General features: G+C 41.1%; 3 protein-coding genes across 5 annotated transcripts; 1 reads left to right on the top strand and 2 right to left on the bottom strand.

The window, feature by feature from the left end:
• Positions 1-17,165: 17,165 nt before the first annotated feature.
• Positions 17,166-28,299, bottom strand: LOC139351679 (chromatin complexes subunit BAP18). Of its 2 annotated transcripts, none has more exons than XM_070993669.1 (5): positions 27,957-28,299; positions 26,989-27,083; positions 26,003-26,247; positions 18,418-18,525; positions 17,166-17,308 (listed from the first exon to the last, which is right to left on the bottom strand). In XM_070993669.1, the coding sequence occupies exons 1-5, from the start codon at positions 27,975-27,977 to the stop codon at positions 17,244-17,246; spliced, it is 534 nt and encodes a 177-aa protein (XP_070849770.1). In that variant the 5' UTR covers positions 27,978-28,299; the 3' UTR covers positions 17,166-17,243. The 2 variants fall into 2 exon arrangements, with proteins under 2 accessions (XP_070849770.1, XP_070849771.1); XM_070993670.1 differs by having other exon boundaries at positions 26,003-26,229; positions 27,957-28,284.
• Positions 28,300-29,451: 1,152 nt separating this feature from the next.
• Positions 29,452-37,822, top strand: rnaseka (ribonuclease, RNase K a). Its single transcript, XM_070993550.1, has 4 exons — positions 29,452-29,642; positions 32,918-33,000; positions 35,448-35,571; positions 36,328-37,822. The coding sequence occupies exons 1-4, from the start codon at positions 29,568-29,570 to the stop codon at positions 36,343-36,345; spliced, it is 300 nt and encodes a 99-aa protein (XP_070849651.1). The 5' UTR covers positions 29,452-29,567; the 3' UTR covers positions 36,346-37,822.
• On the bottom strand, positions 37,401-68,154 carry alox12 (arachidonate 12-lipoxygenase). Of its 2 annotated transcripts, XM_070993548.1 has the most exons (15): positions 68,022-68,154; positions 60,755-60,901; positions 59,670-59,871; positions 57,032-57,113; positions 56,817-56,939; positions 53,546-53,652; positions 52,002-52,174; positions 51,733-51,876; positions 51,272-51,475; positions 49,458-49,544; positions 49,169-49,338; positions 48,337-48,458; positions 44,634-44,734; positions 43,586-43,756; positions 37,401-38,293 (listed from the first exon to the last, which is right to left on the bottom strand). In XM_070993548.1, exons 2-15 carry the CDS (start codon positions 60,899-60,901, stop codon positions 38,114-38,116), a joined length of 2,013 nt encoding a protein of 670 aa, XP_070849649.1. In that variant the 5' UTR covers positions 68,022-68,154; the 3' UTR covers positions 37,401-38,113. The 2 variants fall into 2 exon arrangements, with proteins under 2 accessions (XP_070849649.1, XP_070849650.1); XM_070993549.1 differs by lacking the exon at positions 49,458-49,544 and having other exon boundaries at positions 68,022-68,090.
• Between the last annotated feature and the right edge of the window lie 3,935 nt (positions 68,155-72,089).

The raw sequence follows: 72,089 nt of genomic DNA, 5'->3' as shown, positions 1-72,089 counted from the left end.
CTAGTATGCATTGTATAATTTAGATAGTGTAGCAATGTACAAACAAATCCAAACACACACAACCCCAAAACAACTGCAAGAGGGAAACGCTGCAAATTCACTCCACAAAACGGAAGTGCGCCAGGCCACTAGGAGGACTCGACCTGAGGCATGGACTGGCCCTGTAGGACCAGACCATAGAGCTATAAAGAGTAGACGCTGCATCGCTACTGCCTATTGGCGCTGACGAGTCGTGGGGCCGTTATCTTTGACCAGTCACCCGCTCCACTCAGTGCTGTTTGGCAGGTGCAACAAGTGCTGGGTTTTTGATCTGGGTGATTCTGAATCTTGCTGTTGTCTTTTAAATCTTTTTCTGAATTTGTCGATTTTTCTTTTCTCTTGTTTGAGTTTTGCCTTCAGATCCTGAATTTCCCTATACAGTTTGGAATCCCTCCTCTTGATTTTCTTCCTTCCAGGACTACGATGTCTGAAATGATACACAAACAAAGAAAATTATAGAGGTCTTTCACTTGATATCACACAACCATGTCTTCACCCCTAACCATCCCATTCCCCACCTTCCACCTTCCATTGCCTTATGTCTGTACAGGTAATGCACATGCTAATGTTAACTTTATACACTACACTACTTTACTCTTCACCACGATTGTATGATCAAATCTATTTTCTAAACTTTTTTTGTTAAATAAACTTCTACCTTGACATCTGAGGCTTAACTTCTTCAGGACTCTGGGATGGAGTAACCTGGTTCTCTATCACTTTCTTTCTTTCTTTCTCTGGCCTGGCGCGTTGGGCTCCTCTCCAATAGCGTCTCTTGTGTCTCTTCTCCCTCTCACTCAAGTCTTGAACTGTCTACATCTTCCCTAGTCAACTGTCCTTACGCCACTTTTCTCTGTGTTTCTTGAAATATACATCCCTTTTCTCAGGATTGGCATCACGCCAAGCCCTGTACTGGCGCTGCTTCTCAGCAGCAGATAACCTCATCTCCCTAGCACAGGAATGACCATTTAGTAATAGTGTGTAACATTGTTGTAACATTGTCATTGATTTAAAAGAGCACGTCATAGTTTTTCAACCTAAATTGATAGGGCTAAAATTGTGTCAACAGGGAACTGTCATTTCAAACTACTGAAACATATCAAAATGATCCATGAAATTAATGTTTCAGGCTATGGAATGGAATATGTCTAAGGAATGCTCTTTTTTTTCATGGAGCAAAGTCTAGTCAGAGTGTAATGATGTTACACCGGTAGGATGTAGGATCCGGTTGTAAACCGGAAACAAAACAACAGGCACGCCCCACGCACGTGTTTGGTGTTGTCTGCTCACTACCTGTAATAGAGTGGCTAACGGTTTGTATGGATGTCAAGCACGGAACGCCGAATTGGATGTGAACAAGATTCTGAATGGAAAGTTCAGTTTCAAAAAGTTACCAGATGGGTCAACTGACAAGACCAAAGTTATCTGTGCGTATTGTTGTTGTACTGAGTTATCATCGTAGCACATCGAGTCTGAAATACCACTTAATGGCCAAACACACAGCGAATGCGAATTTTCCACCGCCTCCTTGTCAAAACCAGGCGACAATGGATGGCTTTCGACAGAGGCATATGGATGCTGTTATGTTCAAGGGAAACTTAAGAAAGGAAAGTTTAAGCCATGGTTTAACTGCACTATAGAGTGAGTCCTAGTTTACAATGATGTACACTTTGTAACTTTATTTTGGATCACCCTGTTTTGATCCCTTAGAAAGGGTTGTTGAAAGGGCTTTTTTGTAACCAAGTATTTATTTTTTGTCATCTGTTTATTGACAGTGTTAAATTGGGTTATATATAACACTACATGTTGTTGTTTTCAATTAAAAAACATTTGCACGAAGCAAGCCTATCCACTTTTCCATGTTGATAAGAGTATTAAAATGATAATTCAAGGGACATTTAGAATAGATAAAAATGTGTGATTAATCACAAGTTAACTATGACATTCATGAGACTAATCGCGATTAAATATTTTAATCGTTTGACAGCACTAGTAATTACTACCTTATTACACTTGTATATATTTCCTCATGCAATTTATGTGTAATAACAATTTAATTAATTTAATTAAGTTAATGTGTTCAAACCAACTTTCCCTGTCAACTGTGTTACACTTGATGGGTGACACAGTTGACATGTAACACAGTTGACATTTCCTCCATTTTTGGCCTTTGTGCTAGCTACAGAGGTTGAAGATGTCACCACATGACTATGATCAACTCATATTTCTGTGTGCTTTCTTTACATTTTTGTCATTAAAACATCTAAAGTAAGTACACAAGAAAATGTTAATTAACAATTAATCCACTCCATGTGTAGACAATTATTTTGATGAAATATTGATAAGGTTCTGCCAAAAAGGATGTGTCCTCCAGCAATGTGAGTCATGTGACTTTGGACCAAACCATTGCTAATTTTTAGGGGTTTTATCAGTGGGTAACACAGTTGACAATGATTTCTTGGACACACATAACATTAATAATTTCATGTATATTAATGTTTTAAATAGAAACAGCTTTATCATGTTTTAATGATTATTTTCGAACAATTAATGCTGAAATGATATATAAAAACATGAATTCTATTGTTAAGGTTTAAGAGCAAACTTGACATTTAAGAAATTGGACAGCACAAAAACTGCAAATTCCAATATATAATTTGAATTTTTTTTCAAAATAAATTATGTGACCTGTTAACTTTTTGTATTAAATAAAAGAGAAATATCATCCGATACAAAATTGGTCATTGTTTGAAATAATGGCCAATAATATTTGGTTAAATTGACAAATACACCCCATGGACTTGAAATGTACTCCTAATTATAGAATCACCCATGTATCATCAATGTAATGTCGTATCTTTTTTTGTTGCAACATATTTAGTCACTTTATAAGGTTGAAACGATAAAAGAAGCGTTCTGGTTAATCAAAAAGTCTTACCCAGGACTCGTGACATCCAGTATGTCTAAAATCTTGGCTTCCACCCAGCAGTTTACAGTTGCCACATAGTTACCAATGACATTTTGTTCATTTTTTATATGTACCTAAAATTTCATTAGTGTTTTGTTGACCTTTCTTGTCAGTTTTAAGTGTGCACATGCGCACACTTGCTTTAACGCTCAGCTTGAGAAGTAAGTCGCCTGAGATGTAACTTGAGAAGTATCGATAGTCACAAAGGCACACGGACGCGCGCACGCGCGCGCACGCGTGCCTTTTCTCTCTCAGACCGGTTAGAAATTCAAAACACAACCGCCTTACACAATCTCCCGTCCTGCACCGCGGCCTCTGGAAAGCCTCTGACGGTTATTTTAATTTAACATAAAAATTAAATAAAAATCACAGGGGCGATATTATTAAAAAGTAACGACAGGAGTCGATTGTGCTGTTCGTCAGGCACATTTTGGTACAGATGAAATATTGCTACAGGCGCGTTTGATTTTCTATTTATTTTTTTTTTGTGTGAGGGCTGTGTGGAGAGCTGAGGAGCAGAGCGGTTGGCGCCACTTTCAAATCCTCCACTGACACAGAATGAGAGTCCGGCTTTCAAATACATTTACACACCACTTCATTCCTCCTTTTCATAATTACTGTAAAACGAGGAGTATCTTAACACAAGTTTCCTTTGGGACATTTTTTTCTTCGGAAGGTAAGCAGTTCAATCATTACATTTTACCTTTTTTATTGTAGTGTGTTACTTATTTATGCGTTTATTCATATGTATGGTTACGTAAGACACTTTTGGGCTCGTTCTAGTTTTAGGGAAAGAACGCAAACTTCGTATGCCTCTCAATGTGGGTTTACTGTAAAGTGAAGCCTTTGCCTAACCTCCTGCTTAGTTCGGCTGTGATGAGCTGCTGTTTGAAACCAGCCTGCCTCGCTTTGCAAACCAAACTCTTTCTCGGACAGCTGCTTTCCTCTTTTCCACACACAGAAAGCTCGATGACATAAACAGAAGCCATTTCTCTGTGTAACTTAGGCAAATGTTAGCAAACGAATTGTTTTATATTTCTGTATCCTAAAAATAAGATATAAGAGATAAGTGAGTGAGCCGAGGAAGCGGACACTCCCCCAGTGACAGCCCCCTCCCCAAAGACCCCAGCCCACACCGGCTGTCCACTGCGACTAAACACGGTTCAAAATTACACTTAAACTGTTTTAAGATGAAAAGCTACTTCTTGAGACGGCACTTTGAGGCAAACCAAGCTTCACGCAGTTTGAATTATGCAGAAAAAACGCTCAGACGAACTCGTCGGTTCGCTTGGAAAAAGCCCTGAGTCAACAGTTTGCCGCAGGCTGTCATCTTGCCATCACACCGCTCAGTGCGTACAGCTCGACTGTCTCCACAGCTCTTAAACACGATGTTTGAGCAGCAGTCGTTTCAGTATAACTGAATGGCTTTTAACCATTTAGCTAATACACAGCTCAGCGTCTGGATGAGATAGTTGTACGTTCCTGATCTCTGCATTATAAATGCAACAAAAGTAAAAAATAATAAATTAGTTTTAACAGTAAGTCCACACTTAGTCATTATGCTAGAATATATAAAGATCTGGGGTGGATTTATGGTAGGTAAGCCTAAGTTTAATTTTCCAGCAAAATGTAGAATAGTAATAGCATAGTTTAACTTTACTCTCATTTAATAGAAACCATCCCAATAGCATTATGTGCAATAATGTCTGGCCTAACATACAGCCAGGCAGTTCAAATACAGACAAAATCTTCCCTTATGGATTAAATAAGAAAAACAGGGGTCAGTAGACTAATAGGTGCCTGTTTAAGTGGAGTCTGATATGTGAATGCATTAAAAAGTCAACATATTCCTCCATCTCCCTCCTACTGCTCGGCAGTAACTTAGTTAAGCTGTTAATGTCTAATATGCAGTCTCACTATTGGACAATCAGACTTAGAAACTCTTATACAAAAACTGTCTCAGCCCTTTGTTTGAGTTGGCTCACTGTAGATAATTATATAATGTCCAATGTCTATCTTGAAAAAATGTTTCATTTATGAGTTTAAGAGTTTGGGTTTATTGTTTGAACCCGATTTTTGTGAGTGATCTAAATAGATGTAAAGTGTAAGTCAAGTAGTCATCTGGACCTCACCTGACTTAATATAAGGAAACGTATCTCAGAGAAAATGCACTTATTCTAAGAATACAGTTAAATATTCCTATGCATGTGCTCACATAAAAGTAAAGTGAAATGTCTTTTCAAGAGCTGCACCTATTGTTTAACTTCATTATCAGATGTCATGTTGATTATTGTTATTTGATAGGTAAATAGTAATAAAGAAGTATTCCAAATGCCCATACATGTTACAGTGGCCAGAAGTGATGTCTTCAGATAGCTTTCTTTGTCTGAGCAACAACTCAAAATCCACCAACTGATCAGATCAATTGAAAAAAATGCTGAAAGTCATCACACTAGAAAAGCTCCGACTAGCAAATTTGTGGGATATTTGCTGGATATTATCAAAATTGTCATCCGTCTATTTCCTGTCAGCTGACTGATTATTTATATCAGTGCTACATACATCATACTCAAAGAGGTGATGAAGAGTAGCAAATAAGATTAATTAACAAGAACTGAGAGGATTCTACCAATTCTTTAACTACATTCAGAATAACTGGACTGAATGAGACAATAGAGTGAGAGTGAAATTTAAGGTTCAAATAGTCCAGAAATATGAAATTGCCTTTTACATTACATCAAAATAGATTTATCAGCTTAAATGCACATCAGTTTCCCCACATAAACTGATTCTAACTTTCAGAGCCACTGTAGTACAAACATACACTCCCTTAATTTAAGGAAGACATCCTTTAAGTAACTAAGCAAATCTGAGCTGAAACTACCAACAATTTTCATTATCAACTAATCTGACGTTTTGGATGAATTGTTGAGTCTATAAAATGTCAGAAAATAGGGAAAATACTCCCCATCTTAGTTTCCCACAGCCCAAAGTGATGTGTTCAGAGGGCCTGATTTTGTCTAGCCCACAGTCAAAAAGCTAAAGATAATCAATTTACAATGATAAAAAAAGGGAAAGCAGCAAATCTTCACATTTCAAGCCGATAATGTGTGATTGTTTTGTTTTGTTTTGCTTGAAAAATCACTCACACAATTTAAAATGTGTTAATGGATTTCAATGTATAAGGACTAGAGCCGTTGAAACCAAATGCTGTACAGAGCTGAGTATTCTCTGAAATTCTTTGACAGTCGTGCCAGTGCCTGATTTTTGATAGAGATATGCAAAACTATACCTTATCAACAACATCTGAAAACAGCTGTTTTTCTACCAAAATCTAATTTCTTTTTCATTTGAGAAGATAAGCCCAACTTCTCAACTTTTTCAATCTTTTATATTGTCTGAACACACACAGACATACAAGAACTGTCCCTCAATAAAACTACAGAGTAACATGAACAAATTTTGACTCAAATCAGGAAGTACTTTAATAAACGATTACGTAAACAAGTCTGAGAATCTTACCAAGGTATTAAGTTCACGCTTTTAGGGGGATTTTTGATTAGAACAAATATATGGTGAAAATTCATCAGGTGCTCAAAATATTTTAGGTTCCACACAGACATTTTAAGAAACAACGTTTAGTACGAGCCAGTTTTAATGGCTGCGTCACATTATTATCACACTGGAATGATGGCTTAGTGTTAGTCTGGAGCCTGGTGGACCTTATTACACATTGTAGGTGAGGTAATTTCTAGTGAAAGGAGTTAGAGTGATAATAGAAAGCTCTGTATTTTGGGCCTCGCTCGAAGCTTCAGTGTTAAACTGAGTAATGCTCTCCGTAGTGTGTCTGGTTGAGGATTTTTTATTTTATTGAAGTAAGAATTCAACCAACACACTGAATGCAGAGCCTTGGTCTTTTTTTATGTGCACTATGTTTTCTCATTGTGTTTGTGCATGTATACACATGCATGCGCAACAGAGAGGGGGTGGGCAGGGCCTCACCGTCCTCTTGGTAAAGCAGTGTAGTTTGAGAGCAGCACTTTCAGCAGACTGAGGGCCAGCCTCCTTTCTGCCGACTCCCATCTCATGACCAAATTACATGAGAAAATGCAGGAAAGTTAGGCAAACGGTGAACCCAGCCATCAGTACAATTAACAGCATATTTCTGCATTAATGCCAGTCTGCTTGTGTCTCTCTTTAGCCCTTTCTTTCTGTGCCTCGATGTATAAAAGTTGGCCTGATGCACTCCCTTACCTCATGTTTTTCCTGTGGTTTCTGGTTTAAAATTTGCAACTTTTCCCTTGAAAGTAGACTTCTTAAACCTTGTGTATGAAAGTGTTGAGAGCTTTCTCTCAGAGCCACACTTTCTTCATTTTATCTCCCTCCCTCTCCTCCCTCCCAGTCTCCACAGTCTTTTTCTTTCAGTCTGACAACCCAGCAGCTTGGCAGGCTTACAGCTCAGCGCTCGGCACAGCGCAGCAGCCCCCTCGCCTCCCACAATTTAATTTTTTACTCCCAAACGGTAGCTCTGTTAGACCCCTTCTTTCACATTTGTCTCACACACACCCACGGGGACAACCTTAATTTTTTTCAGATTTTTCGGTGCCCCCAAAAATGTCGATTTGTATTGTAGAAAGTGATGGCCAGGGAAAAAGGCTGCAGCCCTGTAGGTTTTTATGCCTACTGAGCCTCCTCACTGTCTCAGTGTGCGTAGCTGTGGCTCCAGCGAGGCAAGAGGCAGCACTAAGGACGACTGGGACACACACACTCACATAGCTAGGAGGTGAAGATGTGAAGGCCCAGGAAGGAAGGATGGGGGGGGGAGACACTCAGTTTTTGGGGGGCCAATTTTTGGGACTGGGACCAGAACCCCCCAACCCCCCCCGACACTCCCCCTCTTACTAGGAACAGAAGCAGGAGCAACCAGAAACCCCTAACAGGCCTTTTTTTCTGCTCTCTCCCTGTCACTATAGTAGATTGAGTATATTCCCATTGATATGTGTTTGTATGGAGCATGTGTTTGTGCTGTAGTGACATTTTTAGGCCTGCCGTTTTTCCTGTTTTCATTTTTATTTGAATATCTTTGTTGTCCTGTAATGCAGTGTGTGTGTGTGTGTGTGTGTGTGTGTGTGTGTGTGTGTGTGTGTGTGTGTGTGTGTGTGTGTGTGTGTGTTCTTTTTATTTTTTACTATTCATTTTTTAAATTATGTTTTGAGGTCTAGTTGTAACTGTGGACTTTGTGTCTGGTTCGTGACACTGGCCTTATGGTAAGAGCATCCACAGAGAAAGTGAGGGAGACCTGTGTTCAGATAACTACCAGTATTCTCAGTAGTTAGGTCTAGTTAGTCCTGCCATCATTTGGGTTATGATCTCGGCTGCAGACGGTAAGTGAATCTTTTTTTTTTTCTCTGAAGTGTTTAAAATGGCCTCTGTTGTTGTGAATGGAGAGAGCAGTAGGCCACAGAGAGCTTTTCTCAGCTGTGTTGCTTCTCTCTCTTTCTTCCTTTCCCTTCACCACAATTTTAGTTGCGCTCTTTTTTCCTTCTCTCCCTCACCCCCTCCTCTCCCTCTCTCTCTGTTTCATGTTTTTTTCTTTGAATGAGGCTTAGACTTTGGATCTGAATCTAATGCTTGTCTGTTGCTGCTCTCCCAGCTGACATGACCTCTTGTTTCAAATCCAATCACCTTCCATCAGCAAAGCTCTTTCTAATTGACTGTGTCGTCATACTGTTCTGTAAGGCTTCATGTGAGCAGTGCTGGAGGCTTTTTCCACTTCATCATGTTCATATTTGTCTGAAATATTGACCAGACTTTTCAAATTCCTAATTTGATTTTTAACCAATTTTCTAATATTTAATTTGTGGCAGAGCATTTCATGTATATGGGTATTTTTATCACTGAAACCCAACTTCAGGTGTGGTACTTACAGGCCAGAATTCCCTCCTCTCTCCTGCCCTCAAACTTACTTAATTTCAGCTTTACAGATAAAAAGTGACATCACAATTGTTTGCAGCGTTATATACTGTATATAATGTAGTAAGTGTATAAGTGTGTAGAGTAAGTATTAGTACGGAAACAACTGTTGATTGATTGATTGTCAATTGACAAAATATTCATGAGAAAAACAATTATGGTAATTGATTAGTCACTTTTTAGGCCACATGAATTGGGTGTGCGTGTGTGTGTGTATGTGTGTGTGTGTGTGTTTTATATCTATCTATCTATCTATCTATCTATCTATCTATCTATCTATCTATCTATCTATCTATCTATCTATCTATCTATCTATCTATCTATCTATCTATCTAGATAGTTAGATAGATAGATATGCACACATACATACATATATCTATGTGTGTGTGTGTGTGCGTGTGTGTTTATGTGTGTGCGTGTGTGTTTATGTGTGTAAACAGTTTGTTGCAGCCCAATACAGCACAACTGTAGTTACATACTTATTACAGTTTTAAGTTACATCCTAATTATAGTGTAGATCAATAGAAAATAACAGTGTTATTTGCTAAAGTCATTTATGAAGCAAATATATCAAACAAATCTTTGACTGTGCGTTAGAATGTGCGTTTGAAGACGCTTTGACTCTGAAAACTGTGATGAGCATTTTTCACTTTTTTCCACCACTTCATAGAATGAATCAAAAGCAAATAGATGTTTTATCAATAATTGTTAGCTCCACTGTCGTTATCACTTTATAGTAGTCTTGTCCGTAGTTTATAGTCTGAGACATACATTTTTCAACCACATAAATATATAAATAAAACAAATATGTACAAACCGAGGTGCCTATCCCTTTTTTGATTTTTGAGATGAAATTTATCATAATACTGGATTTTTAGAAGGGTTTTTTGGAATGGAGAATTTGTCAAGTATTTAATTCATGAAATTAGCCAAAAGACCTCTGTCTATTTTATCCATGAACAATGTTTCACCTGATATTCAAGAAAATGTACCATTACGTTACATTACATACAATTACAAGTGCCCTGGTTTTTTTTACCCATTGTGCCCACCCCTAAATGGTTATTATATAGTATATCCTACATTTTAAAGACATCAGTTTTATTCCTCTTGCTTACACACTTTCTGTATGTACCAGGGCTGAAATGAGTCCACTTTGATGTAAATGTAAAGCAGCTCACCCTACTACTTATTTAACTACTATCACTTCATGTAATCATTGGCTCTTGTTCTGACATTGTCTCTGTTTGAAACTTCATGTTGTTTTGTTGTAATCCTCCTGGAACAGCTTCATTCTGCTCACATGGCCCAGGTATGGCTGCTTTGGCTGCACTCCCCTGGTTATGTGGCATTAATATGGCTGCATCAGATGTGGAATCAGTTAACTTCACAGCTAACAACAACGCTTGTAACATCTGATTCACATCCAATAATTCTGATAAATTTCTATTGATCCAAACTGGTGCTAGTTTGTTCAGTGTGGTTTTGCTGCTTTTTTCTCTTTTCTATCCCTGTTAATTGAAAACCTTTCATCAAAATAAATAATATAGACTAAACCATTAATCGGTAAGTCAGCAGTAATCATTGGCTGTATACCATAACAATAGTTAGTTACAGTTTCCTGTCATGACATTTTGGTCAGTATGGATAGTTATGCATCTTTTTGCATGTTCTTCAATAAAATATATCAAAAGTAGGTTAAGATAATTCCTTCAGTCTGACTTTATTTAGATTTTCTTATCCTCTCCCCTGACTCACGATAGACTGAGCTCCATCTCACTTCAGCCTGCTGAGTAAATTCAGGAATGAAATGAAGTATAAAACGTTGGGATGAAGAGCCTAGCTGGACCAATAAACAATCATTTAAATACTGCTGCATGTGGCATTAGTCTTGATTACTTCCAATGGGCCACATCACAGCATGACCCCACCCCACGCCCTCTGATTAACTCATCTTCTCCTTTTCCAGTGTTTAATGTGTGACCCTCTGCAGACCTGCAGGTAAGATGGTTTTCAGCCGATTGTACCCTCTCTCTTCTTGTCTCTTCTTCTCTCTTCATCTTTTTGTCCTCCAACTGCAAACTCCATCTGCTTCACTTTTTATTTTAGCCTGTTTCACATGGCTCCTTTTGGGTCATTTAGATTGCAGTTTGTGTTGTAGGCTGATACTTGTTTCATTTTAACAGCAGAAACTGAAATCCTGCTCATGTGGTCTATGTATGGGCAGTAGACACCAGAAAGTTTTAGAAATCGAAACAGCCACATCGGACGTATCAGATTGAAAAATAAGATTGTTTTCCACACATGGTGTTTTTGTCTGTAAAGACATCAAAATCTGCCAATGAAGTATAATTCTTTCACTAATGGTACTGTTTCTAATTTACATGACATTCTGAGAAATCATCCTCAGTGCGTTGAAATGGCAGAATGAGGCAAGAGATATGACACCTGACTGACAAGTTGCTCTGTGCTGTTAACTAGCCAAATAACCTCATCATTAGCAGGTTGAAATCTTGGGTTTAAAAAGATTTAGATGAGATGTTAACATTTTTGCAGGACAGAGAGAGAGATAACACAGACACATGCACTTGTTTTTTGACTGTTTCTGCTATTTGTTTCTGGTGTTTTTATGTTTCCATCATCATGGTGATTTTCAGTCAGATTTTTTCCTGCTGTGTTTTTCTGTGGCACTACATTTGATTTGTTTTCAGTGTAAATAAGTCTTCAGAAATGTAATGCAGGAATTTTGTAATATATGAAATGAGCCTGAAAAAATACATGAGAAGGTTGATTTACACTGTTTTTTGCCAACTAAGCACTGAAACACAGTGAGGAAGAAAACAGACAAAATAGGAAAAAGTGATAATGTGGTCTTCCACATATACTGTATATAGTTGTGAACATAAATGCAGATTTTATTGAAAGTTTTCATTGTAATGTTTAAAGAAAATTGGCAGTGCTTCTGTTAACTCTTCATTTTGAGTCCTTCTACTTTTTGTCTTCCTCTTCCTCCATTTTGTCCTCCTCAACCATTTTGTTTATGTTACCATAGATGTTCTTTACAAATGACACAAAATATCTTCTTCATAATAATTCCATCCTGTCATCCTGTCATTTATAAGACAGTTATACTTTTGGCTGAAGTGAGCTGCTAAAAGAAAACCCATTTTTTTAAGCAATGTGCACCTATTATGTCTGCAGTGTACATTTACATTAAGATATTAAGGTATGTTTTATGTAAATTAAATAGATTAGTAATTAACACAAACCTAAACTAACATTGAGAAAATAGTTCAATAAAAAGACAAAAGCATAACCAGCAGAATAACCTTGTTATGTCTTTGGATGTTAAACTGATATATTTTCCCTCAGAGAAGTGTGCAGTCTGAGGCAATAAATGGGATGGCCTCGTGGTCTCAGTGTGTCCAGGGTGCGCTCTAGCAGCACATCATGTTTTGCAGACATGTGCTGAATCACTCCAAATCATTATGTGCTGCCACTGTGAGCCCTGGGGTTCCCATCAGCACAGTGGGAGCAGCTCCCAGTCAAACTTCACATATGTTATGCTGCAGTAACTCCCATCACTGTTTCTTAAAGGTCAGGTGATGCACGTCCTCTGTCCACGTGGGTATGTGTATTCATTGTGTGAGTGTTCTGCTCACTGCATCACGGTGTCCTCTGGCACAGTTCTCTGTCTAGGTACATGGAACATGACAACTCTTTGACTATGTTCCAAATGCTATTTGAGTTTGGTTTATTTTGTTCTGAAGCTTTTTTTTCCCCCCAAATAAAACATGTTACACTCAGTAACATCAATGCAACACTTTTGTACTGTATGGCACCACTATTGACTATTTTTTTTGTGTGTCTCAATGTTAGTATACAACCCCGATTCCAAAAAAGTTGGGACTCTGTAAAACATGAATAAAAACAGAATGCAATCATTTGCAAATGAACTGTTCCTGAGCTCATGTAATATCCTTCAACCAGTTATGTGTTCACAAAGTGGTGAACCTCACTCCATTCTTGTGAATGACTGAGCCTTTCGAGGATGCCCCGTCATACCCAGTCATGATGCTCTCACCTGTTACCATACAACCTGTTTACCTGTGGAATGTTCCGGACAGGTGTTTTTGGAGCGTTCCATAACTTTCCCAGTCTTTAGTTGCTCCTGTCCCAACTTGTTCGAAATAGCTTCATTAGTTTTTGTAAATATATGAAGCTGATGAGTTGAAATAATAAATATATTGGCAAATGATCACATTCTGTTTTATTTATTTTCTGCACTGCGTCCCAACTTTTTTGGAATCAGACTTGTATGTTATCAGGCCTGTTAGCCAGTGAGCGTGAAGACTGGACAAACTAGTCAACCTGTGATCCTTGTGAAGTGCACAGTTCCTGCCACGCTGACAATCACTGTCCGAACAAGGCATGTAAAAATTTTTCTGACAACACACAACACATTGTACTAATTCTGCCGGCATCACTCACCACTTCACAGTTAGAGGATTTTCTGAATAACTTAGTGTGAGTACCATAAGACAAGATAGAACAAGGTAAATTACTGCGTAGCATCAAGAAAATGAAACTTTGTATTGGAAACTTATCTGACTGACCAGTTTTGTCAGTCGTCACAAAATGAGGCTGACTGAAAGAGATAAATAATCATTTATTGCAACAAAGTAGAATTGAAAACAAAAGAACACCACTAATAAGCCATTCAGCATAAACAAAGGAATCTGTTACTTTACAATTATGACAGGGTTTAGAGTATCCTGATTAGTGAGAGAGCAAAATGCTGTTCAGCTGACTAACCGCATGTTTATTCCTCATTAAAGGTCATTAACAATATGTATGCTAGGAAATAAAATCAGAGTGAATGGATTAAGCACAGACTGATAGACTTAGAGCATAGTTCATGTGGCTTTCACAATAAAAGCCATGGATTGTATTCTGTTGGAAAAAAAAAAAAAAAACTTCACGGTGTATTTTATACTCTGTTCTGATTGGCTCATAGTCTCTTTACAACATACAGCAAACAGAAGAGGACATTTTTGTATCAAGCATGTTTTTCAAATGGCAATTAATGAAGTTGTTAATTGGAGAGCATATGTAGGTAGGTTGTCTGCACAATTTTTTTTATTTCAAATTATCTGATCTCATTCTAAGAGAGAATATTTGAAATCCTAAAAAGATAAGAATAGCTCACATTACAAATGATTGCAGATATCAAATAACCAAAAATGTCAATGGTGGTGTTGACTGATATTAATAGATATTTCTGTTCACATTATTGCGTTTATGTGTTGTTGGCATCGGTGCAGTTTATAACTGTGGTATTATACTGTAACTAGTCTTTGGGGTAGATAAAGATGTCACGGTGCTTTAGAAGTAGCTGTCCCAAATAACACGAAGCAGCACTTTGACCCCAAGCATCAGCTGTCATTGAAGGACTGATGGCAGGGCCTGTTTAACCACCTGTAATACAATTTTTTTTTTTCCCCCAGCAGCTGATGTGTCAAAGTCATTCTGTAAGATGTTGACTACCACAATGTCACCATAAGTTACTTTACATAAATGCCAGGAGAGGAAATCTGCAACCAAATTTCCATCCATTCATACATGGCTGGTAACATTTATATAGAAACAGCCCATTTTGGCTAAAATAAACAATAACATGAAGATTAATTACCCAGATTAAATATTGAAAAACTTTGCAGCTCTACTGAACAATAAAAATGAAAGTAGATTTTATTAACCTATGGACTGATTGATATTGTATTTCTGATCATATGGTTGTGGATGAGAGGAGCCTATGGCCATCACTTCAACTGGTTCGCACACATGCAGCAGTTTGTTGGATAGCTGTGTCTCCTTAGAATGCATTCATGTTTCAAATCCATGGTCACACACACACTCTCAGATAATTATAAAGAGCAGGATGTTCTTGAAAATAATAATAGTAATAATAATAATAAAGGGGATTTTGGTGTTAATTTTTTTTCTTAAGTGTAAATGTTTGTGGAGCTGGTGACTTGTCTTTTTAAAAAACAATACTAAAAGTGAGTGTAACTATGACCAAAAACCTAACCTACTCTTCTGTCAAAATTCTGTCTGTAACTGAAAAAAAAGAAAGATCCATAACTGAACCAAACCAACTGGCTCTGTGGTTATTTTTTCTTTTGCCAAAGTCAGTTCATATTATTGTTTCAAAGAATAGTCTCAACACTTTTCAAAGGATTTGATTTGTGGACAAGCACAAAGAGAATTCAGTGATCAGCTCGTGTTCACACATACAGCAGAGGTTAAATACATATTGAAAAGAAAAGAAATGCAGCTGTAGTTAACAAACAGTTTGACACTCTGAAGTGCTGCAGTCAGCATTTATTAACCACACAGTGGAAGTCCATGTTTCTGGATATTTGATTTTTCTGTGTGTGCGTGTGTGTGTGTGTGTGTGCGTGCGTGTGTGTGTGTGTGTGTGTTGGGGCAGTATGTCAGGCTGTAGCAGCACATCATTACTGGTAGTTCTCTTTCCATTGCCGGTATGATATGTGCTGCTCCTGTCAGACACACACTCACTCTTCAACACCATTTTCCTTCAGCTGATGAAAATACATGTACAGTGTCAATTATTCCATGACCTATTAATTTAACATATTGGTATTTGAAGGCTGACAGGAATATGTTTGGTTTATTAATAAAATATTTGAAAAACAAAATGTCTGCCTCTTTTCGTGTTTTTTTTTTATACTAATTAAGGATTATTTTCCTACATATTAAATTGTGTGCACCTCAAACTGGACCAAGGGACTTGGAACTGTACTTGATTTCAAAGATAAGGACTGGATGCGATTGTGTTGTTGTTATTTTGGTCTCCAGTAGTACAGAATGAAGTTTCAGGACAGCATATATATCAGTTTCATTTAACAGCATGTTGAGCTATTACATTCATTCATTAAAGGACAACACCACTGTTTTATGCCTATCTTATATGGTTTACAGCTAGCTCATATATTCCCTCTAACCCTTTTCAATGGCATACCATAGTATGTCAGATTGTTACATGTGATTTTCCCACATTCAGCATTGCCACTGGTTTCACTTCATTTCAGTCTGCTATGATATACAAGTTTGTCACAGTGAGCGTTATGTGTGGTCATATGAATATTGTCAAATTTTACAGTTATTTAATTCTCATTCAAACATACTGAGGTTCACAAGTGTATCCAAATAAACGAATAATGACAAATAAAATGTAATCAAGGTTTGCTTGTTAGCTTTAGCAGAACTTTCAACTGCATTTTAACGTTTCATCAGTTGTCATTGAGCTGTTTAGTCTTCATCAGGGGGATGAAGTTTGCTGATTCCATCTCTATGACAACTGGGCAGACTTTGGGATGTACTTCAGAAAAAGACACTAGTAAATTGACCTTGAGATAAGGGTACTGTTTCTTAAATTAGTATTACAACTTAAATACATACCTAAAAATCAGTATTATTGTCAACTCAAATGTGTTTGGTGTTTTGGTTTCTGCAGCCTCAAACACACTTTTACTTGCAATTTGCAGACATATTGAAATATTCATATTGAAAATGCAGTAGAATCAATCACTCGAGTCCAAAATGTCTTTGTTGTTCGAAATACTCGAATAACTACTGAAACATGTTAACATCTGCTAATACAATATGCAAATGTAGCAAGAACATGAAATGCAATAAAATATTACAGTTGATAATATTCAGACAAGTATCTGCTTTCTAATTAATCCCTGTCCTTTTGCAAATAGGTGCACCATGTGCAAACAAAAAAGACAAAACAGGAGTGATTCGTCTTATCGATGAAGCTGAAATTCTCTGCTGCACTGTATTTGTTTCCTGACTTTTCTTTTAAAAAACAGGAAATATGATCCTTGGGAGCTTTATCATTGCATAAAGTCTGTCTTGCAAATTTTAGGATTTTCTGGATGTTACAAACAAAAAAAATCAATGAGGCGCAAGGGACATGGTCTAAAGAAATAAAAATGTCTTGAAGTAAAAAATAAAATAAGACTTGAAATGATTCTTTAAAGTTTCTGATAGTGCCAACAAGTCTCAAAAAAGTGGGATGCAGTTAATTGGATAAGAGTCCTGCATGAAGCAGTCCTGCAACACAACATTCAATAATGCACTCTGATGCATGTGGTCACCATCATTTGTTTTATTACAAGTTATTTTCATAGTTTTGTCCATCATTTCTATGAAGTTCACAGAAGGAGAAAGGTCAGCGGGAGAGTAAAGGAAGGTCACTGGGATTCATGATGAGGCTTGAGTCCAGGTTAAGGTTATCTACGGAGACAAGAGAAAACAGCAGTGTATGTCTTAGCCCCAAGCCTGTCCAACTAAACATGCAAGTCTTTGAAAACACCTCACAAATAGAATTTATAAGAACAATAATCACACACACACACACACACACACACACGTGTGTGTGTGTGTGTGTGTGTGTAATTTCTGAAAACACCGTAGTTTTGCAAAAGTTTTTAACAGTGCATTTGTTGTGATTACTTCAGATTTGGTGTTCTAAGGGCAGGCAGCATGATTGTGTATGTGGGATTGAGTTAAATAAAAGTGTGTGTGTTCATGATAATGAAAGAACATGTCACCCAGTGCAGTAGCGTGGCTCATTGATGTGTATTGAATAGTTTTTGGAGACACTTTGGAGCTCTGTGGCACAGAGGAACAAGATGTATTACACCACACACACACACACACACACACACACACACACACACACACACACACACACACACACACACACACACACACACACACACACACACACACACACACACACACACACACACACACACACACACACACACACACACACACACACCATGCTTGCTAGCAGGATACATTCTTTGTTGATTTTGCACAGAAGATTAATTGACAGAGAAAAATATAGTGAGTACTGTTCCTGTTATCCTTGAACACATGAAGTCAGCAGTGTTTGTCTAATAAATGAATTGTACTGTGTTAACACACATAGCCCATTAGAACTATAGCCACGATGTGTCATTTTTATGTGTCTTCAGTATCTTTCAGATCGGTAAGACCACGAGAAAGATTCCATAATTAGCTTACCCTACATAAGAAGTCCATAAATAGAAGCTTTATGCAAAAGATGCTATTTTTGGTCCAACATCACAGTAAATATGGAAAGCATAATTGACTCGGTAGCAGCTGAAAGGGCAGGACTGGGTGTTATTGAAACATTTGACTATTGCTGCTACTTGTGTTTCAGTACTGATTCTGATAACAGGTTTTTCAACCAAATTTCATTCAATTTCAGTCAAGATTATGACAGGTGTCACCAACTTTCGCTTTTAAGTGCATTTCGGTTGCACCCCCCCCCCTCGACCTCGTACGTTTCAACAGATGTTCATGAACCTCACCTTGATCAAAGTTGTTGATTTTTTTGGAGTTGGATCCTTCACCCAGTCCCTCGATGTCCACAAGATCGCTGTTGACATCTGAGTCATTCAGAGCACTGAGGGTCACATCTACACACACACACACACACACACACACACACAGAAGACACACACACACACACACACACACACAAATTTCAATTTCATTTATATATAGCGCCAAAATCACTACAAAAGTCTCAGGACACTTTGCATATCGACCAGATGTTACTTTACACAAACACACACAGCAAAAGGCTGAAAATGTGGAGTACTGTTTGTGGACACAGGAAAAAATAAGTTAAAAAAAAAAAATTAAAAAGGAATTCAAATGATAAATACTTGACAGGTGACATCTTAAAAAGCAAAAACAAAAAAACAGTTATGATGTATGGTTGTCGGTTCATATTGTATGTAAATGTTAATTCGTATTCGTACACCTGTGACCAAACAGTGGTGCATAATGGGACATATAGCACATGCTATGAAAAAATGCTCTGTATTTTACTTCAATTACATTAATTCACGATTTTGTTTTTCATTACAATTTCGGTAAAATCCTTGTTTTGACATTGTTGATGTCCATACCTTGTAAATGCACATTTACACAAGAGATGAACAATACAACTTTAGCTCCAATATAAATTAAAAAACAGAAATATTTCAGAATCTTAAGGCTATATTAGTTTAATAAACATGACAATCTTTTTGTTCTTTACGTGACATTAGTTAGCTTTGGTATTCGAACAGTCACTTAACTTCATGTTAGTTCAACATAATATATCAAATACATTTTGTTTGTAACATTAAAATAGTGTAACTTCGCAACTGTGAAATATTATTTTCTGTTGTTCTATGTTATGTTATTCTATGACTTTAGCATTTCTTTTGTTAGAAATCCAAAAGCAGCACAAAGGTCTGGCATCTACTATTTCAACGGGTCTGCACCTGCTGCAACATGGTGGCGGCAGAGATGCATCCACACAAGGCAGGTGCGTCATCTACTACATACACTGTATGCATATGGAAGTTTTAGCATATGGCAAGAGTGGGCAATTCGACCAATAGGCCTTGTGTATTTGTGTTTCCCTTTTTTTATTTAATTAATGAAACAGACCAAACCAATGATAATCTGTAATGGAATAAAAATGAATGTGCCTTCATGTAAATGCAAGCTTATCCAATCAAACATCTAGATTTGTCTATTGTCATCCACATTTCATATTGATGGACTATTCCAGCTTGTGCCAAATCAAATGACATAGGAATTCAAGTTAGCATCAGAGACAGATAACCGTAACCGATATGAAGTGTTTTCAAAGTGGACTGAGAAGATAAAGATGAAGATGCTCAGTGTCAGTGAACAAGTTTAACAAAGAGCAGACTGTTGAGAACTTCATGGTGCACAAGACTCACAGAACGATGTTCAGACAGGTGAGTACAACAATGACAGGGACATCAACAACCACTGCGTTGCCTAGCAATGTAGCACTGTGTGCACACACTACTCAGTGCATAAAAACACTATGCGGCTCTCTTTGCTTTCACATGTGTGTTTGCACCTGCAGCTGATGTGGAGTTTATACTTTTTGCTGGTGATCTGTGCCATGATCATCAGATATTTCACTATCCACAAACCAGTATTTTTTTGTGTTGTGCAAAGTCATGTCTATAAAATGACAGTTATTTGCAAATATGCATAACTTACTCTGTAAACATGCACTGTACTCATTTTGTATTTTGCATACAAATGATAAATGTTTTACAAATAGTTTCACTACAAAAATACATGTCAAGTGAAATGAACGCATTTGAGGATCCATTTGGGTGTGTGAAAAAGGTTTTGCATATTTCCAGATCACTTCCTGTCAGTTTGTGGGCCATGTGTCAGTTGTCACTTCCCTCCTATGTGTTGTGTAATTTTGTCCAGTTCATACTGCAGCAGACCTGCAGAAAAACATCCAGAAATGTGAGGTGCAATTAGCAGCCAGCAGGAGGTGACATTCCCTCCCATAAACTGATGGAAAAATGGTCTCTACTGGAAAGCCAGAGTCTGCCTTGCATCTGCATCCTCACCACAGGAAACAACGAGGAGAAGGACAGCAGCCTGGCTTCAACCAGGAGGTGAAAGACAAAGTTCAGCATCTTTGTTTAACCAAGCAGACAGGATTCAGAATTGGGTTCATCATTGTTATCTCAAAGTGAGTGCACTGTGCTTGCTTACTTATCTGGCGTTACCTACAGTTATTGTTGCTGATCGCTGTGGTACTTGTGTAATGTTACAAGCTAGCTCATGTTAGATCACTTAGTTCTGGTACAGACAGATGTTTTTCTCTGAGGCATGACTAGCACCTAATGCTATACTACTTATGCTCAACAATAGCTTGTCGAGTCATTTTAAGACATTAGAAGGCATCAGAAATTCCACAGGTGAAAGAATGGGTATGTGCAATGACTGAAACTACATCCTATGAATGTATGCTTAGCATATTAAATGAGGATGGGGGGGGGGGACCCCTTGGGACAGGTTTTGGAACTACATAAAGATAGATAATGACCCTCACTGGGACTCTGGTTTTCTTGTTTTGTTTTGCTCATTCGTCTCCCCCACAAGTGGGAACCTGTAATACTGTATACACCAGCAACATGTCTATATGATGTATGATGTATGTATGTTTCCATGTACCAAGCCTTTGAAAAGTTCAATAAAAACTTGATTTCAAAACAAAAAAGCAACAACAAAAAAAATTCTACATATGCTCGCAACTGCAAACTTGCATGGCCAATGTTACAGAAACACAGCCACGATCACTGTTTTAGTGTGTCTAAGGCTGGAATATGAAGTGTAACGCTTGGATATGATCAGTGGAGGAAGAAGTATTCAGATCCTTTACTTTACTAACTAAAAGTACTACTACCACCACACTGTAAAAAATACTCCACTGGAATTAAAAGTATCAAGTATTATCAGCACAACATACCAAAAGTAAACACTTTTGTTTACTTTGTTTACTGTTGGACTTTAATGTAATAATTAAAAAGTGCATTTTGCATAATAAGTCTAGGCACCCTGTAATTATTTTACATAAAAGTGTAGTAAAAGTACACTGGAATGCACATTCTTCAGTGGACTACATGTAATACATGTATTTAATACACTTTGACAAAGCTTTCTTTAAAAACGTCTGACAGACAATATCACAGTATATCATCATCAGACTGTACTCTACAATAACTAGACTGCATTAGTGCACACACAGCATAAGTCCAATAAAACAGGGAACATCTGCACATCAGCTGTGGGTGAATCAGGGAACGGTCCAAGCATCAGTCACTGGTACTGAGCCAGATGCCGATCTGCTCCTCAAGTTGACATACTGTTCATGACTGAAGATCATTTGAAATTCTTCAGTTCAAATTCTCATTTGGGTCTGTCCTTTAGTTTGGTGGCTTTGTTAAGCGAAAAGAACTGCAGAGAGGCCTCATACTGGTCTTTGCCTGGGACCTCCAAATCACTAAAACCGCACAACTGTATCTATAAGTGAGTTGTCATGACAAAATGAGGCCGAACCTTCAATTCATCAACCAAAACCAAAACCTCAAACACATCCACAAGGAGGAAACAATTGAAACAATGAATGAACAAAGGAACAGCAGCTCGTGTTGCTCTCTGCAGGTACAAGGAGCTATTTGGTTGGTGAACAGTTTGAGTTACAATAATCCATCGGTCAGGCCTTAAGACCTGACCTATGCTCATGCACAGTACCAATCACGCAGGATGTAACGATCAGGTACTGTTAAGGCTCCAGAAAAGATTAGAGAAGACAACCCTTATACTGTATGAGTCCCTTTATAAAGTGATGGCTGCCTGCAGATCCTAGTTGTGGCTAATGACTTGAATCTATTGCATTGTGTTAAAGGTACAAGGTGCAATTTATCAAGCAAATTCCAGCTCCCACCTTCTCATCTGTTTCGTTATTTTCAAATCAGACATTGTGTTAAATCTTTGTTTCCGACTTTTCCCTCCTCACCTCCAAGTCAATGGTGGGATGAATTTCTCAGTTTTGACCCCCTTCAAAAATCATTCATCTCAATGGTCTACAACAAACTCCCATCTTATGACAGTTCAACAGCCACAAAAGTCAAGGCTGACTGGGAGGGTGAATTAGGGTTGAACCTGGAGGACTACTGGTGGGATGCTGCTCTTAATAAAATCCATACGAGTTCAACTTGTGCTCGCCTCACACTCATACAATTTAAGGTATTTTTTAGGGTTCATTTTTCTAAGGCCAGTTTGTCGCAAATTTATCCCAGTATCACTGACAGTTATGACAAATGTCACGCTTCATCCTGCAACCTCACTCATATGTTCTATTCCTGTCCAGTATTATCTAGCTTTTGGCAGAGTTACTCTGATACTATGTCAAAAATACTTTCAATGTCTATTCATGTCTTTCCCTATATTGCCATATTTGGGTATCTGAAAGATTATAATCGATACACCTGCAAGTAATTAGATGTTCTAGCTTTTACTTCGTTACTAGCAAGACACCATCTTCATCTCCATTGGAAGTCTACTAAAGCTCCTTCAAGTACTCAGTGGCTCAGGGATGTTATGTCCTTTCTAAAGGTAGAGAAGATTAAATATTCAGTGAGGGGTAATTCTGAAAAGTTTTACGCTAAGCAGCAATCCTTTTTAACATTCATCAACTCTCTCCAATCTTTGTCTCCTAATTGACTGATGCCCCCCTTTTTCTCTTTCTCCCTTTTTTCTTTTCTACCCTTTTTTCTTTTCTTTTTACTCATTATTATTATTGTGATTATTATGATTATTATTTTTGTTTGTTTACTCTGTTCTTGTGTCTTTGACCCTCAAATAATATGGAAAACATGGCTTGTTTCTCATTTACTCCATTGAGAAGCACAAATTATTGATAATATTACTGTTGCTTCTTGTTTAACTATGGTTCTCAATGTTTATGTGACACTGCTTTTTCTCATGTGCCATTTTTCTTAATAAAAATATTAAACCAAAAGGTACAAGGTGCAAGAATTAGCCATCAAAGGTTGATCAAAAGAAATAGAGGGTAGTATTTCACCAGGGAAGCCACTCAATTAGCCGTGCAGCTAGCGGCCCTATTTGCTGACAAGTCTGGCTTGACCAAGAGCTCGAAGCACCTGATTTAGAGGTGATGTAGTCTGAATCTTTGGCTAAAGAATGCACGGCAGGCTGGTAAAAGAGAGTCATGAACTCAGAGAGCAGCGAGAGGAAAGTTGGTCATCACCCGTGTGGAAAATCTGCGTATAGAGCTGAAATATGTTCACATCTAACGTGGAGTTTGTGATTGCTGTAACTTATAAATGAAGTGTGTTCTATGATGAGTTAACTCGCAATTAAGCTCATCGTAGTTCGGTAAAAGACAGAAACGTGAATTCAGAATGTGTACCGTTGTATTTTTATGTTTAATAAGGAAATACAGTAGGTTCCTTTTTTGACATTTTGTGAATTTATTTTTAATTTCTTTACTTAAAGGTGCAGTATGTAACTCGTATTTTTTGTCATATTTGCTAAAACTGTCCCTATGCCCAGACAGCTGTACATGAAACATGTAATCTGTGAAATTTGGTCCCACCTACTGCTCCAACTGCGATTTGCAAGAATCCACCACGCCCAACAAAAAAAACAAAACAATTAGAGCCAGAGGAGCGTCTGAGGGGGTGTCTGACATCTGTCAATCACTACTGCCAACCGCCCCTTCCCTCCGCTTATGCTGCCGACTGCCGCTCAGTCAAACAGCTCTGTGAGCAGTGTCAGGAGGCTAGTGAAAGCTATGGCGGGGAAACAGCCACCCGCAAAGGAGAAACTGCCCATACCACCGCTGCCAACAACAGCATATATGGCTAAGACAACAAATAACCATAAAGCTAATATGGTGATTGTTACAGTAACACTCCACAGCGCGTACGGTATGTTAGTGACTGTGATGTAGCGGCTGGGCAGAGTTAGCTAGTTTCCGATGCTACGGCTAACATTGCTGGTTGTCACGGCAGCAGGGCAGGTGGAGGCAGGGCATGTGTGCAGCGGAGAGGGAGGGGAAGTGACGTGAACTTGTTAAATTTTTCAGGCTAAGTCTGCTCTCTTCTCCATCTTACATACTGCAGCTTTAAAAAGCTAAGAGCACCTGTGAAACGTAGCATACATCTCTCAGCTGAAACTATGGGGGCTACACTATCGGACTATCAATGTGTCATGTGACAGGACGGGCTGCAGCTAACTGGTTAGCACGCTTCAGTAGGTACTTCTGCAACACAATACATAGATGGCTTTGATATAACATCAAAACTGTTACTTCTTTACATTTTGTTGATAATGTTAGTTCATTTTTTGAACCTTTTAAACTAAAATTATGGCCTTAGGTTCGACTTAAAGAACAAAGAAATCCTGAGGATTGTAGTTTTTAGTTGTTACAAGCTCCCCATGTTTGTTTGTGTAAAACACTAATAAGAGAGCAAAAACACTTTGATTATGATCTTTATAAATTTAATATAAATTATATTGTATGATGATATAAATATAATGATATTTGTATTGCTTATTTAAAGTGTAATATATGGATGTTTTGCATAGTAACAGGTGACATTATTTCCCTGCAATTTTCTCTTAAAACAAATCTTGTTCGGGTTTGCATGGTGCCCTTTACGCAGCATTAGCGTCACATGCCTTTCAATGATGAACTGCACTACTTGCTGTAGAGATGATATCAGATGTTTTATACTCGTGCAACAATTTTGTGGCCTGTAAATCAAAACTCAACCTCTGTTGCTATGCAATAAAAGTGAATGTACAACCCTACCAAACGTAAGGTGCTTAAGCAAGAAAACACAAGGTAGTGGTATATCACATGATGATTGCATTAATATTGTGTCAGTTGTTGATTTAAAAATATAATCTATAAATACATATTTTTCTGCTATTTCACATCATCATATCATTGATACAGCTACTGACACAAACTGGGCCACTAATTGATCAATTTGATTACTGTGAAAGCTAAAAAAGCCTCAGAAAATCAGCCAATTCCACAGATATGTCACACCTAGAATTTGTCTGATAAAGGTGTCTCTCATCATTATCGTACATTTTGCAAACCTCTGCTAGACCACAAGGTAGCAGTTAAACAAATTGAACCATGTTGTTATGTTAAATATGTAAATATGATGCTTGTGGAAATCCTTTGTACCTGAAGGAGATCATTTATTAATGAGAATGTTGCACGGCAACAGTCAAAAAAAAAAAAAATACTGTGGAGGCTAAGAGTGTGCGGAATCTACTGTTTTTGGCTCTGATATTTCCTGTTTGGTCAAACACCTGTCAAAAACAACTATTCTCAATAATTAGAATTTACACAACAGTCAAAATAGGGTGGGACATTAAATTCATGTTAAAAATGATAATCTGTCTGCAATACTGAAGAGCTCTCCATCAGGTTTGAAGGAAGACATGATTGGAATATTCAAAACACTGTCATGTTGTAGAGATGTCTTTGACATCATTTTCCTGACTCACCTGCAGTCTTCTGTTTCTTTAGGGAGGGCTGGCGAGAGGGGGAACCTTGTAGTCCTGAGGCCATGACAACCTGACCTGAGGGCACAGAGATGACAGTTGGAGTGCCTGGCGCTGCCATAGAAATGGTAGCCGTGGCTATCTTGATGACCTTCTTAGATCCTTCAGAGGAGGCAGGCGAAGTGCCATCCTCATACAGCTTCCTCTTCACTGTGCTCTTCGTCTGACCGCTGGAGGGAAGGTGGAAACTAAACTGACTTTAGTATTTAGACTAGGTTAACAGCAGCATCCACAAGGGTTAGGATTCTTTACAAATGTATCAAGATGTACAGTGTGAGTCAATTGCAGTCATTGTTCCAAAATAGCCTATGCACATTCACAGATTCACTGAAGATCACTATTTTGTGCTGAATACAGACCTGAAACTGATACCAATCTTTTTTATCTGACTCAAGATGGCCAACAACTGCATCCCCAGCGTGAGTATCACTCCTTCAGCTCCTGAAAGTGCCTTTTTCATTGTCATCTGATTGTAAATGTAATACTGTAATATTGTATGCTTGATCCCTGTTCATTATGTGCAAATAAAATAAAACCAACAAAGCACTTGAGCGCCACTGAGTCATTAGCCTGATGGCCAAGAGGGTCTCATTAACCAAGCATGTCCCACTCAGCTCCAAAAAACACATTTCTACTCTTAACGGGCAGAAATACACTTCATGAATGAGACACCACTAGTGTTGGTTTTGGGACAGGCTCATTGGCTAACAAGTTTGACCAGCACCATTTGCTGCCACAGATGCCAGATGTATCTCAGACGAGCGCAATTTCTGCTTTGTAAATGGTCGCCCCTGCAAACTCCTCTGTTCAATTGGTGATTCACCATTTATGTGTATGAGTATTTGTGTGTGTGTGTGTGTGTGTGTGTGTGTGTGTGTGTGTGTGTGTGTGTGTGTGTGTGTGTGTGTGTGTGTGTGTGTTGGAGTTACCCTGTAGGACTGGAGTCTGCCACCGGGTGAAGCTGCATGGTGAGCTCTCCAAGTTTGGTGAAGGCAGCTCCAGCTGCAGAGAAGATCTCACCCACCTGTGGAACACACACTAGCATCAAAACTGGACTCAGCAACAGTGCCCAGTGCCACTTTTACATTCACTCCGACTATTTGCAGGGAAATGTAAGACTCAAGTAATTAGTGAAACTGAAAATGTATTTCAATGGAGAAGTAGAATGTATCATTTAACAGGGAGTGGACACAGTCACATCAACAGTGATCAGAACAATCCAACCATATGTGATAGTTGAACATGTGAATCTGAAACTATGGGCTGCTCTAAAAGCCACCACTCTTCTGGTTTCAGACTTTTCACCAGATGTTGGAATATGGCTATGAGGATTTGCTCCCATTCAGACACAAGAGCATTGTAGAGGTCCAACACTGATGCTGGGTGATAAGGACTGGTTCACAGTCAGCATTCCAGTTCATCCATAAGGTGTTGAATGGGTAAGAAACAGGAGAGGACCAAACACTCTGTTACAGGAAGCGCTGTGTTTCAAACAGCATTGCATGCTGGAGCATTCAGATTTCCCTCCATGGAAGGTTGCATTTATTGTATGAAGAAGCTTAATGGAAAATGGGACTCTAAGAAACTCAGAACTGATCAGATTTTGAGATTAAAAAAAAAAAAAAGGGTTTAGACATGATCGTAGATGTTCCGAAAAATGTGTAATGTAGAATGATCTGGAAGATCTGATCAGGCTCCTGCAGGCATCTCTCAATATTCGGTGCTATTAAACTCACGCTACGCTACTCTAGCCAGCAGCAGCGGGAAACGTACTGAGAAGTTCGTGCGTTTATATACAAGTAAATACGTACTCTTCACACCAGCTAATTCGGCGTTAAGATACTTCTGTGGCGACAAACTACATCTCACATACGGTTCATGTGTAAAAATGACTTACTTTAGTGGAAGCTGAGGTCATTTTACTGATCTCTGTAATACCACAGACTATTTATAGTCTATGAGTAGAACTCAATGATGCCTTCAAGCGGACGGAACGGCGGCTCAGATGCTAACAGCGTAGCTAGGTTGCATTTGGTGCTCCTTCTGGTGTAGCTATCTGAGCATCTAGAAATCTACTCTTCCGCCGCTTTCAGTGTCGGTGCCTGGAAAAGTCCAGCATTTGATCAGACAGCTGCATGGTGTTATTAATCTTGCATCTATGATTACCGCTGGGACCAGATATTGTAGGTCTCGCCATGCACCGAATACAACCAGAAGGCTTGTGCTGCCTTTAGGGTCTCCTCGTAATTTCTACGTTTGGCAATAGAATTGTGTGCCCTGTGCTCGAGAGCTCAACATCACAATAGAATGTAATAGAGGGACAGACATGGCATTATGAAGCTTGGCAGGTATTTCTTTTTCTTTTGTCAGGTCAGTTTATTTATATAGCAGTTTAAAAATACAAAGACAATGACAAAAACACATAATGACATACCTAAGTCACATTAACAGTCAGAGAAGACAGAGCCTGAGAAAGCAATGGAAATTAATTTTGAAATTCAGCTTCTTCATGTACAGTAAAAGAGCTATACCAACAAACTTCCATGCTTGTACACCATCTTAAAAAATGTTACCAGTTCCTTGTAAAGCTTCCCATCTTTGCATTCTCTTAAATGTCCCATTGCCCCCTTAAATCCAATATTAACACACTGTTATATTAAATATTAAACACCTCTACTGTATTCCTGTTCTTAATGTTATGCTGCAGTTTTTTGTGAACGCAGCATCAGATCAGCCATTGAGAGGAAAGTCACATGACTGAAGATATTGAGGTCATGTGACTTGTGTCATTTTTTTGAGAAGCATTTCTGTGAAGACTTGCGGAAACCTGTCCTTGAGGACACGGTGTTACTTCTTAAATTAGGAGTCGTCAGTTATAATAGTCCAATGGAAGCATTTTTATCCTCATGTGGCCTACTTATATGCACTTGATTTAGGTTAAATTATCGAATCAAACATGTATAATATGGCGTATTTAAATATTTGATTTGGTGTTTAAGTCAGGCATGTTATTTTTCAGATATAACTAACTGGTGTTCAAACTAATCGCACTGGAATAAACACGCAACATTTTGTGATCGCTGCTTTTCACAACGACGTGGAGGAGACTTCACGTTTCTCTCGCTTCGTGTCATATATTGATCATATGATATTGATTAAGGTCATCAGCATCCAGGAAACGTTTATTTTGGGTTTGAAACAACTGCTTTCCGTGGGCTTATATTAGACAATACCCCAACAAAATTAGAAAGGTTTTATTCCTGAGGCTACGGCTACCTTAGCCACTACAACATTACAGCCGACTGCGACACTACAAATTATGAAAACTACGTATTTTTAAAACAAGTTCTCGTGAACGTGTGTTGGGACACGCTGGTTTGTGACATAACACCGGGAACTTCCGGTGTTCAATCACGGTCACCAGACTGAACAAGTGACAAGTTTCACGAGCAGACCAAGTCACGCAGCGCAAGGCTTTGTTTTCTTTCAAGACAGAGCAGAGTTTAAAATGCGTGGGTTGATTTGTGGACCTAAACTCGCCGCGTGTTGGGTGATGTTGAGCACGTGGGGGGTGATAATGCTGGTGAGTCTGACTCTGCTAATTTCTGCTTCTTTTATTCTCGGTCACCATGTCTGTGTATTTGATAGAGCACAGTGCAGCACGACTCAGACCTACTTCAATCGAGTCTATAGAGGACAAAATGACCAGAACATCTGTCCGAAACCATTTAAGATAAAACTGAACTATTGCATGGCTGTTGAATTATAACAAGTGAAATTGCCATATAGGTGTGCAAACACTGTATGCATGCATGCATTTATAGTTTTTTTTATAGTCTTATATACATAAATGCCAGTGTTTGTTTAAATTCATTTAATGTAATTAAATATTTAAGTTGTATAATCATACTTTGGATGAGTATTTAGGAAATCTTTTATTTTTTCATAGAATTTTAATACACCTGTTTTTAATTCATATTTGGTTCCCGTATTTTTAAAATGAAGAAGAAAAAAAAACCTAAAGTAAAAGAGTATACTGGCTTAACTGTTTTCTGAAATAAATAGATAAATAAATAAATAAATAAATAAATAAATAAATAAATAAATAAATAAATAAATAAATAAAATGTTTTAAAAAAAATTGATTTGTAAGACAATTTTTTTTAAAAAGAAAATGGTTCAAAATTACAGTGACAAAGAAGTGGTTTTGATAGTAGTTGGTTTACAAGGCTCGCATCGTATCATGAGAACCAATATTTGACATATTAGTTTAAGTATATTCTTTTTGATTTAAAATGTATTTAATAAAGTCTTGTGTTCTTATAGATATATAGCCTTAAATGTGTTTACTGATTATGGTAATAATAATACAATTTAATTGTAAAGTATATTTCATACAAGAAATGCAGGTCAAAGTGCTGGAGCTTTGGGTTGTAACTGAAAAGGCTGCATCCCCAGAGTTCTTTCAGCTGTTGCTGGTAACAAGCAGCAGATGATCGCAGTGTTCTTGAAGGCAAAGAGTGAACAAGGGATTTTATAATGTAGTTTGATCCAAGCCCATTAAGGACTTTGTATACAAGAGGAAAGCCCTTTAAATCAACTCTGGATGTTACAGGAGACCAGTGCAGAGCAGCTAAAACTGGACCGATGTGCTCTCTCCTCTTTGTTTTGGTCAGAAGCTGCGATGCAGAGTTTTCAATGAGCTGATGTCTTTCTCTCCCTCTCTTTCTCTCTCTCCCTCTGTGTGTGTGTGTGTGTGTGTGTGTGTGTGTGTGTGTGTGTGTGTGTGTGTGTGTGTGTGTGTGTGTGTGTCCCAGTAAAGAGACCAGTAAATAGTGTGTTGCAGTAATTGAGTCAGCTTGAAATACAGGTGGTGGTTGTACTTTAGGTATGTTTCTAAGGTGGAAAAATTAAGTTTTCATCACCTTGTTGATGTGGGCTTTGATCTGAATCCAGAATAAGACCAGGACTTGTAACGTTAGATTTAATCCAGGGAGTTCATTTCCCCAGATTCTGTTTTAGGGAACACAAGTAAGATTTCAGATTTGTCCTCATTTAACTTCAAGACATTATTGTTCAGCCATTTATTTCTTGCCAATAGTCAGTAATGGAGTCTAAAGCTGCAGCATCACTTGGTTCAGCAGAGATGTACAGTTGTGTGTCATCTGCGTTACTATGGACGCATACATTGTGCTCTCTAATGACGTCTCCCAGTGGCAGCAGGCATAATGGGAACAGTAATGGACCATGGCAACTCCATCAGAATTTAGTCTGAGGTTGGTGATTATTTCAGTAAGAGCAGTTTCAGTGTTGTGGTATGTTCTAAAGATGGGGAACCTCCTGCCTATCTTTCAGGCAATTCATAAACACAGTTTGCTTTCCAGTAGAAATGGACAAAAAATACTTTTTAGTTGAAATAAAAGACTTGCACGACTGCAAGAACAGCTGAAACCATTGAGCTGCAAAACAAAGACCTACTGTACTACTCTGAGCAGTTCTTTTCAAAACTGACTGTCTCAAAGGATCAGTTCTGCTCAAAACTGAGTAACCCAAACATGGAAAACCAGCTGCGATCATCATCATCATCATCATCATCATCATCATCATCATCATCATCATCATCATCATCATCACTGTGTTAGCTATTTGTCAAAAAAAAAAGTTTTCAAAATAAAACTTACAACAAAAGGCCACTGCTGCACCAGTCTAGTTGGGTTCTACTCAGGCAATAAAAGAGGTTGATTGTCCAGGCAAGATCCACTTCGTTTAGTTGATTTATTTTCCAGTTCAAAGCAAACATACAGAAAATCATGCAGTCTCTGCCTTGCTCTGGTTAAAAAAAAAAAAAAAAGAAAAGAAAGCATGTCCCCTCCTGGTGCATCACCTGACTTACACCCTCCTACCTTTATCACTCCTAATCCAACAATTGCTTGGTATGGTGCTTAGTGCCGCCTAATATCCACAAAAGGAAAACACAACCAAGTGTAAAAATAACAAACAATAAAGAAATAATCAAACTAATGAAATAGCTCCATCTGATATCAGATGCTTAGCTAACGTGAAGTAGTTCCAGTCATGGCTAGGTTAGTGTGATATGTGTTCAATAATTTAGTACAGCTAGAGGTGCCACCAAGGGGGGGTCCAGCAATTGTTTCAGGGTGGCCTTGGCCCCCAAGCGAGCCCCCTCCTCCCCCCATTGCATGTATGATAAGCTTCTCAATCACCAGTGACCCATTCCTTCCCATCCCCGTCTGTGTACCACCCCAAGGACAAAATGCCTGGGGGTGGCATTGAGCATGGCCCTCAAAGGATGTTATAAAAATTTAATTGGCTCCCCACCCTTGTTCTGAAGCCTGAGTTAAATTCCTCCAAGATGTTATTTTCTTTAAGGATGGAGTTAATTTGCACTTAAACCAACTTTTTTTTACAGTGACGCACTGATGAATGGATGGTTGGATATAGGCCTATAGTTGGTGAGTGTATTACCATCTAGGTTGGGTTTATTTAGGAATGGTTTTACAACAGAAGGCATCTGGGAAGATGTCTGTTTACAGGAATGTATTTATACTCTTCAGAACATGAGTTGAGACACTGTCAAACACCTGCTTTAAAAATACTGTAAGTACAGGGTCAACACATGACATGACAGTCTTGCAGAGCTCAGTTAATGCAAGATATGAATCTAATACAGAACAATTTTCCCATACAAAACATACATTTTTTGAATTTTTGTTTGTTAGGTTTTAATTTCACATACAGGTAGACTTATAGCAAAACCCATCATTGCTGCCATGTTGACTGTATGACCCATGACTTACCTGGGTCTTTCAGTAACAAGTCTCCATTTTCTTTCCTCAGAGCATGCTGGGGATTTTCTTCACCACACATTCAGCAGTGCTGATTGAAGACGTGCCTGTGACAGATGAAGATATCCACCAAGAGTATGACTTTTACTGTCTCACTTCACTCCAGATCTCTGCCCATAGAGCTATGCTGACCCTTGATTGACTTCTGTTCGAGCTAGTTTATGTACTATGGTTGATATTAGCTTATTGAAAATAAGGAGTTTCCATAATGAAATTTGTCCTCCAGAGACCACTGACAGCAAGATTTTTACAGTGTAAAATATAACGCTCATTTACAGTATGTATCTTGATCACAGCTCTTTAAAGAAACAAATGTAAGGGATTCAAATCATGATTCTTTTGGTTCTGTGTGTTTTTGTGAGTCTATTATAGCTCTCAAAAACATCACAATAGTTGTCTGTGATAATTCTCTGTCATCCAGAGATCCAAACGTGTAGAGTTTTCACCTCTCATCCAAAAGGCTTCTCTAGTTCTACCTGGCTGGTGGGGAGTCCCAGTTATTTAACCTCTGTCAGTGTAAAGTGTAAAGTATAAAGAACATTTGTTGAAGTTGTCACATTAGCCCAAATGTGAACAGTTGTTAAATCTGCTGGGAAGGAAAGTCATAGACTGTCATAGACCTCCTCCAGGGATGGTTTCTCTGTTTTCACATTAATAGCTTTCTTCACTTTCAAACCATCTGTCCTCCCTATTCAAAATATGTACGTTTTTGTCCTCGAAAGAGTGTCCCTTATTTTTCAGATGGAGGCAAGCTGCTGAGTCTGGACCTGAGGAGTTTGCTATCCTATGCTGAGCCATGTATTTGTTTATTGGTTGTTTTTTTTCCTAATACAAGTCTATGCATTCCTCACTGCACTGGGCTGCATACACTACATTGCTTTTCTTGTGTTTGGGTGTGCAGCCTTTTTTATTGCATTTAACCTTCGTTTCACTAGTGTTATAGTTCTTCCTTTATCAACAATGTGTGTGTGCGTGCGTGAGTGTGCGCAACATATTAGGTATTTGCAAACATCTCATGATAGTATGATACAGTGATTTATTCTGTAATTCACACCCCTGTTCAATACGAGTGTTCTACTGTTGCCACAAGGGCTTCACAGGAGTTCTACTCTACCCTAACCCCCCCTTCAAAATGTCATTATAAGAGATGTGATATCAAGTGTTCTACCATAATGCTGTAGTTTGTAATGACATCACTAGAGTTCTACTGTTGCTTACATTGAGACCAGTGGAGTTGTACTATAGCTGTCAATGACTTCACTAATAGTCACTGACAATGACAATATTATAGTTGGTGTAGATGATTTTGCAATGTTCATTTGTTGGAACAGTATCAGCTCGGTGTTGCAAGGTTCTCATAACTCCAAAGTTAGGCTCCTATGTGATGAGAGTCAGTAATGGTGTTACTTGGTCACATGATTTTACTGTCCACTGAGTTAACGTGTTTTGTAAAAGTTTGCACTGAAAATACAACAGATAAATGTGTTGCCTTCACGTGCAAGCTTATCCCCATATGAATATCAAGTTCGCAGCATCTCGGAGGCTCCTGTAGAAGTCAAGTGCCTCCACATTGGAATATGCGGGAAATACACACACAGAGAGAACAGTAATTGCCCTTTGACTCTCACCAACCACTTGAGTTCTACTGTCGCTCACAATGACTACAGATCACCGGTGATCTATTGTAGCCCTCAGTGACATCACTTTTTTTGACACTGGTACTAAATATGGATATTTTTCTTCAAACATGCAGGCACTCTAAATGCTGTGTGTGTGCGCACCCATGCGTGCATGTGTCCGTTAAACTAAGATTGGCTTTCAATGTATCAGGTATCTCATTATCATGATGTGAATATTATCATGGACAGTATGGTACAGTGATTTATTCTCTAATTCCCACCCCTGGTTATTACTAGTGTTCTACTGTTGCTACAATGACTTCACAAGAGTTCTACTGTAGTTCATGATGTCATCACAAGAGATATGACATCACAAGTGTTCTACCATAGCTGTCATTAACATCTCAAGTGTGCCACCGTATGTCTGAATGACATCACTAGTGTTTTACTATAGCTCATAGTGGAATTTTCACACTAGAGGTATGCTGTAGCTCTCATAAACGTTACCAAAGTTCTAGTGTGCCTCACAATGACACACCTGTCTGTGCACGGTTGATGTCATACAATGTGCTAATTTGTGACCTCTAGAAGTGTTGGTAAGTTTATTAAGTGTATTATTTAAGTTAGAAGAGAGCCAGGCTAGCTTTTTCCCCTGCTTTCAATTCTTATGCTTAGCTAGACTACCCACATCCATATCTGTCATTCACACAGAGTTCAATATTGATTTCCCCATCTGACTCTTGTAAAGAAAGCAAAGAAGTGAATACAAAATTTGAAACTTATCATTTAAAAAAATTGGCAGCTGTAAGAGCTTTAAGTGAATTTAGTGAATTTTTTGAACATATTCAGCTTTGTGTATATGTAGTTTTTTACAGGCTGCCATGTTGTTGTTTTTCCCCTCAGTACAAACCCTCAGAGGATCTATGACCTGTACAACAAGGTGGGCTACAACTGCTTCATAGCAGCTGCTGTCTACGTTGTGTTTGGAGCCCTTTCGTGCTGCCAGATGAGGCTCAACAAACAGAAGGTGATTTCATTTGGCTTTTTGTTAAAAGGGTCAGATTGCAGTGAATAGTGTAGGTGTGAAAGACCATTGGTAGGAATAGTCCTGAAGGAAAAGTTTTCTTTTTTCCTTTTTCTACAGATTTGAGTTTTAAAAGAAAATGCTGTATGCCACCTTGATATGGGTGTGGGTGGTAGGTTGCATTGAGACCATAAAAGACAATCCAGCAAAATTCCATGAGTTTGAAGGTTTATTAGATCCTTAATCATGTTCATACGACATCAGTCATTTTATTTTTGGCCACAGCATTTGTAAGGTGGAAAGAAATACAGTGTTAATGTTAGAGCTTTATCTGTTTGGAATGTGCACTTGCCTTGTCTGATGAGAATGTGTTTCACTCCAGCAAAAGTTGAGCCAGGTTCAAATTTGAAATGTCCCTGCACCCCTGCTGCATCAGTGCAGTGATCCCATCCAAATGAATGATGGTTCTGTGTTTTTTCTACAGTACTGTTTGTCTCAGCACAACCTTAGACTGGGTGTACAGTTCCACCAGCCTTCCCCACACACTCTGCATTAATTACAACATACAGTACAAATGTGTTGAACAGAACAAATGACGCTTAGTTAGAAATAGAGCACCTGTAGAAGTGTAATGATAATTATGTCAGTCTATTCTTAATAAGTGTAATATTTAATGATTAGTATATTAACTATATTACAATGTTTGCTATGTTCTCTAATGTGTACTCATATGCATGTTGTTGACCTGTTGTTCTGTAGGAGTACCTGGTGCAATAGTGACACCTGCTGGACTGAGGAGCTCCCAGCAGCGCCCTGACAACAGGAGGCTGCATGTTGACATTCATCTGTCTTCACATTACAGATTTCTGTCTCAGGGTGTAAATTTCTAATCAGAAGCTACAGGGAGGAGAATGATGTGTGAGAGCAGATCAGTGTTCTACACTTTCATGCATTTAAAATGAGATTAATTCTACCTCTTATCATGTCTTGAAATTATTTGATTGTTGTTCTTCTCATTCTAATGTCCACTGGACACAGTCCAGCTGAGCTGGCGGTGTTCAGTTATTTAATCCAATGTGTCAGTCCATCAGTCATTAACGTCTGACACCCTGATCAGGTGATGCTCTTATGCACATAATGATGGAATGATAGAACGTGCCATAGGAACAGTGATCTGTCTGGCATTGTGACCTGATGGTTCATGCTTTTGTACCAAAAGATTGTTGTTTGACTGTTGGCATTTCAAAATGAAAAATATGTTGATAACATGTGGCACAAGCCTGTATTTTTCAACTCAATGTTGGGACCAGCTGTATAAACTTGGTTTAAGACTAGTCTTGGCCTTAGATTGGTCTTAAATTGTCAGGTTGCACTAGCCTGCTGTTGCAGAAATATTGAGACTGACTTCATTTGAGGCAGCAGAGTTAGCCAGTGGTCTCTGGTGTCTGGGATGAATGTCTTCCTTGACCTTTCTCTGTCTGTCCACTGACTCTTAACGGATGACCTTTGACCCCCTCTCATCTGACAATCTGTTATCTTGTTTTCAGAGACTGAAGCAGTTCTATGTCTACAGCATTTCACTCACAGGCATACTTCAATTATGCTTGCAGTTCAGTAAAATTGCTTTAGTAGACAGCTTATGCCAGGTGAGCATTAAAACCATAATAAATGTTAAACATATAGAAAAGATTACAATGAATGCACATTACACAACATGCTCAACCTAATCAGGAGGCACTGGTCATGGCAGTGATGTGGCTGTAATACAACCTTGTTCAATTTAGAAGTGTCATACAAATCATAAATTGTCAAAAATAATGACTGGCAGAACATTTTTCACACAAATGTATTTCTGCACACTTGGATATATATACATATACACACACACACACACACACACACACACACACACACACATTTTATATATATATTTATATAACTACAAATTCACTAGGTCACAAAGAGTATTAATCTCGCGATAAAAAAATGATGCCGTTAAAATTGATTTGCATTAATGCGCTAATAACGCAATGTTTTTGACAGCACATATATATAGAGAGAGATCCCTTAGAAAAGGTTGTTGAAGGGGCTTTTCTGTAACCAAGTATTTATTTTTTGTCATCTGTTTATTGACCGTGTTAAATTGTGTGAGATTTTGCTTCCAATGTGAATGACTGCTCAAAGTGAGGATGTTAGTGTGAAATGTAACACTACACGTTGTTGTTTTCAATAAAAAAAAACATTTGCACAAAGCAAGCCTATCCACTTTTCCATGTTGATAAGAGTAGTAAAATAATAATTAATGGGACATTTCGAATAGATAAAAATGTGTGATTAATTTGCGATTAATCACAAGTTAATTATGACATTCATGCAATTAATCGCGATTAAATATTTTAATCAATTGACAGCACTAATACATATATATGATCCAAAGAAAATAATATTTGATGCCAAAGTGAGAACACATATGAGTGGTGTCAGGTCACCATGCTACCACATACCACACAGAGTGAATCCAACATGGGGTAGTCTGGTAGCCTTTCTATATAGTGATGCTGTTTTCTACACGGCTGGGCAGGAGGAAAAGGTACTGAAGCTCCAGTCCTTCATTCTGATTTAGGATGAGACCCTCAATCTCTTTCAGCTCTCCTCTGAACCTGTCAATCAGCTCCTGAGCCCGCCTCTCAGTGAAGTGCTCCTCTGTGTATTGGCCCAAAGGAATCTAGGCAGAAGAAAACAGGAAGCTGCTGAAACCAGAGGAGCTAAAGTGAATGATGTAATGTGATCACTGTCTGATGAAATCAGCAGCTCCAGAGGCCAACTATAGGATAACTGAAGTTTTTGTTTGTTTTGTTTTTTGTCAAACATCAATGAAACAACTTATAAAACATGTAACTAACATATAAAAAATACAAAATACTTTATGTATTTTTTTTAACATGTTCACAAACATCTTCTTGGCCTCTAGTAAATGAAAAAATGTGCAAAGCCAGTGGTCAGCAGATGGAGAGTAAGGAGTAAAAAAAACAAAAAAAACATGAGCATGTATGGTGTAAGATCGCTGTCAAAAAGACGTGTCCATGATCAAAGTTTCGTATTTGAAAAGTTAACAATTTGTCTGTCATAAAAGTTGTTTTACACAAAATTCTGCTGTCATATACTGTACGTGAGTCTGTGAAATTGGGTTCGGGTTACGAGTGTTTTTATATGAGTATGAGTCTAAAAGCTGTGAGTGCAAAGTCTTATGAATACAACTCATTTTTCTACGACTACGAAGTCTTCACTGAATACGAATTCAAGTTTACGGGTACAACTCGAAAAGTGCTGAAATGACGTCACTGAGGTTACAGTCAAATCGCAGGGGAAAGTAATCGATCGCATGCGCATGCCCCAGACGCAGACATGCGAGGCAACGTCGCCAGCCCCGAAGAGACTTCACTGGCAAAGCTCTCAAGTCTCACCCACTGGACGTGAGACACACGTATTTCAACTCATTCACATGCTCACACGCCATATCTTGTATTTCTCACACAGAGGAAGTACCAGGATAACGCCCACCAAGTTGCGCCATATTTTTTTTAAAACAGTGGAACAGGAAGAGGAATTTGTATTGTGTTGGTTGCGAACGGAACGGCTCGTAGATCCGCTCTTTGAAGTGAACGATCAGAGCCGTCTCCTGCCTGGAAGCCGGAGCGGGAGCCGCTTTGGTTTTTTTTACGTACTGAGCAGGATGGGGAAGGGCGGGGGGTTACAGACACAACAAGGACGCAATGGCTCAGTGAGACTAACAAACGGAACAAGCCCCAGATTTGATATTAGACGGGAAATTAGACAAGGCTGTTCACTGAGTCCTCTTTTATTTTTGCTAGTTGCACAGGTTATGGCAGTGCATATCAAAAAATCTCCGTTTTTAGAAGTAAGAGCTCTAGACAGAGAATTCAAACTATCCCAACTGGCTGATGATACAGCAATATTTCTAAAAAAAAAACAAATATGAGGTGAATACAGCCATTAGATGCATTGGAGAATTCTCAGCTGTATTGGGCCTGAGAATTAACTTAAATAAATCATTAGCAATACCTCCTGCAATTTGTATAAGCTTAGATAAAATTCTGCTTAACTTTATTTGGAGGAATAAATGTCACTAGATAAAGAAAGGGATTATGTGTAACCCGACGAGTAGAGGTGGTATGGAGGTATTGTTTTGAAATGTTGAATAATACTTTTAAAGTGAAATGGTGATCATGAAAACATCTGGAACACATTTCCTAAGCATGTCTTTAATGGTGTTGGTGGAATAAAATTTCTACTGAAATGTAATTATAAAATTGAAAAATTACCTATTAAACTATCTAACTTCCACAAACAAGCCCGACTGGCGTGGAAACTGATTTACAAGCATAACTTTTCACCAACCAACCTTTACATCTGGAACAATGAGAATATTCTGTATAAAAATAAGTCACTGTTTTATCAAAAATGGTTTGACGGTATCGTTCTAGTAAGTCAACTTCTTAATACAGAAGGACGACTGCTGCGTTACGATGAATTTCTGTCTAAGTTTCAGTTACCAGTTTCACCAAAACAATATGCCATAGTTTTTGATGCTGTACCAAGGGGCATACTGCACCTCCTCAGAGGCTCAGGAGTCTCTAACGAGGACTCACTCACCAGTGCCATTTTCATTGATGGATTAGATATCAGGAAGAAACGTTGCTCCAACAAATATATTAGAAACTGCTTGCAAATTACAACTCTGCCACCTGGACAATTTTTTTGGAACTCTCAATATGGTCACATCAACTGGTGGCTGGTTGGTGAAAAGTTCTGTATTGGGAACTAAGTAAAGGAAGTATCTTTCAAGATAATGCACAACATCTATCCAGCAAAAAAGACTCTGGAAAGATTTAAAATGGATATGGACTTTCTCTGTGTTTTCTGTGGAAGGGAAAACGAAACAATACAGCACCTGTTATATAAATGTATGTACTCTAAAATATTCTGGATGGAAGAACAACTGGACAAACGATCATTCTACAGGAAAAGGACATTTTTATTTTCTTTGAAAACAATAAAATGGACAAAAACACAGCATTTTTCAGACAACTGATACTGCTCATGGCCAAATTCCATACCCACCAAAAAAAAAAAAAAAAAAAAAAAGGGGGCAGAATCCAAACCCAGTCTGGAACAATTCACCCAAGAAATCCACCAATATGCAATGTCAATAAAAGACAGTAAAAATAAAAAAGCCATGAAAACAAATTGTATCTTTGAGAGGCTCAATATAGCCCCACCCTAAGAACAATTATAATGGACGCTATTAATGTACATTTCTGGCAATGTCTTTTTTTTTTCTCCCTTCCAATATGTCCTAACCCTTGGTGCCCCCTGGTTTTTTGCTGTATATGTTTAGTACATCTGCTGTACAGTCCGTTTTATGTTTGTGAAGACACTAGTGTGTCAGTGAATTGAACTGTATACTGTTAACTAATTAACTAAAAAAAAAGTTACAGACACAGCGCACGCACGCACACACACACTTGCAGTAAGAAATGCTGAATTTAATAAATATTTTTATTTGTACCAATTTATGTGTCATTTATCAGATCAGACCCCCGTCCCATCCCACCCAAACCCTCACTGCTGCTGCCAAATCTCACTCTGAACTCAATTCAAAATTTGAGAGCCCTGCACAGTTAACATCAATAATAACGTGCATAGCCATTATTTATTTCATAAAATCGAGCCATTTTATACAATATACATTTCTTGAACTCACATACGTATTGCTTTAGCTTGCAAGATAAAGATATTTACATGCCGATGAAGCTAGTTTAGTGCTATTGTTACTGAACAATAGAAGTGGGCCAGTGCTAATTAGTTAGCACTAAACAGCATAATATGAAACATGTAACGTTACCCCCCAAAAATGCACTGTCTTCATAATTTTCGACCAGAGCATTAACAATCAAGCCGGATTTGGGATGAGTTAACGTGAACCATAACTTATTCAATGTCTCAAATTTATAATTTCACTCGGAAACCGTGCAATAAGCAGGATGATTCATCATGTCCGGGTTTATTTCTCCATATCAACCTTCTCACTCTTTCCGTGTTAACTTTACACAAAGTTACTGGTTCACGTTAATTCATCCCAAATCTGGCTTGATTGTTAATGCTCTGGTCGAAAATTATGAATGATAGCACTCAGTAACGATAGCACTTGGCTCGCTTCATTGGCATGTAAATATCTTTAGTTTGCAAGCTAAAGCAATAAGTATGTGAGAAGAAGAATATACGTATATTGTATAAAATGGTTCGATTTTATGAAATCAATAATAGCCATGCACGTTATTACTGACATTACCAGTGAAGTCTCTCCGGGTTTGGCGACGTTGCCTTGCATGTTTGCGTCTGGGGCATGCGCATGCGCAGTTGGAGGAATCGCCGATCGATTACTTTCCCCTGCGACTTGACTGTGACCTCAGTGACGTCATTTCAGCACTTTTCGAGTTGTACCCGTAAACTTGAATTCGTATTCACAGTGAAGACTTCGTAGTCGTAGAAAAATGAGTTGTATTCATAAGACTTTGCACTCACAGCTTTTAGACTCATACTCATATAATAACAATCGTAACCCGAACCCAATTTCACAGACTCACGTATATGACAGCAGAATTTTGTGTAAAACAACTTTTATGACAGACAAATTGTTAACTTTACAAATACGAAACTTTAATTATGGACACGTCTTTTTGACAGCGATCTTACACCATAAGCATGCAGGTGGGATAACTATCTGAAACATTAAAAGGAGCATTACTTTGTTTATTGTGTTTTGAGATTCATGAGTATTCACTTCTCTGGATTAAATTGGAGTAAATCGACTAATCTTCATATTCATTCATCACCGATATTGTGTTTGCATCTGATTATTTTTCATATTTATGTTTTTTTATTATATAGGAAGACATGTTCTATTGTAGTCAGTCAACTGTGAGTTTACCATAATTTTATATCAATCACTGTATCAGTATAATACTGGAGTATAATATGTGTTTGTGAGGTCCATTCAAAGGCTCTCCAGATTACTGAGAAAGAATATTCATCATGCACTCAGATCAGGATCAGCACACCCAGCTTGACAGTGTGTGCCAGCACAAGCACAACACTATCCGTTGTATGACCAACAGTTACTGTCAGTTTACTGCCATTAAACCAGCAGTCTATATGTTTCCTGTTGATACAAAAATCAACCAAAGAAGCCAGACTGAGAATCACCTAAACTGTTTTACACTCTGTGCCAAGTCCCTCTCCACAAAACCATGCATTGCTTATTGACCATTACTGTTCAGAATGATATATGAGCAGGTGTTGACACCGTTTTCACATTCCGCTGTTGCATCTTAAATGCCATGTAATAAAATGTATATTCATGATGATTTTGTGACATCGCTACTGGTTTAAAAGCTTATAGTCCAGTATGCACCTTACACAAATGTGATACGGAAGGCCTACTGAGGCCTCAGGTCACACTGAGAATTAACTTTAGAGTGAAGTAGGAGACATCTTGTGTCCAGCAGGTAATACCAAAAGCACCTTATTTTGACCTAGTGTCACACATTCATGAATAAATACGTATATGTGTATATTTTCTTCTTAACATGTTAACATTTTCACTTGCATATTTGTACAACTTCGATATGATCGTTATTTATATCTGTATTTTCTTGTTTTATTGATAATATGCAGACCTCTCTGTAAACAGCTCTTTATAGGGACTACATTATACTCAAGAAATAGTCCCTATGAAAAGAGAAACAGTGTGTCCTGTGGATTTTCCAAGGCACAAACAGGGACCTTGTTCCTGCAAAGGCACACTGCTACTACTACTGTTTGAATAAATACCACTAGCGGGAATTAAGAAAATGTCTCTCCTTAAAATTAGAATCTGGAGACTTCATTTAATTTATAATTGAGTACCATATTAAAGAGACAGAGGTGGACTTACTGCGTCTGGTTGTGCTCGCCCCAGATGCCATGTGATAGCCATCTGTACACAAGACTGGCTGACATCAGGAAGGGTGGCCATGATCATCTCCATGGTAACAGCATCTTTGTCTCTTGGTGGGGGGTGTCTCATGGTGCAGGGGGTGTTGGGGACCCAGGCACACCAGTCAAACTTGAAAAACATCAGCAGGGAGGGAATAAGTTAAAGTCCCTCTGTGTAGGACGCCTAACTTTGGCAGTTTTAAAACAGACACTGTGGCAGAGGCCAGTGCTCAATGTTCTATCCTTCAACAACCATCACAGTGTGTAAGTATGGGTGCTTTTCATTACATAAATTGGTCTCCTCGTCTCCTCCACTCGCTTCCTCTCCTCGCGTCTTAGCTCCACCCAGCGAGGACATGAAAGAGGGATGCGAGGAAGGGACGTGAGGACGGAGGAAACGAAACTCCGAAATGAAAAATCCTTGCTCCACAGCGTCAGTCCGAAGCGACGTCAATTACTGATGACGTTTGCACAGCTGTAAAAGCTGTAAAACGTGATATTATAGTCAGATCTGCAGTCAGACTGTTCTACTCCTGATTGCTATTGATGAGGTTTCAATTATATGCCGTTAGAGGCATAACAGAGGACGGGTGTGTGGTAGATTAAACCAACAGCCTTGTAGCCTTGCTTTAAAAAAACGGAAATATATACCAAGAATTTTCATTAATTTCTTGGTGACAGATACAATTGTTAAAAGGACACAGTTGAAACAAGAATCAAGATTACATTTGTGAAGACCTGCTCCCGCCATGATTCAAACGTGTGCCACATACGACACGCCCCTTAAATAATAAAAGACTTCCGCGTAGGCTACACCGGTGTATCCTCACTCTGATCTCCTTCAGAAGCCTCCTCTCTCCTCGTCTCCTTCAGGTGCATTTAAGCAATTGGGAGATCCTTCATCATGGTGGAGGGGAAACGACTTCCGGGTCGACGAAGGAGAGAGGAGACGAGGAGGCACAATTCACGTAATGAAAAGCACCCTACAGTATGTGAGGGTTCAGCACCTGTCCGTTGTTAGTTGCAGCATGTTGAGCTGAACTGGTGAAGATGGCCACTGAGAGCAGGGTGGAGAGTTCCTCTCTGGTGCAGAGCTTACTGGGCAGACCTGAACATACATCCACTATCAAGTATTACATGCACAAATAATATATCACTTTTTCAGCCTCTGACAACTATATACTATATACTATATAACTATATATGAATAAATCCTCTGTTTGTGATAAAAAGTATAAAAATAAGTCATATTTTCCATATTTAATGAGCCAGCACTTGGCAAATTCAGTTTCATTAACACTTAGACTAGAGATACATGACAATTCAATAGAAACTTTACCGTTGATATTTGTAAATCGCATGTGAGAAATTCATTTTCAATCCTTGAAATGTTCTCACAAAATACAAATACAAAATAAAGGCTTAAGATCATCCATCCATCCATTTTCTATGCCGCTTATCCCTTTCGAGGTCACTGGGGCGCTGGAGCCTATCCCAGCTATTAACGGGCAAGAGCCGGTGTACACCCTGGACCGGTCGCCAGTCCATCACAGGGCAACATACACACAGACAGCCATTCACACTCACACCTAGGGGCAATTTAGAGTCACCAATTACCCTAATGACCCGACCCGGGAATCGAACCGGCGACCTTCTTGCTGTGAGGCACGCGCACTACTTGCTGCGCCACCATGCAGCCCGGCTTAAGATCATTTTCCATCCATCCATTGTCTTCCGCTTATCCGGGGCTGGGTTGCGGGGGGAGCAGTCTGAGCAGGGACGCCCAGATTTCCCTCTCCCCGGACACTTCCTCCAACTCTTCCAGGGGGATCCCGAGGCGTTCCCAGGCCATAGTCACCCCAGTGTGTCCTGGGTCTTCCCCGGGGCCTCCTCCCGGTGGGACATGCCTGGAACACCTCCCTAGGGAGGCGTCCAGGGGGCATCCGATAGAGATGCCCGAGCCACCTCAGCTGACTCCTCTCGATGCGGAGGAGCAGCGACTCTACTCTGAGCTCCTCCCGGGTGACAGAGCTCCTCACCCTATCTCTAAGGGAGCGCCCCACCACCCTGCGGAGGAAACTCATTTCAGCCGCTTGTATCCGGGACCTCGTTCTTTCGGTCATGACCCAAAGTTCATGACCATAGGTGAAGGTAGGAACGTAGATTGACCGGTAAATCGAGAGCTGAGCCGAAAGGCGAAGCTCCTTCTTTACCACGACAGACCGATACAGCGACCGCATTACTGCAGCCGCTGCAGGTCCGACTTACTGCCGGCAATGCGGACCAAGCTCCTGCTCCGGTTGTACAGGGACTGTACAGCCCTCAACAGAGAGCCTCCAACCCCATACTCCTGGAGCACCTCCCACAGAATGACGCGAGGGACACGGTCGAATGCCTTCTCCAAGTCCACGAAGCACATGTGGACTGGTTGGGCAAACTCCCATGAACCCTCAAGCACCCTGTGGAGGGTATAGAGCTGGTCCAGTGTTCCACGGCCAGGACGAAAACCGCATTGTTCCTCTTGAATCCGGGGTTCGACTATCGGCAGGATTCTCCTCTCCAGTACCCTGGAATAGACTTTACCAGGGAGGCTGAGGAGTGTGATCCCCCGATAGTTGGAACACACCCTCCGGTCCCCCTTTTTAAAAAGAGGGACCACCACCCCAGTCTGCCAGTCCAGAGGCACTGTCCCCGTCTGCCACGCGATGCTGCAGAGGCGTGTCAACCAAGACAGTCCTACAACATCCAGAGACTTGAGGTACTCAGGGCGGATCTCATCCACCCCCGGTGCTTTGCCACGGAGGAGCTTGTGAACTGCCTCAGTGACTTCAGCCCCGGTGATGAATGAATCGACCTCCAAGTCCCCAGTCTCTGCTTCCTCTACGGAAGACATGACAGAGGGATTGAGGAGATCCTCGAAGTATTCCTTCCACCGCCCGACAATATCCCCAGTCGAGGTCAACAGCTCCCCACCTCCACTGTAAACAGTGTTGACAGAAAGCTGCTTCCCCCTCCTGAGGCACCGAACGGTTTGCCAGAATTTCCTCGAGGCCAACCGGTAGTCCTCCTCCATGGCCTCCCCGAACTCCTCCCAGACCCGAGTTTTTGCTTCTACAACCGCCCGAGCTGCCGCACGCTTGGTCTGCCGGTACCCATCAGCTGCCTCAGGAGTCCTATGAGCCAACCAGGCCCGATAGGACTCCTTCTTCAGCTTGACGGCATCCCTTACTTCCAGTGTCCACCACCGGGTTCGGGGGTTGCCGCCACGACAGGCACCGCCGACTTTACGGCCACAGCTATGGACGGCTGCATCAACAATGGAAGTGGAGAACATGGTCCATTCGGACTCAATGTCTCCAACCTCCCTCGGGATCTGGTTGAAGCTCTCCCGGAGGTGGGAGTTGAAAACTTCCCTGACAGCGGGTTCCGCCAGACGTTCCCAACAGACCCTCACGGTACGTTTGGGTCTGCCAAGTCTGTCCCGCTTCTTCCCCTGCCAGCGAATCCAACTCACCACCAGGTGGTGATCAGTTGACAGCTCAGCCCCTCTCTTTACCCGAGTGTCCAAGACATACCGCCGAAGGTCAGATGATACGACTACAAAGTCGATCATTGACCTCCGGCCTAGGGTGTCCTGGTGCCACGTGCACTGATGGACACCCTTATGCTTGAACATTGTGTTCGTTATGGACAAAATGTGACTAGCACAGAAATCCAATAACAGAACACCACTCGGGTTCAGATCGGGGAGGCCGTTCCTCCCAGTCACTCCCCTCCAGGTGTCACTGTCGCTGCCCACGTGAGCATTGAAGTCTCCCAGCAGAACAATGGAGTCCCCGGTTGGAGCACTTTCCAGTACCCCTCCCAGGGACTCCAAGAAGGCCGGGTACTCTACGCTACTGTTCGGCCCGTAGGCCGAAACAATAGCGAGAGACCTATCCCCAACCTGAAGGCGCAGGGAAGCGACCCTCTCGCTCAGCGGGGAGAACTCCAACACATGGCGGCTGAGCTGGGGGGCTATAAGCAAGCCCACACCAGCTCGCTGCCTCTCACCGCGGGCAACTCCAGAGTAGAAGAGAGTCCAGCCTCTCTCAAGGAGTTGGGTTCCAGAGCCCAGACTGTGCGTGGAGGTGAGCCCGACTATCTCTAGCCGGTACCGCTCAACCTCCCGCACTAGCTCAGGCTCTTTCCCCCACAGTGAGGTGACATTCCATGTCCCCATAGCCAGAGTCGTTGTCCAGGGTTTGGGTCGTCGGGGCCCCCGCCCACGACTGCTACCCATTCCACATAGCACCGGCCCCTTCTGATCCTTCCTGCGGGTGGTGGGCCTACGGCAAGGCGGGCCCACGTCGCTCCTTCGGGCTGTGCCCGGCCAGGTCCCGTGGGCAAAGACCCGGCCACCAGGCGCTCGCCTGCGAGCCCCAACCCCAGGCCTGGCTCCAGGGCGGGGCCCCGGTGACGCCAATCCGGGCGACGTACGCTTCCTTGCTTTAATTTCTTTCATAGGGGCTTCTTGAACTGCTCTTAGTCTGACCCGTCACCTAGAACCTGTTTGCCTTGGGAGACCCTACCAGGGGCATTAAGCCCCGGACAACATAGCCTCTAGGATCATTCGGATACTCAAACTCCTCCACCACGATAAGGTGGCAGTTCAAGGAGATCATTTTAAATAAAAAAATAAATAAAACAAATGAAAAATAGACAACAGACCAAAGCTGGGGAGCTCTGTGAATCCCTCCAGTGATATGTCTCTGATCCAGGCTTGGAGCTCCAGGTCCTCCTGCACATCACTGTCTGACTGATAGTACAAGTTTACCATACCTGAGACAAAACTGAAGAAAGAGGTACAGTTAGACAGTTTGACTCACTGGAACAGGTACAGATACATCTAGTGGTGTCCTCAAATAACAGAATTCATTCTCTCAAATCAATAGCACGTGCAGGATTTTCACACTTCAGACTTTTGAAACTCCTAATGGTAACATCAAAAAAGTCACTGTTGTTGCTGTTCAGCCCAACATGCAGAAATCCAGAAGAGCATATTAGAAAGACCAAGACAACCTGTAATGAGGCTGAGATCTCTAAGTGTGTGTTTTTTTTTCTTTTTAGAAAAGAAGACCCCACAGAATCTAGATCACCATTTGTGTTTCTAACATATCTTTTTAGAAAACCTTATGCAAACAATTCTTTCAAAATCAATATTCCAATCCCCTCACATGAGGGGGTGAAGGTTCGAAATGCTCCAATTTTAAGTTAAGTAAGTGTCTAATGGGTAAGCCAATTAAAACCAAACCTGTATCATTATCACTGCTCCCTTGCAATATATACAATTTCACAATTCGAAAGATAAACACTCCCTGTAAGACTATGCAGGATAATGAGGCGTTCATTAAACTCTTGCTTTGCTGCATTTCACTCAAAAATACATCACATTACTAGAAATAAAGATACTAACTTCACTGTTAAAATCTCCCTTTTTTTAAGAATAAAACAGACCCAGCAATATTGTCCTGCCAGCTGCTTGTATGAGCAATGTGTTTACCTGTGTATAGCCTCCCACAGCATGAGGCCGTGTTCTCTGTAGAAATAGTTTCGGAGCTGGGAAACTCCTCTGTCAGCGAAGTCATTGCAGGGCTGGAGGGAGCGGTAGGTGAGCACCTTGTACTCCCTCTGAGCCAGAATCAACAGGCCATCACCACCTGTAGACACAACCTACACAAAAACATGACCATCAACACGATGATAAGCACCATCAATCTATCATCATCAGACTGTTTAACACAGCAAGTGAGTATGCTTTCCATTTATTTTAGACATCTAAAAAGACACACGCGTTTGAAGATGCCATTCGCAGAGATTAGCTGAGTGCGTCCCCTGCAGTTGATCTCTAAAGTGTAGCGCAGATGGGGGGCCAGCAGCTGCAACAGAGGACATAGAAAAGTGTTAAGGGTACAAAACAAGTGTTTTACCGACAGCTTGTCAAGCTGCCATCAAACCAAAATACCATACATTCTCAGATAAAAGCCAAATTCTTTAATAATGACGAAGTCTCAAATAATATACATACAACTGATCTGTTGCTAACAAGGGTCTGGAAACAGCATTTAGGAGGGGTGGAATTACCTTTACTTTAAAAGATCACATGCTAAATTCAGTATGATATACAACTGCTCTGCAATAACTGCATCAGTACAACAAGAGTCATGTCGCTTTCTCTTTTTAGCATAAATACTGTTCTCAGAGACGCAGATTTCGTCTCTGCTTTTCGCGGATGATGTTGTCTTGTTGGCTTCCTCGAGCCAGGACCTTCAGCATGCGCTGGGGCGGTTCGCAGCCGAGTGTGAAGCAGCTGGGATGAGAGTTAGCACCTCCAAGTCCGAGGCCATGGTTCTCGACCGGAAAAAGGTGGCTTGCTCCCTTCAGGTTGGAGGAGAGTTCCTGCCTCAAGTGGAGGAGTTTAAGTATCTTGGGATCCTGTTCACGAGTGAGGGAAGGATGGAACGTGAGATTGACAGGCGGATCGGTGCAGCGGCTGCAGTAATGCGGTCGCTGTATCGGTCTGTCGTGGTAAAGAAGGAGCTGAGCCGAAAGGCGAAGCTCTCGATTTACCGGTCAATCTACGTTCCTACCCTCACCTATGGTCATGAACTTTGGGTCATGACCGAAAGAACGAGGTCCCGGATACAAGCGGCTGAAATGAGTTTCCTCCGCAGGGTGGCGGAGCGCTCCCTTAGAGATAGGGTGAGGAGCTCTGTCACCCGGGAGGAGCTCAGAGTAGAGTCGCTGCTCCTCCGCATCGAGAGGAGTCAGCTGAGGTGGCTCGGGCATCTCTATCGGATGCCCCCTGGACGCCTCCCTAGGGAGGTGTTCCAGGCATGTCCCACCGGGAGGAGGCCCCGGGGAAGACCCAGGACACGCTGGGGTGACTACGTCACTCGGCTGGCCTGGGAACGCCTCGGGATCCCCCCGGAAGAGTTGGAGGAAGTGTCCGGGGAGAGGGAAGTCTGGGCGTCCCTGCTCAGACTGCTCCCCCCGCAACCCGGCCCCGGATAAGCGGAAGATAATGGATGGATGGATGGACTGTTCTCATTCACTAATTTTTGATCATCATTATTATTATTAAACTGCCATCAAATGACTTTCTGCAGATGTTTCAAAAGAAAAGCTTTCCAGGAAGGGGAGGGATTACATCATTGGAAGTCTTAGTCAGTGTGAAACATCTGTGTAGCAAGTGTGTTATTGCAAGTATGAGTGTTGAGAGAAATTTAAGAGCAATAAAAAAATGCCAACATGGAAGTGACAGGAAATAAGACTAATGGAATTAGTGGTGCAGAAATTATATTAATAAGATTATACTCAATTTTCTAAAACAACAGGTAAATGTTGTTTCTGCTCAAGCTAAGGACAAGGATTGACAGCGATTAAAGGGCATTCCTGCTCCTATACATAAAGTTGAGTTTTGACATTGTTTCAATTGAAGGTCTCATTCTCTCTGCTTTTGAAGAAAATTCAGGCACTGCCAATAATTGAGAATTAGTATAGCCAACAACTCTCTACTGTGTTCCCAGGGTTGTTTACTGACATGGATTACTTTATCTGACTGAAAATTATAGTTCTGTATAATATGACTTGTGTGGATGTTTACCTTATATATAGGATGCACAGCAGGCAGCTGTCTCAGAGTAGCCACACAAAACACCTCTATGATGAGGTGAGTCCTAAGCAGGTGAGACAGCAGCTGGAACACCTGGAACTCAGAGTGACGCACCCACATCTTAGCCAACAGCCAGGCCAGAGGCGGGTCTTTGGGCAGAAATATGGGTGCGTCCAAGCCTGGAGTCTGCTCAAGCTAAGGACAAGGATTGACAGCGATTAAAGGGCATTCCTGCTCCTATACATAAAGTGAGCTTGAAATTCAATCATTCAATCAGGTTTTCATTCAATATCCACAGGTTTTATATATATTCTTTTGGATTTACATTCAGTTGTTTCATTTTTCATTTAAAATGTCCATTTTTCAGTATTCTCAGGTTGCATCAGTGGCATGCTCATTTCATTCAGCATTTCAGTACAGGTCTATGGGCATGATTGGTGTGAATGATTTACCTGTATAGCAATAGGTATGAGTCCATCATCTGGGTGTTGGTACAGGAGACAGAGTGGAGCAGCAATGTACTGAGGTTTACCTCTGATTGTGTTGGTGGGAATCCCATCCATGATGGCATAGTCTAACAAGAAGATATTCCCTGCCTGGACAGAAGAAAATGGACGTAGAAAGGCAGATATTATAAGATGAATGGACTATTTTGCCTAATATGTGGTGTTGTATTAAAGCCTGTTTAGATTGTACAGACAGATGTTGAGAATTCCTTCACCTTTAGCTCTTTGTCCAGGTTTGTCCTCAGAGCCATGGAGCTCTGCACCATGTCTGGGGTGACAGGGAAGTTCTCTGGCAGCTTCTTGCACCTCTGGATCATCCTTGGGTTAGAGCCATTCATACACTGGTAGCCAAAGAACCAGTCTTCCTTCCAATGCTCCATACAGTACTCTGATACAAACACACACATACTGAGTGAGTAATGAGCTTTGGAGGTTTCTGTCATCGTGAGATAAATATGTATAAACTACTATACTTGCTAGTCAAGTGTCAAGCCTTTCAAATTAACAAAGATGATTACTTATTTGTTACGACTGAACAACTACACTTCCCATGAGCCTTTGATAAAGTATCTGTGTCTATGATGCATATTACAGCTTTGAAAAGAGTGATGATCAATACCTTGTTTGGCAATAGATCGTGTAAACGAGTTTTTTGACAGAAGCTATACCAGAGGTAGGCCAGAACTTCTGTTCTGTGTTTAATTGCAGAGATGACTCTCAAACAATCTTGTTCTCATCTTTTTTAGCAAAAGGTTTTTATTCACTCAGCTAATTTTCAGTGAAATCACAGGGATCAACATCTCAGAATTCTTCAAACAAAGTAGGTTGTCTGCCCACCGCAAGAGGCAAAAGTGAAACTAACTGCACTCTTTTGGCTAGTCTCTCCTTGAAGGAATTCAAGGTATTGCACTTGGTTGTTCACACAAAAAATGACGCAAGTAGCTGTGTGAAGAGCTTGAGAGAGAAGTGCAGACGCTGCCTCATTTCACACAATCCTGGCCAGTTACTAAATAATGAGGTTGTATGTGTCAAATTGTTGTTACAGAAAACCACTCCCTTTCGTTCCTACCCAGGCCTTCACTTTAAACCAAAGAAGAAGGCCATGGAAGCTTAAACTGCATCCAAAAATTCTAACTGTAACCCACGACCATTGACAAATATTAATGTTCAAACAGGAAACTAAAATAAATGAGAGAACTGTATTCACATTAAAGTCCCTGTGTGTAGGATTTGATAGTTTCAGATTTTTGATTTCAAATGGTAGTTGAAAATCTGAAAACCCCAGTTTCACTAGTATAGTCAAATATTTCTGCAATCACAAACATATGTCATGACAATCATTTTAAAGATGATATGACCACAAAAAAATTCTACATATGGGGCTTTAAAGGTAAAAGTTAAAAAAGATCCTCTATGGAAGATTTAAAATACCTAAACAAAAACATTTTGTTATATGTATCTTCTTTTTATGTATGCATTAATTGCATCACAACAAAAGAAAAATTTCGTGATACACCCGTGTTGTGAGTTTATGTTGATGTGGCATGGAAAATCCATTTCATAAAACTCATTTATTTAGTTCATTCAGTTATTGATGCAAAAAAATGCAATAAATGGCCTTTTTAACAAGTTTTTATAAGACAAGACCATAAATGCATGCATAAAAAGCAAATATATATTCTTGCATATAAAAATACTATGGATTAGTGTATATTAAAGTGGCATTGCTTTTATGAAGATGGTGTGTGTATTAACCCACCAGCTATGGGGCTTCGCAGCTTCCAGAAGATCCGTTTGAAATCATCCATGTCATTCCAGGACTTCCCAAACCTGATGGCCAGCTTCTTCAGAGACAACTCAAGCAAGCTGATGAGAAGGAAGCGTACATATGTATTTAATGTTCATCAGGTCTGATTGTACAGTAGGAACTCAACTGTCATCTGGGGATTCAATCGATCTCAACTGGACTTTGTCATCCTCAAAGGAGTGTGCTTCCTCCTTGAGGTGCAGGTAAACAGCTGAGTGTGGACCTGAAGAGTTAGCCCTGTGCTGTGCCATACGTCTGCTCAGTGGCTGTTTTCCATCCATCCATCCATTTTCTATGCCACTTATCCCTTTCGGGGTCGCGGGGGGGCCGGAGCCTATCTTGGCTATCAACGGGCGGGAGGCGGGGTGCACCCTGGACCGGTCGCCAGCCGATCGCAGAGTGGCTGTTTTGTTTCCCCAATATATAAGTCTGTGCATTCCTCACTGCACTGGACTGCATACACCAGATTGTTCTTCTGAGTATGAGGTGTCCGGTCTTTGGGGTGCACCAGCCTTTGTCTGAGAGTGTTCCCAGGTTTGAAATGTACCGGGATGTTGTGTTTATTAAAGATTCGCCTGAGTTTCTCTGATACACCAGACACATATGGAATGACAATGTTATGCCGTCTGTCTCTCTTTTCTTCCTCTGTCACCCTGTTCTTTCTGGAAGCGGCTGAACTTTTCACAAAAGACCAGCTGGGATAACCACAAGTTTTGAGAGCATCCCTCAGGTGTTTGTGTTCCTTGTCTCTGGCCTGTTGGCTGGTTGGAACATTATCAGCTCTGTGCTGGAGAGTTCTGATAACACCTAGTTTGTGTTCCAGTGGGTGATGTGAGTCAAAAAGGAGGTACTGGTCTGTGTGAGTAGGTTTTCTGTAAACCCCAATATGGAGGCTCCTGTTCTCTCCAATGTGGACATCACAGTCCAAAAAAGGCAAACTCATGTCCTTGACATCCTCTCGAGTGAATTTGATGTTCTTGTTCACTGAGTTAATGTGCTCGGTGAAGGCTTGCACTTCTTGGCTTTGGATTTTTACCCATGTGTCATCCACATATCTGTACCAATGACTTGGTGTTGTTCCTTTGAAAGAGTTCAGGGCCGTTCTTTCCATGTTCTCCATGTACAGATTAGCCACAATGGGGGATACTGGTGAACCCATCACACACCCATGTTTTTGCCTGTAAAACCTCCCCCTGAATTTAAAATAGGTGGTTTTTAATCTCCAGTAAATTCCGGTAAATGGCATATTTGCTCCGGGTTAGGGGTAGTTCTGTTCTGCAAAGTGTTGTCTTGTAACAACTGCCGCCTCACTGTTTCCACTGCTTCCTGAGTTGGAATGCATGTGAACAACGATGTGACATCGAAGGAAACCATTGTTTCTGATGGGTCTAGTTTTAAGTCCCGGACCTTATTTACAAAGTCCATAGAGTTCTGGATGTGGTGTGGCGTTTTGCCAACCAGTGGTGCTAAGATGTTGGCCACAAACTTAGCAATGTTGTATGTCACAGAGTTGATGCTGCTGACAATAGGTCTGAGAGGCGCTCCTGAGAGGCGCTCCTATTTTTGGGAGTCCATAGATGCCTGGGATGGACTCTTGTGGGTATAACCTGTGATATTGCAAACGGTCAATGGCTCCGTCTTTCTGTAAACTTTGCAAATATTCTATGATTGTTCTCTTGTACCCGCTGGTTGGGTCTCATTTCAGGCATTCATATGTGTTACTGTCATTGAGTAGTGAAAAAATCTTGTCTTGGTAATCGTTTGTGTTTAGAATTAACGTGCATCTCCCAACCAGCCAACAGGCCAGAGACAAGGAACACAAACATCTGAGGGATGCTCTCAAAACTTGTGGTTATCCCAGCTGGTCTTTTGTGAAAAGTTCAGCCGCTTCCAGAAAGAACAGGGTGACAGAGGAAGAAAAGAGAGACAGACGGCATAACATTGTCATTCCATATGTGTCTGGTGTATCAGAGAAACTCAGGCGAATCTTTAACAAACACAACATCCCAGTACATTTCAAACCTGGGAACACTCTCAGACAAAGGCTGGTGCACCCCAAAGACCGGACACCTCATACTCAGAAGAACAATCTGGTGTATGCAGTCCAGTGCAGTGAGGAATGCACAGACTTATATACTGGGGAAACAAAACAGCCACTGAGCAGACGCATGGCACAACACAGAAGGGCTAACTCTTCAGGTCTAGACTCAGCTGTTTACCTGCACCTCAAGAAGGAAGCACACTCCTTTGAGGATAAAAATGTGCATATTCTGGACAGAGAAGACAGATGGTTTGAAAGAGGAGTGAGAGAAGCCATCCATGTCAAGGTTGAAAAACCGTCTCTGAACAGAGGGGGAGCTCTGAGACACCACCTATCTCCCACATACAATGCTGTCCTTTCATCTCTTCCAAAGAGATTCAAAAACTTAGCCTCTGAAAATAAACAACAAAGCCATTCACACATGGCTCAAGGAGCCTCCCAATGACAAGAATGGGACACTAACGAGGCAGACGACTGTCGTTGACACCCAAGGGTCGCACCCTACCCCGCCTTAATGGGGATCGTTTGCCTCACAATAGAGTGATACCATCCTTGGTTTTGGGGGTTGGCCTCACTCAGAGAATAAATACTTGAACCTAACACCATTTCATTAGACTAGAGCTGTCCTATCTAGTCTGGTGTGCATGAACTGATGAAGCCTGCTCGGATGAGAGGCGAAACGTCTTCCAAGACAAACTGACAAAGTCCAGTTGCGATCGATTGAATGCCCTGAAGCTTACAATGACCTGGATGAATGAGAATATTCACAGGCATCTGGGGACCAAAAAGCAAAAAGCAGGCCTCCACAAGTTTATCCATTTATTTTAGTATTAAGACTGGAACTGGGTATCAAGAAGCAATTCCAAATTATTTGTGCGTGCGTGCGTGCGTGCGTGCGTGCGTGCGTGCGTGCGTGCGTGCGTGCGTGCGTGCGTGCGTGCGTGCGTGCATGCGACATGAGTCTGTTTACACAGTCACATTGCGGGGACCCACCTTACTTGTGGGGACAAAATCCAGGTCCCCATAATGTAAATCATTAAATTTTAGCATGAAGGCTTGGGTTAAGGTTTGGTAGGTTGAGGTTAGGCAAGTAGTGGTTATGAATATGGTAAGGGTAAGTCTCCAGGAAGTGAAAGTATGTATGTATGTGCGCACATGTGCGTGCGCACACACACCACTTACGCATAGTGTAAGGAATGTTCAAAGTCGCTCCTCTTCTCATTGTCAAAGCGGACATCTTGGGGCAAATCTGCTTCTGTTTTAGCGTCAATACATCTGGGAACCCCAGGAGACCACGTTATCCATCTGAGAGAACGTAACACACATTATGGTTCAAATATTTATACACACAAATACTAAACTCAAGCTGTATCTGTCTGTTGTTATGTGAGGTGGACCTGTAAGTCATCTGTCTCTCCTGCAGCTCTGTCTTCCTGTGTGCCAGCAGCTGAGGTATGGAGTCGTCCCTCAATGTCTTCGCTGCAGAAGCAGGTAGAGGAGAGAGACAGGACAGTGCACTTTTAGCAACAGATCAGACCAAAACGGGCTCATGCCTACTGCCCCAACTTTTGAGGGTGGTGGCCCACAGAGATGAGGGGTAGAAGTGAAGGGCCCCTGTCCACAAATTGAGAATGTTATGGCTGCTTAAGGCCAGGGTCAGACTACACCATTTTAGCCCAATTTTGACATGATTTTGTCATCTGTGCTCCTGTAGTGTGACACACTAAACCAACACCCTGACGCAAAGACAAGCATGTCATTTTTTGTCTTGACTGGTCTCCCACACATGTTCCTGAGCGTTAACCAATCAGGTGCTTGATCCAGTCAGGTAACCATAGTGAAGAGGAGGAGGAGGAGGAGGAGGAGGAGGAGGAATGCTGAGGTTACTGCTGTCACGTGGGACAACAAAATAGTATTGGGAATCTTTCGGTGGCCCAAGTGGCTCCTCAGATTTTTTGTTAATTAATTTATCACCAAAAATAATGTAAAATTAATTACTAATATACAAAACATTCTTTATATCAAATCTTACTGCATTTCCTGCAGTCACTCATTTTCTCACCTTTCCAACATTTTGGCTCTGCCATGGCTCTGTGTGTGTGTGTGTGTGTGTGTGTGTGTGTGTGTGTGTGTGTGTGTGTGTGTGTGTCTGTGTCTGTGTCTGTGTACTGTGTCTTTAACTCCCACCCCTCCCCCTCCTTCTCAGTGCACACCACAGAAGCCACCACACATCATTTGGTTGACCAGTCATGTGCAGCTTGAACAGAAAAAAATAGAGAATTAAAAAAAAAACTAAGCCGGCTCCGCTTGTTCACTTCACGGCTCTAAGAGCTGTTTTTTTCACAATTACAATGAAAGAGAAAAAGTTTGTTGAGCTGTGGCTACAGTACCCAGACCTATATGATGTTTCCTTGGCGGAGGAGGACTGAGTCAAAAAACACAAATGTTGGCAAGAAAGAGTGGCAGCTCTTCAACAGCCAGGTGAGTCGCTGCTGTGTGTTCATAACATCATCCCCAGTCCTAACTGTGGGAATATGCTTCTCATCACTAATTCCAGATGTAACGTTAAAGCAGCCTGTTTGATACAGCCAACACAGACAAACAGACAAAAAACAAATTTTTGCAGCATGCACGGGTGGGGTGGGGACCCAGGGATTTCTTGCTTTGAGTCCCAAGAGACCCTAGCAAAGCCACTGCACACACAGTCAGTTTGATTGACAGCTGCTTGACATGAGACGTGCCATGATCGATCGGGGTGATACGTGTCACAACTTTCTGGCAGTGAAATCCATCCATCCATTATCTACACCGCCTATCCCTTTCGGGGTTGCGGGGGGCTGGAGCCTATCCCAGCTACAATGGGCGAGAGGCGGGGTACACCCTGAACCGGTCGCCAGCCGATTTCAGGGCAACATGCAATGACAAACAAACATTCACACTCACACTCACACTCACACTCACACTCACACTCACACCTATGGACAATTTAGAGTCATCAATTAACCTAATGAGCATGTTTTTGGTCTGTGGGAGGAAGCCGGAGTACCCGGAGAGAACCCACGCATGCACGGGAAGAACATGCAAACTTCACACAGAAAGGCCCCGCCTGACCCGGGGATCGAACCGGCAGCCTTCTTGCTGTGAGGCACGTGCACTACCTGCTGCGCCACTGTGCAGCCCGGCAGTGAAATCCTTAAATTAATTAAATCTGACATGTTAACAATCGTTAGCTGAAAGCACCATGAAGTCATTGTTATATCAATGTGAAGTCGCTTTGTAAAAAGTAGGGTCAGCGTGCTAATTTAGAATAATGTGATCTGTGTAATGACAAACAATCCACAGCCTTTGTATGTACACCTGGTGTTAATAAACCTTATCTCTGTTTTGCACAGACTGGGATCTGAATATGCAAATGAGTTAGGTGGAACTGTCGGACTTGTCAACAAACTTTCCAGGTTAAGGGATGTAATGCCATTGCCAGGCATCAGTCATGTTTATATCTCTTTTTGTGAAGGAGGACTTACTTGCTAATAATTTGTTTTGTTTTGTTTTGTTTTTGCTAGGGTTAAGGTTAAAGTGTATCTTGAGATAACAAGAAGAAGTGGAGTTAGGTGACCACTCAATTTACTGTGTGGATTTTTGTCGTGAATGTGGTCACACTGATTGCATTTGCACCTGGCTGAGATCTGAAAGCAGTGCAAGTAAACCCACCTCCAGATGTGGTCTAGCATTCAGATCACAATGTATTCTGCTGCATTTACACAAATGACACAGATACAGATACAGATCACATGTTAATGGACAGTGGTGATGAAGTTCAGAAGTTTCTGAGTCTCAGCCTAGCATCCCACAAGATTATAAAACAGCTGAAAGAAGGATCAGTCCACACACCACCATTTGAATGTTGACCTTGTGGCAGCACAAAAATAAAACCCAATATTTGATGGAGTTGGCTGCCTTTCTCAGAGGCACCAAGGCAGTAGTTTTACAGCTTGACAGTAGGAGTTGATTAAAAATGCCTACAGTCATTCCTACCTGTTCCCTCTCTTATCTCCATCTTGACGTCTCCTATAAGCCAACGGTAACAGGGGAATATCAGCACTTGGTCTTCACCTGGAGGCTCCACTGTGACGTAACGACAGAACCAGTTATCTTCCACCCAGTACCTCTGTTTCTCCAGTCTGACCAATAACAGGGAGCCTAATGGTGAGGGGCTGGTCACCTTGTACTGATCCACCTAATGGAGATGAAGGAGGAAAAAGGAAAAAACTGTCATTACAAGCTGTAAAAGTAGTCAGACATACAAACACAAACACAACTGCATTCAAAGTAATTGCTTCACTGTCTGAAACATTCAAACAAGAAAGAGAATGTCAGTGTATCAAATAAACCTGCAATCACTCCAGCCTTGAAAATTGTGTTTTAAATATGAATGTAAGCATCATCCTTGTCTTTCTGCTCTTCCTGAGGGATCCCAAGATGTTCCTAGACCAGATGAGATACTGTATGTAATTTCCCAAGTGTGTTCTGGGTCTGGTCAGGGATTGCTTCACATTTGATTGTGTACTGGGTGAGGTCTAGGATGCACCTCAACTGGCACCACCTCAGATTTGATACGATGGAGCAAAAGTTATACTCAGAGCTGCTCCTGTTGCTTGAGCTCCTGCAGCCGAGCACAGCCACCTTGCATAGGGAACACATTTCATATCTCATTCTTTCACACTCAAAGCTCATGATCGAAGATGAGAATTGGCAGATTGACGTGTAAAACAAGAGTTTTGCCTTCAGACTAACACATCCTCCACTTTTTGGACAGGACTGTTACAGCAAACAAGGATTCTGGTCCTGAATTAATCTCAAAGTTGTTTGATTAATGTCAGGATGTTGGCAAACTACAAAGTGATCTCTAGGTTGGTGCATGGCCATGACAGAGGGTGACAAATAATGCTAGAATGACCAAATTAGATCCATAAAGAGAAAGCTTTGCATTACATGGTGTCATGGATTCAATCAGCCAGATCAAAGATCAGCTGTTAGACTATGCAGTTCACCTCACAGTAAATTAAATTATCATCAGCAAATTATCAGTAAATTATCACACCACCATTCCATACACTTACTGCTCCTCGACAGAAGTCCAGTCCAGGGTTGTCTAGCAGGGTGCGTTCACTCTCGCCTTTCTCCCCCACCAGAGTCACAAAGATGTAGTTGTTGGTGCCTGAATACTCTGATGTACCAGTTGCTACTGTTACAGTGTAGACTTCCATCTATGAACATGAACACATGTGCACGCACACGCACGCACGCACGCACGCACGCACGCACGCACGCACGCACGCACGCACGCACACACACACACACACATACACACATACACACACACACACACACACACACACACAGAATGCTGAAAACCAAGGGTTCCAGAAGGTGGGTACTTAAAGGCTGCTACAGCTGCTCATAGACCAAAGCTGTCAATTGGTAACATTTTGTTGAATATCAGAATCCCCTGAAGAGCACTGATGACCCTCTACAGCACAAATGTCAAACTCAAGACCAAAACCGGCCTGCAATGGAATTGTTTTTGGCCAGCATGAAAATATCTAATTGTTATTAGAGCTGACCCGCCGATATAGTGCACGTACCACTAGTACTACAAGTCCCATAATGCACTGCCAGTGTGTTGGCACGTCAATCAAAGTCCCTGCCCCACTGGTTCATCAGCAGCCTGAGGGAGCTTGTTACCTGTGATCAACCTTCAGCTACCCTCTCCCCCAAGAAATGGCTAATTGGAAGGTGGACTTTGAAAACAGGGGTTTTCAAGGCAGGTGGGAGGCAGAGTATATGTTCGCTGATATGACGGACAAAGCTGTTTGTCTTCTGTGCAGAGACAGTGTGGCTGTAATCAAAGAATACAACGTAAGAGGACACTATGAAACGAAACACCATGACAGGTAAATTCCTCTGGAAAAGCTGCATAAGAGCCATAAGAGACTGATTTTTCTGGTATTAATATTTATTGTTGTTATAGAGGCTGCACGGTGGCAAAGCAGCGTGCCTCACAGCAAGAAGGCCGCCGGTTCGATTCCCGGGTCAGGCCTTTCTGTGCGAAGTTTGTATGTTCTTCCCGTGCATGCCTGGGTTCTCTCCGGGCACTCCGGCTTCCTCCCACAGACCAAAAAAAACATGCTCATTAGGTTAATTGGTGACTGTAAAATTGCCCCTAGGTGTGAATGTGAATGGTTGTACGTCTGTATATGTTGTCCTGCAATCGGCTGGCGACCGGTCCAGGGTGTACCCCACCTCCCGCCCGTTGACAGCTGAGATAGGCTCCAGCCCCCCCTGCGACCCCGAAAGGGATAAGCGGCATAGAAAATGGATGGATGGATGGATGTTGTTATAGATAAAAACAGTCTTATAAGCTGTGTTAGTTTCAGGTTCAAGTATCTGGCGTAGACTACTGTGCATCAGAGAGCAGCAAACTCGGGTTTAATAGATTTACTTTTTGCACTCTTTTCTTGCTACCACTGGGCCTGTTTGATTTTTGATTGAAGGAAATTATTTTTTGGGTGTTGTTGGCCTGTGGGAAAATGTTTTCATTTGAAATTTACGGTGGCCGACAAGGGCAAACGCGAAGCAAATGGCAAAACGCTGCAAAAACACAGGAATGATGCAAAGCCAAGAACAAACACATCAAACAAATGCAACAGAAAAATGCTGCAATCACAGAAACGAAACAGAAGCAAAAACTTACAAACACACAAAACAAATGCGAAAGAATGCTGCAAATATCAAAACACCCACAACCCCAAAACAACTGCAAGAGAGAAACGCTGCAAATTCACTCCACAAAACGAAAGTGCGCCAGGCCACTAGGGGGACTCGACCCGAGGGATGCCCTGGTCCTTTAGGACCAGACCATAGAGATATAGAGTAGACGCCGCATCGACCACTACTGCCTATCAGCGCTGACGAGCCGTGGGGCCGCCGTCTTGGACCGGTCACCCGCTATGTAGAAATGACTATGGAAAGCTGCAGATAAAGCCATAAGAAATGAATGCAACTGATTTTTCATTTATTTAATGATTAATGTTGTTTCATAAGCAATAACTTATAGGCTGTGTTGGTTCTGGGTTCAATATGTGTAATAAGGTCATTTCAATCAGTTTTCAATAAACAATCCGGCCCCTGACAATTCTTTAAATTTTGGCCCACTGTGTATTTGAGTTTGGCACCGCTGCTCTACAGCATCACCATTTTAAAGCCTATGATGATATTCTGTTATAGTCTAGGGCCTGTCTCACAAAGAGAACCCAATATACACTGCCCCAAATGCCCAAGATTCTAAGTCATTGGTTCATCTGCCTCAACAGAATGCTAATAGGTGAAAAATATCATGCCTATTGCTGTGCAGTCCTCATTGACAAATGTTTGCAGTATAACAGGTCATACTGAGTCACATTTCCAGTGATTCAGCCTACTTGACTACATCCTACATAGCATGCTATAACATTTAAGACAACAGTAAAACAAAAAAAAAAGTCTGAAGATACCGCAAAGCACTTTTACAACTCAATTCTGTGTGCTTCCAACTTTGTGTTTGTTTGTGTTTGTCCCTTTCATGTTTCAACACTGCAACGCCCCCAAGCACAAAGCCTGCTTCATAAAGTAATGGTGTCCTTTGTTTGCTGTGTAATAACTGGACTAGCCTGCACAAAGCCCTGACCTCATCATCCAATACCTTTTGGATAAACTGGAATGCAGATCAGGAGTCTATGCCCAGATATGTTGATGAGCATTCTGGATAAGCTGCCTTTCCTACACCTAACCCCCTACAAAACATGATTATCAAATGGCTGTGTGTATTCTGACTTTACCAATTCAACTATGAGTGGGTTCACATGGCTGAAATGTGTGTTGGAATAAACAACCAAACCACTACCACCACAATAACAATAATAATAATCAACATGCATTAATAGTCAGATAAAATGATCATGTTGATATCTTTGAGGAAGCCACTTATTTCCACAGTAAATGTTTAGTTTAGACGAAACTACTCTTTAGTCAGCCCTCACGTACAGTTTTCACAGTTGTTTTTTTGTTTGTTTGTTTGTTTGTTTGTTTGTTTGTTTATACAGTTTAAGATATTGCATGAACATCCTTTGTTAACTTAAATATTTTACAGGTAAACAATTGCATATAAGCTATTACTTATGGCCAGCATTTCATAGGAATTAAATTTGATCAAGAAATGAATATACTGTCGTCACACATTCTGTGAGGGCACAGTCGTGATGATGTGAGTGCTACTTCCTGGTAATAATTTGAATATATTTTAAGAGCAAGCAAATGTGTAAACCACACTGATGCAAATGAGCCGATGAAACAACAGATAAGTAATAGATAAGTCTGAAATAACAGCCCATGGACCTGTAACAGGATGTGACTAAGACTTGCTGTTGCCATCATGAGACATGTGCCTCAAAGTCACGTCCATGTGTTCACATTAAAGTCCCTCCACAGCAGCTTACTATAGGTGCATGATGTGGTTATAAATTAGTCACAGGGTTAAATGTCTTTTTAAATTACGGTTAGATGGATAAATGATGTTTTATAGAAAGGATACTTTCATTTTGATATTTGTTGAAAAATTGTTCACTATATGGATGTGAATTTGTTTGTGAATGCATTGACAAACCAAGCAAACAAATAAACAAGGGTTTTATTTGTTTGCTTGACCAAATGACCAACCAACTGACCAAATTAATAAAATGTAGGGGGGAAGAAACTGGAGGAACCCTCAGTCAAGATGTGTTCATGGAAACAATAAGAATGCTGATATGGGCCTCTGACACTCTGTGTAGTAGATTAAGTAGTGTTAATGTCAGGTCATTTGTTGCTTATAGCCAGCAAGTGAAAAGTGAAAGCACAGATTAATAAAAGGTGTCACAAAAAAAGCAGAAAATGAATATATATAAAATCTTCCCCGCCCTGCTGTGGGCGTTGTCTTCCACAAACTTGGGTCTTCTAAGGCCTGGGAGTTTGAGGGTTCTGTGTGGTGTCTCAGGTGTCCCTTGGACTGCACTCTACTGGGCAGAGACCTTAGATGGTGTTCGTGGGATTTGCTGGAGCCGTTCTCCCAGTTTGGGGGTAACAGCCCCTTATGCTTCCATCACTGGGACCACTTTGGACTTCACCCTCCACATCTGTTCCAATTGTTCCTTGAGGCTCTGGTTCTTCTTGATCTTCTCATGCTCATTCTCTCTGAAGTTACTGTCAGTTGGAATTGGCACATCTATTTCAACTGTCCTTTTCTGCTACTTGTCAGCCACCACAAAGTCTGATTGGTTAGCCAGCAGCTGTCTGGAACTTGAAGTCCCACAGGATCTTATCTCTGTTGTTCTCAACCACTTTTGGTGGTGTGTGGGACTTATCCATACTTTACACTATTCCAGCCACTTGGTAAGGCCTCTTTGAGTACACTGTCTCAGCTTGCATCTTGGATCAGAATGGATCTGGTGCTTAAGGCCTGTTCTTGTGATGCCATGATCAGGGCTTCGGTGCATCCCTTCAGGCTGGCTTTTTCTCACCATTGGTAGGATTTCTTGATTTCAGCCACTTTCTCTACCTGCCAATGATACATCCCATGGAGGGACTTGGTCTTCCACAATAATTTCTCTTATTCCTCTTCAACATCTCTCTGCTTCAAATGTTAAATGTTCAAATATGCAATTAATTACTGGATATTAGCAAAACCAACTGACGCACAGTTAATGTTGGGCATTTGGTGCCTCGGGAGGTCTGAGGTACAGGGGTAGTTGCTTTTTATGCCCAGTTGGTATTCCAGCCTTGTTTGCCCTGAATGGTGTGCTCTATTAAGCAATCTGTTCGGATGGTTCATTCATCTGTGCTTATGGTTTATTAATTATGCCTGAGTTGCCAAACTGAGCACACAGTTGATTGATTTGTGTTCACATGTTGTTAATTTGTTCAATAAATTTGAGTACTGATTTTCCCACCAATATCTTTTTCTGCCATATGACCCCGGACAGGCTCCATACATTTATTGTGCATTTTCTGGTGTCTGCTTCTGTACTGTTTGTTGCAGAAACTTTCTTTGAATGTCAGAACATACACTTTCTTCAGGTGATGTATGCCGTTACCTTTCTTTACACTAACTTGTTTAAATGATTTTATATTATTTTAGTATTAAAATGTACAATGAAATTCTATGATAAAAACAAACATTTAAATGTCAACTACAGAAGTATTCAAACTTTATGGACAGGTACCCAATCTGGAAATACTTGACATATTAAGACATGGTACCACTAGCACTGACATGTGGTCAATTCTTAGTTGTTTTATGTTTTGGCTGATAACTGTGAGCAAAACAGTATTTGTACAGTCCTTGGATGATGCTGATTTGACTGATATATGCAAAGCCCATTTGCAGATTTTTTGGTAAACACATTTTTTTTTGGCTTCATTTGGCACACATTTCATCTAATCATCACCAGTGTCTATACATACCATATTTAGACGACTGAACAAAACCTCTGCGTCCGTTTTTGTGTATCTCTTACAGTTTGTGCTTGGTTTCCAAATTTTTAAAGCTTGGCCTCATGTACTTAACAGGTCATAACTCTTCTACCAAGAGGGGGAGATACAGTAAACTTAAAACATATTTCTATAATTCTGTTGACTTTAATAAAATGAAACTTGGTTCTCTCTCCTAGCATCTGCATGCCTTATTATTATTATTTCCCAGGATTATTCTTTGTCTTGTTCTTGTGTCTGAAAAATATCTGGATCTCAGGCACAGAAACAGCTACAGTTGTCAAACTTGGCAGGTAAGACATCTCACCCACTACTCAGATAAAAAGTTGTTTCGATTGGCCAGATGGTGGAGCTATACAATCACACACACACACACACACACACACACACACACACACACACACACACACACACACACACACACACACACACACACACACACAAAATAATAAAATGGAGCTGTATATAAATATTAAAATGTTTGCCCTCTCTATTGTGCATGTGGAGTTCCAAGAAATAACTTCTCAATGCTCCTGCATTGAGCCAACACAGTGGGTTTACCATATACAGTTGTGACAGCTCCTTACCTGCTGCCACTCTCTCCCTCATCTGCACACCTGCTCAGCCAGCATACTTCACCTCTCAGTCATGCTTACCTGTCCAATCACCGTAGCACACACCTGAGACTAGTCACAATCAGTGCTATACTTAAGCTGCTCCCTCACACTCACTCTTGTCAGATTGTTCTTCACCTACATGCAAGACTCTCCAGCAATTAGTATCAGACTGCTTTCTCGTTTTCGACCTTGCCTGCCTTTGACCTCAACTGCTCTCCTGCCCACTGGTAATTACCTCAGCTTTCTGTACCCAACCACATCCTTGCCTTGCCCTTCTTGGATCTGTTGCTGGGTGGGATTGCCAATTCCTGAAACTGTTGCTCGCCACCAGTGAAGACTCTAACAGACTCCCACATTCAGGTAGCACTGCTATTGGGTTCTATTCTGTTCTGTTACAACAGTGATGAAACTTTGGTGCTTCTATAGCAGTGTCAAAAAAAGGACAGACTATAGAAAGACCAAACAGATTCACTGAGTGGATTCCAACACTTCCAACACTGTCTCTGCACACTCAGCAGCTGTAGGGGCAGCTGTGGCTCAAGAATGGTCGTTCACTTATCAGAGATTGGTAGTTCAATCCCCGTTCTACATGTGAAAGTGTCCTTGGGCAAGACAATGACCCCCAAATTGTTCCTAATGATGTGCCATTGGTGTGTGAATGGTTAAAAAAGCTTGGAAGGAACAGGTGGCCTAGCCATGTAGTATGAATATGTGTGTGAATGGGTGAATGCAGAAAAGAGTCGTTTTCAGACGAGAGCTATATAAAGACAGTACCATTCACTTCATTCAGTAGTCAACAACACTGAGTTAGTCTAGTCACACTGTTGATTTATTTCAATGCAATCATGCTTATCTGCATCTTAACAAAATAAATGCTACTCTTACAGGGTTGGCAAGACAGCAGGTGCCTGTAATATTAGGCTTTCAAAGAACTTGAGAGTAGAGTCAAAATAAATTTGTAGAAAACATGCATTTGAAGGCATATTTGAAAGTACAGAAATGCTCATGTTTGAATACTTGAAGAATATCTCATCCATACTAGCTGAACATTACTTAGTTTTTAAAGTAAAATTTTACATGTTGACATAGCATGAGTATTAGAACTTCTCCAAAGGAAATCATAGTCAGTTGTACGTGATAGTATTTACCCTCCCTGGGAAGAGAAAGAAGGTAACAAAAATAGCCAAGAAACAGGAAAAACACTCACCACAGCCAGAGTTGTGTTTACAGCTGAGTATCAGATTTCTCCTCTTCTTTTCCTGAATATTTGCTTTGGCTCTGTTTGTCTTCTGACACTTCCCTCTCCCCTCTGTGCCCTATTTCATCACTCCCTGACAGAAGTCCTAACACATCTGTAAGTTGAACAGTTATTCAACAGTTATATAACAGCAGCTGATTCTCACCTTGCTCTTCAAAAGCCACTCTCGCACAGAGAGAGACGGAGAGAGAGAGAGAGAGAGAGAGAGAGAGAGAGAGAGAAGAGAGAGAGAGAGAGAGAGAGAGAGAGAGAGAGAGAGAGAGAGAGAGAGAGATAGTGTTACAAAAAGGAAGTTGAGTCAATACCTCGGCAGAATAGCAGCAGCAGCAGCAGCTGTAAAACCTCCAATTCAATTCAATTGAATATGCCTTTATTCATCCCACGAGGGGAAATTCCAATTTCACAGCAGCATCAATAAAGTGAATAGAATGTTAAAAGACAACAAGTGCATGCAAGTTAACACAGCAAGTATATACAAAAGGATGGGATAGAAAGAGAAACGTAAATAGTATAAATAGTATTTACAGACTGTTATGTATCGGAAATAAGTATTTACAGGCTGTTATGTACTGACAGACTTTTATGTACCGAAATATTGCACAGATTATGGCACAGGCCTGTCATCCTCATTCATCCAGCTCATTGTAAGCTTCAGGGCATTCAATCGTTCTCAACTAGCTTGTCAGTTTGTCTTGAAAGACGTTTCACCTCTCATCCGAGCAGGCCCAGGTTATTGCACAGATTGTTAAACATATTATTGTACCGATTACTTGGAGCAGTATCTGTTGTAAAGTCTGATGGCTGCAGGAAGGAGTGACCTGCGATACCGCTCCTTCATACACTTCGGATGTAGCATCCTATCACTGATGGAGCTCTTCAGTGCAGTTAGTGTGTGTTGGAGGGGGTGGGAGTCATAGAACCGAGTCGAGTAGAGCTGGAACTGTGTAATGGAAATGCGCCATCTGTCATGGTGGACAGCTTGGCTGTCATCCTCCTTTCCCCTACCTCCTCCACCTGTTCCAGAGGGCATCCCAGGACAGAGCTGGCCTTCCTGATGAGTTTGTCCAGCCTCTTCCTGTCAGCTGTTGTGATGCTGCTCCCCCAGCCTTGTTACATAGAACAAGGCAGAGGCCACAACAGAGTCATAGAATGTCTTCAGCCTCCTGAGCAGAGTCTGCTCTGTCCTTTTTTATAAAGTGCAGTGGTGTTATGAGTCCAGTCCAGTTTTTGCTCAGATGAACACCCAAGTACTTATAAGATGTGACCATCTCAATGTCCCTTCCCTGGATGTTCACTGGCGATGGGGGAGAGTGCGGGCGCCAACGGAAGCCCACAACCAGCTCCAATGAGCAGGTGGTTCTGGTGACACCAGTCCACAAAATCCTGAATGAGTCCTCTGTATGACCTATCATTCCCATCTGTGATGAGGTCAACAATGGCAGAGTCATCAGAGAACTTCTGCAGGTGGCAGGTGGGTGACAGGTGGGAAAAGTCAGTCGTATAGAGGGTGAAGAGGAACGGTGCCAGCACCGTTCCCTGGGGGGCCCCCACACTGCAGAGGACAGTCCCTGACACACAGTTCCATGTCCTCACATACTGTGGGCGGTTGGAGAGGTAGTCCACTATCCAGCATGTGAGGTGTTGGTCCACTCCTGAAAGCTCCGGCTTGTTTCTTAATTCAATTTTCAATTCAATTTTATTTGTATAGCGCCAAATCACAACAGAAGTTGTCTCAGGACACTTTCCATATAGAGCTGGTACAGACCAAGCTCTTTTATCTACAAAGAAACCAACAATTCCCCCATGAGCAAGCACTTGGCGACAGTGGCGAGGAAAAACTTCCTTTTAACAGGCAGAAACCTCGAGCAGAACCAGACTCTGGGTGGGCGGCCATCTGCCTCGACCGGTTGGGTGAGAGAGGAAGAGCAAGAGAGGGGGAGTGAGACAGACAGACAGACAGACAGACAGACAGACAGACAGACAGACAGACAGACAGACAGACAGACAGACAGACAGACAGAAAAGCAGTCAGAGAGAGAGAGAGAGAGACAGAGAGAGACAGAGACAGAGAGACAGACATGCAGTCACAGTAACAGTGACAGTGGATGTAATAACAGCAGTAGCAGTTTCAGTGGATGTCAGGCAGGGCCAAGGCAGGAGATGCAGCTGAAATCCACAATCCAGATTCAGCCACTGTCCATGGGAACCTGCAAGACGACAAAGCACAGAGACTCCGGGGAAGGAGCTAAGTTAGTAACACGCCGTGGTAGGACATGAGAGCGTGCGGATGGAGTGGGACAGAAGGACGGAGGAGCTCGGTGTATCTTTGGATGTGCCCCGACAGTCTAATCCTATAGCAGCATAACTAGGGGCTGGTCCAGGACAAGCCTGAGCCAGCCCTAACTATAAGCTTTATCAAAAAGGAAAGTTTTAAGCCTACTCTTAAATGTAGAGACAGTGTCTGCCTCCCGGACAAAGACTGGAAGATGGTTCCACAGGAGAGGAGCTTGATAGCTAAATGCTCTGACTCCTGTTCTGCTTTTTGAGACTTTAGGAACCATAAGTAGACCTGCATTCTGGGAACGCAGTGTTCGAGTAGGGCAATAAGGTACTATGAGCTCTTTAAGATAAGAAGGTGCCTGGCCATTTATGGCTTTGTAAGTAAGGAGGAGAATTTTAAACTCTATTCTAAACTTTACAGGGAGCCAGTGCAAAGTGGCGAGTATTGGAGAAATATGATCTCGCTTCCTGGTTTTTGTCAGAACACGTGCTGCAGCGTTCTGGAGCAACTGGAGAATATTCAGCAGCGAATTTGGGCAGCCTGATAATAAAGAATTGCAATAATCCAGCCTGGAAGTTACGAATGCATGGACTAGTTTTTCTGCATCATTTTGAGACAAAATATGCCTGATTTTTGCGATATTACGTAGGTGAAAATTGCCTGATGGTGTTGAAAGCACTGCTGAGGTCCAGGAAAAGGACCTGAACAGAGCTCCCAGGCGACTCCAGGTGAGACAGGGCTCGATGGAGGAGGAAGATTAGGGCATCGTCCGCTCCAATGCCAGGCTGGTACGCAAACTGCAGCAGGTCCATGGACGAGCTCACCAGGAGGCGCAGGTGGGCAAGGACCAGCCGCTCCAGGGCCTTCATGAGGTGCGCTGTTAGTGCCACCGGCTTGTAGCAGCTAGGGTCCTTCCCAGCCTCAGACTCAGGTTGAACAGATGTCCAATGATCCCACTCAGCTGATCAGAGCAGGATCTGAGGAGCCTGGGACTGAGGCCATCCGGTCCTGCAGCCTTCCTGGTCTTTAACCTCCTGCAGCTGTTCATCCATTGTCCTCCTGTATTTGTCCTTTCCCTCCCTGATTTTCCTTCTGAGCTCCCTCTGAACAGTTTTCAGCTCCTCTTTGTTTCCTGCCTTGAAGGCCCTCTTCTTCTCCTTTAAAAGAGCCTTAATGTCAGGATTAATCCAGGGGTTGTTGTTAGAGTGACATCGTACAGTCCTGGTGGGTACAGTGTTCTCCACACAGAAGTTTATGTAGTCCGTGATGCTGTCTGTCAAACTGTCAATGTCATCCTCATGAGCGTCACTGAATATATCCCACATGGTTGTATCAAAGCAGTCCTTCAGAGCCTCTTCAGCCTCGTCAGACCACCTCTTCACTGTGCGGGACACAGCTGGTTGCCTGTTGACAAGGGGCTTGTAGACAGGCAGGAAATGAACCAGGTTGTGATCAGCTCTTCCCAGAGGAGGGAGGGGTGATGATTCGTATGCCTCCTTGGTGTTGGCATAGAATAGGTCCAGTGTTTTATTGTCTCTGGTGGCACATGTGACATGCTGGATGAATTTTGGCAGAGTGGAAGACAGAGAGGCATGATTAAAATCCCCAGAGATCAGTAAGAGGGCCTGTGGTTTCTGAGTCTGCAGCCTGCTGATCACGGTGTTGATGACGTCACAGGCTGAATCGGCGTTAGCAGAGGGAGGAATATACACAGCCACCACTATGGCGTGCGAGAA

Source organism: Chaetodon trifascialis, chromosome 23, assembly GCF_039877785.1.
Source record: "Chaetodon trifascialis isolate fChaTrf1 chromosome 23, fChaTrf1.hap1, whole genome shotgun sequence".
Lineage (NCBI taxonomy): Eukaryota > Metazoa > Chordata > Actinopteri > Chaetodontiformes > Chaetodontidae > Chaetodon > Chaetodon trifascialis.
The sequence above is the reverse complement of the archived record's forward strand: the minus strand, read 5'-3'. Positions and strand labels throughout refer to the sequence as shown.

Coding starts and splice junctions, on each gene's coding strand:
- LOC139351679 (XM_070993669.1), bottom strand. CDS start 27,977: ATGACCTCAGCTTCCACTAAA. Junction 27,084..27,956: donor TGACCTCAGCTTCCACTAAA/GTAAGTCATTTT, acceptor TGTGTTCCACAG/GTGGGTGAGATCTTCTCTGC. Junction 17,309..18,417: donor AATCAACAACTTTGATCAAG/GTGAGGTTCATG, acceptor TTGTCTCCGTAG/ATAACCTTAACCTGGACTCA.
- rnaseka (XM_070993550.1), top strand. CDS start 29,568: ATGCGTGGGTTGATTTGTGGACCTAAACTCGCCGCGTGTTGGGTGATG. Junction 29,643..32,917: donor CGTGGGGGGTGATAATGCTG/GTGAGTCTGACT, acceptor TTCTTTCCTCAG/AGCATGCTGGGGATTTTCTT. Junction 33,001..35,447: donor GATGAAGATATCCACCAAGA/GTATGACTTTTA, acceptor TTTTCCCCTCAG/TACAAACCCTCAGAGGATCT.
- alox12 (XM_070993548.1), bottom strand. CDS start 60,901: ATGGAAGTCTACACTGTAACAGTAGCAACTGGTACATCAGAGTATTCA. Junction 53,653..56,816: donor GAACATTCCTTACACTATGC/GTAAGTGGTGTG, acceptor CCTTCTCATCAG/CTTGCTTGAGTTGTCTCTGA. Junction 43,757..44,633: donor CTGCAACTAACAACGGACAG/GTGCTGAACCCT, acceptor ATGTTTTTCAAG/TTTGACTGGTGTGCCTGGGT.